This window comes from Ylistrum balloti, unplaced genomic scaffold (genome assembly GCF_031769215.1).
Source record: "Ylistrum balloti isolate Yb309-2 unplaced genomic scaffold, AGI_CSIRO_Ybal_v1 Utg369624, whole genome shotgun sequence".
NCBI classification, from domain to species: domain Eukaryota; kingdom Metazoa; phylum Mollusca; class Bivalvia; order Pectinida; family Pectinidae; genus Ylistrum; species Ylistrum balloti.
The window spans coordinates 508,660-580,748 of record NW_026781893.1 but is presented as its reverse complement, the minus strand read 5'-3'; the positions used below and the strand labels follow the sequence as shown (position 1 = coordinate 580,748).

Below are 72,089 nucleotides of genomic sequence, written 5' to 3'. Positions count from 1 at the left end.
CAACTTTCGGTAAGTATACTAAATCGTGGGAACCCCTGGGTCATTTTTCATAACTTCACTATTCAGTTTGGGAAAAAAAATAAAATTGAAGATTTTGGGTAGGGGGTTACCTTTTAAGCAATGGGGGTATGTTTTATGTAGGAATAAAAAGTATCCGATTACATTTTGGTCGGGGGCTACATATTATGCATGACACCGGCAGTGACCGGCACTACACATAAATTAAAGGCAACAATCCATTGAAATGTCTTCTTTTTTTAATGACAGATTACGTTCAAGAGCTGCTACAAATAACAGTCAACAAGGCAACAAACACCAGAATGACTAAAACACAAGATGTCCTGATGGATGCACCTCCAGCACTATGCAGCACCTTTGAACGGCCTTCAAAACTAGAAGCTGTGTCATCAGTCCAATCCCGTTTCGCTTGAAACTAGTCATTCACAAAACCATACTTTTCATTCAGTCTCCATAATTGAAACCCCTCAATTCTTCACCATCACCAGGCGGGAATGTCTGTCGTATGAGATTTACAGCACATGCTGGAAGTGGGACTCGTACATTTCGCCCCAGAAAACCCCAGCACCATCGGACAAACTGTCGGTAGGCAGTGTAGCGGTTTCGCCTGAAAAAAGATAAACAAGAAATACAGATGCATTGTCATGTTTTCATTTTGGTATTATAAATTATAATAAATTATAATTCACAGGTGTCTTTCAGTCTCAGCACTTGAACTTGTTTGGTATTCTTACTGCAAAAGTCCAATAATAGATGAGGTTTTATAAGGGGAAAAACAAACAAATTGTCAGATAATCACAAATCTCTGTATGATATTTCACATCATATACATGTAACATTCAATGGATAGCTATTACTTACGCTGGACCATCGGGTATGTTGCCATTATGGTACTGTCTAAAGGCTTGATATGCTGTACGCAACACATACACATCTAGGCAAACAGAAGGAAATCCAGGGTGCTGTGTGATGCAGTTCAGGTGTGGAAACTCATTCTTGATGTGTTGGATCTGTGCAATTTCAGTGCAACAAATACTTTCAGGGACTGTTGGCATCTCTCGACAGTTTTCACATTTGCACCTGTAAAATAGTCATTCTGAATTATGTTTAACGCATAAGCATTGTTAGAGATTGTTATTGGAAATTGCATTTGTTATTGAAAGTTGTTTGGTATTGAAAGTTATATTTGTTACAGAGTAGTTCTACTCTAAAACCAAATAAATTCCCAGAAATACTGATTTTTTGGATTGCCCTTATTTTTTTTATTAGATATTCTAGGTGTTATTTCATGTGTTCATCACATCAGTCAAAGGATATTTTGTCAACAGGAATATTTATATGAAATAAAGTTGATTTGTCCTTGTGAAGGATTAAATATAACAAAAAAACACTAAAACATAATCTGTGTTTGTCCCAAGTGGTTTTGCAGCTTCTCCATGCTGCTCTGAAGTCTAATCTGTGTTTACTTCCTAGTTAACTTATTTGCTCCAAGCAGAATTTAGTAGTTTTCAAATGGTGTAGATGGATTTTAATATTTATTTTTGAGCAGATACAACTTCCTCTGTCAAGATGCTCTGGATATTTTCCCTACAAAACTCACCAAACAACATTACCATTGGTACACAATAACATATTTTGTAGAGATTGAGATCAGGCCTATATATATTCTTATTGACAGAATAATTAATATAATAATAACTGATAATTTATAGATGGAAAAATATATACTCAGTATAGATGTTAGGTTAACAACATCGCATATCCTTTATGGGCAAGCCGACCAAGTTCGTAGTGACGAGATTACTCGTCCAGCGATATAGTTTTATGTTGCCTGGTTAAGTTATGTTATAATATACATGAAGGCAAAGTTGACGGTTCCGTTTAACGAAAATTTTAAGGCTCAATAAAAATACTTTGGCCATTAAAAGGCCGTAAGTATCAAGGTATTCTTATATTGGGCCTTAATATAGGTCTACGTACCATTCGGTTGAGCCCAAGCGGTCCTCGATTGCCGATGGCGGATTGCCGCTTTCTTCATCGTCGTCACTTCCTAGCTCTGGCTCAAAACGATAAGGTCGAATACCTTCAGAATGCTCCACTTCAAAATCAGAAGAAGAGTATCCCATATGAAGGTCGCAATCTGATTGTGAGTCTTCTGTCCCATCGCTTCCACTATCGCTGTAGGCATCCATGTTGAATGTGTTCACCTTGTGACGTCACGATTTCATGTGCACTACACTACACACATATCCGCTACACTCTGATTGGCTTTACCAGTCAGGTGCAAACTGGGATGATTGACAGGCCATATCATCGGTCGTAGTGAATCAATTTACATGCGGTTTTCGACATTTTCTTATTTAGGTGCTAATGTCTTTCTTATTTAAATCTTATAAAACGATACACTAACACTTTAAGCCTTAATATATCCACGCATATTCCTTATGATCTGCGACGAATGGCATCTCACTTTGGACACAATGACATGTCTTGTTTCCAATATTTATAAGTAACTGCAATGTAGATAAGCTGTCAAAATAAACATCAGTTAGATAGGGGAAAGCAGTATTAATATTGTTATGACAAAAACATCAGTTATTTAGATATTAAAGTCGTGTCAATTTAATGGTCACGTGGCAGCATGCCTGATGTCTTATATACTTATATCGGATAAAATGAACGTAAGATTAATGACAGTTTATTCTCACTTCGGTACTGATCAAACTCTTCACTACTGATTCACTTATTCTGTCATCCCGGAATTGGAATATTTTTGTTTTGAGACGGTTGGTTTGACATTTTTGGTTGATATTGGGTTTTTTATTATTATTATTATTATTATTATTGCTTGTAGACTGTTGTCTCGTACATCACTCGTAGCATGTGATATTATTTTTGTTGAATTCGTTTTGAGTAAAACCTAATTGTATTATTTACTGTCAGACAATATTGCCACACCGCATTCTTTTGTTTGTATATGGTTTTACTTTTCGAATCCTCCTTTGTCAACAAACGGTTTACTTATTTGATTTAGTATGTGTTATGACGGTAAATGCTTTTCTTACCTGAAGATCTTACTAGTTGTAGTAAAGAGTTGTGAGATGGAAATTGTGGTGAAAGTTCGTCGTAAATCTCATTTGCTGACAGTAAATATTTGTACAACCTGCATGACATTACGATAGTAAATGGTGAGACGGTAAGGGATATGATGGTGACGTCCGATTCTAGATGTTTTATATAAACTGTGGCGTTGTGACGGTTAATGGTGAGATGGTAAGGGGTATGTAGTGACGTCCGATTCCAGATGTTTTATATAAACTGTGTGGCGTTGTGACGGTTAATGGTGAGATAAGTTGTGAGCCTTCTATTGAAGAAGTTAAACAGGAATGTCCTTTTTCAGCTCTACTATTCCCTGACTATTTAAGGCTGTGTACCCGAAGACCAGTGTCATTTGGTTAGTTTATGTTGGAAATATAGCACTCTAAATTAAAAAAGGCAAGTGACTTTTTAAAAATGAAAAAAAAAAAAAAAAACGCTGAAAGAGCAGTGATTCAATATTTGCATAAAAAAAGGTCTAGCATTTCATAATACTGATATGGTAGCAACGCTAGGGAAAGATGCCCCTTCATATGCTACAGTGAAAAGGTGGGTGGCGGAATTTAAGCGTGACAGGCAGAACTTTAGGGATGACACCCGTCCTTGAAGGACTGTCTCACTTGCAACCCCCGAAATGGTCAATAAAGTCCATGATATTGTTATGGCTGACCGGCGAGTTGCAGAGAGATATATAACCAGCACAATTAGGGTTTCACTGGAAAGAGTACATTTCCATACATTACATATCTCCTCAGTTTTCTGGAATGCTGGTGGTATTCTGGTGGTAGATAATCTGCAAACGGGACAAAAATCAGGTGTGCTGTTCCAACAGGACATTACGTGGTGTGGATCCATTAGATCTTCATTATGTCCAAAACTAAAAAAGATCATTTCCGGTATCTACATTTGGTCAGATGATGACGTCAAATATGCAGTGGTTGATTTTCTGAACGGTGGAAAAAACGACTTCCTTAAAAGTAGCATTGCGGCCCTTATGCATCGCTGGCAAAAGAGTATAGATACTGAAGGGGATTATGTAGTATGTCCGTCGAAAGTCAAACCCTTAACATTTATAATCGAATCCCCCTACACCTCCACCACCACCACCACAAAAAAAAGTAAAGAAATTAAGTAAAACTATTGAAACATTATTCCATTGTTCCATGAAAACCAAATTATGATTTTTACTCTTTCTCTCCCTCGACCTATACACGAAGGAGAATTAAAATAGAGGTCTGGAACACTGCGGAAAGAGGCTCTTTACGGAGAGTTATGCGTACGAAAATATGTAGAATGAAATGGTCCAAGATTACCTGGAAGCATAAAAAAGCACAATTGCACCATCATTTGTGCTTAGAAATAAGAACTCGAAGGAGCTATTTCTTTTGGAAACTTTCAGAAAGAAATCAATTTTTGATTAAGATAAAACCCGCACACACTTTGAGTAAAAGTCCAAGTAATATTTCAATAGGTTTTAGTAATTTCCTTAAACATTCACAAATTGAGACGCTGAGTGGATTTGGCCCAAAGATTGGTTTCTAATCAATAGGCATGGTTGGGTTAAAGGGATTCAATTTTCTCAGTGTGTACAAAGGGACAGACCCGATATGGAAAATTGAGGTAGATATTTAAATGTAGTTCTGTTGGGATGCATCGTTAACTTTTCTGAGTTTTGTTTTTCCAATTCAAATAGATTTTTTTTTTATGAAACTCTGCAAAAAGATTTAATTTTTGCTCGTGAAGTTTGTAAAAATGAAAACTCATTTCCGATGTATTTATCATATTAATTTGTAGATCTCTTCGTAATGTCTTAAATGTTTGTCGAACGAAGGGAGAATACTCGTACTAGTTAATGTCCAACGAAACGTTTGGTCGATCTTGATCACTTTCTCATCCTCGCAGTTTGTGAGGCGCTTTCACAAACAGCATGGCCAACATTAAGAACAGAATCAAGCAATGCTATTCCGATCCATTTATACGGTAAAGTACTAGTGAATTGAAGTACGTGTGGTAATGGTACAATGCGAATATTTCAGTGACATGTACTGTCAAATGTACAAATAATTTCGCAGACAAAAAAATCTTGAAGGTGTCCTTCATCAGGACAACGACCACAGCGTCATCGGCACATTTATACAGGGATTCGCCCACCAGTCTCCTCGGTCAGTACAGTCAGTGTGAGTGTATTGAACGACGAGGCTGGTACCTGTGTTTTAACCAAAATGGCATTGATCAGTGATCTGAGTATACAGAAAAGTCCATCTTGCACAAGCCCCCTCCCTCTAAAACCCCAAGAAACATGGTCACAAACCCCTGTTCTTACCACACAGGTTTAGTAAGCTTTAACCGTACCTGAGCTGTTGAGAGCACGGGGAAGAGGGAGTGGGTTAGAATTTTGATATCGACTCCTTGAAAAGGTACAGCATCATCCCCCATATCGGTAATAGTCCTGCATTTGAATGACGATCAATTTGTTACTTAAATTCAGGATAATTTAAGTTAGAAATACAAAATTTCATGAAAATATTGCGTTAAAACGGGCTTCATATATTTGACATGGCCAAATTATCATAAATGCACATTTTCACAAAGAAAGTGTTACAGTCATAAACTTTATCACCTCCTTTAATTATAGTGTTGCTGAAAATAGAATACAGATACATTAAATTCATGTTCAACCATGACATTTTTGCTATATGCAGAGACGTATTATACGTCCCTGCTATATGTCCCCATTGACTGTACACTGCGGTCAGTGGAGTACAAAGTCTCCGTCAATTGAGCTTGAAGTTAAACAATGGAAATGATTATACTTCTGCAAATATATTTGTCACACTTTGATCTTTTTAAAATGGTGACATTTTTTTTACATCACCTGTTTAAAAAAACTTTCGTGTTTCTATTTCAAACAATCTTGCACTTGAGTTACTGATTATATTTGTAATTACTACCTATATGCAGGGTTGTGTCCAACCTGTTAAAAACACTGTTTGTAATGAGTTCCAGTGCATTTTCTCATACAGATGTGACCCAATGCTGCATTTTGATAATAGTCCTTCATTTGAGTTACAGTTATTCCTATTCAAATGAGGAATACTTTTAACATACATTTCTTTTTTAACATTTGCAACGAAAAATTTCTAAAAATAACCTATAACATTTCCACTAAATGCTCCCTATGGTTAAACACAGTAATCAATAGTGAACAAAGTCTGTGATATAAATGAATAGCACAAAGTTAGATAACAGATATAAATATTTCTTCAGTGAATACAATGTCAAACTGGCTGTAAGGCCATGTTAAAAAGATGATACCCATTTTTGTTGATAATGCTTTTAAGAGGTTTGTATTATTATTACAAGTTATTCCTTATTTGGGTAAATTAGTAACCAATTCATTTCTCAGAGAAGTCACTATCACTCAAATAGAGAACTTGCCCATATGCAGGATTGTGCACAGCCTGTTGAATCCAAGAGCAAGTATATTACCTTTGTACGTCTGTTCCAGGAATCCAACCCTGGACAGCTAGGTGAAAGGTGAATGTGTTACCAATGTGCCACCCAACCACCCTGAATTGCAGGACATTAATATATCTTAGTTTCTTCATTTTCTGTCATTGCATGTTTAAACAATAAAATGATGCTTTTTCAGAAAACTGGTGTTCAGTTGGGGCCTGTTTCTTGGAGCCATCTACATTGCACGTGACATGGCAGCAGCAGAGGAACTTGCTGCAGCAGAAATGGCAGCATCTGCAGCGCAAGGGGTAGCAAACCAGGCTGATAAATTGGCTGGAGAGATTTCCCGACTTGCTGCAAACTAAAACATGCAGGAAGATCTATCTCAAACGGATTCAGGAAAATCTGGTGAGGCCATGTAACATCACGTTTTTTGGAGAAAATGTTTAATAGAAATATATATGGGGCTGCATTGTCTCTGAATCAAAGTAAATCTCATCATTCAAATCACTTTTTCTATCAGATTTTTTATATGTATATCTTTTGTAGGTATATTTTGTTTAAATTTAAAAAAAACCTTGATTGCAATTAATGTACATATTGTTTATTGTGAAAAGAAGTGGTATGTTAGCATTTGCTGTCATATGATAAGAATCATTTAAAGACTTGGGTTCATATTGTGATTTTTATCAACAAATGTTTGGCTGTCAAAATAATCCTTCATTCGTGGTCTATCTGTAAATAGTTCTTTAAAAATGTTGTTTGAGAAATACAGGATAGATCATTCCAAGATTTCATACGTAGATTTCTTTTATTCCCTATTTATGACCTTATGATTTTGGGATTATTCAGGAAAACAAAAAAGTTGACAGACAGCCAACTTTGAATTTGATAATAAATGTCTGTTATTGCAATTTCTTTCGAAATCTGTGATGGATCTTTCTCCAATTTTATATGTTGGTTCCCCTTGGTCCCAAATTGTGCCTGTTTGATTTTGGGACTATTTGATAGAAAATTGGCTGACAAGTGGCTATTTGGATTTTGACAATGAAAGTTTGTTTACAGTTGGATGGACTAAAGAAATTATTCTCAAATTTCATTTGTAGTTTCCCCATGGTCCCTTGTTAGGCCTGTTTGATTTCAGACTGATAGACAAAATGGCTGACAAGTGAAAATGAATATTTTAGATTGATCTTTCTAAAATTTCATATCTAGTTTACCCTTGATCTCTTGTTACGCCCTTAAGATTTTGGGACTGATCAGAAAAAAAACATAAAGGCACAGGTGACCATATTGGATTTGGCAGTGAAAGATTACTATCACTATTTCTCAAGAGAAATGTTCACAATTGATATAATTTAGAGCGAAAACAGGGTAAAGACAAGAAAGGAAAAGATCAAACTTTTAAAGAATTATATATAAGTTATATGGTGATTCTGCTTTGGATAATCATATCTTGAGCCTCGAGATATTAATTGCTTATTCAACATATCGCAATTAAGTTCCAGCCAAGGAAGAATGTTGAAGAAAATATACTTAACAAAGCTTGCTGTATAGTTTTATAAATAATTGTGATACATTCTTTTGAAAAGTTGTCTGATGTTCCTTAGTGCTTTATCTTGCTTAACATCAGAAAATAGATTAAAAAGTATAGTGTGAATTAAACAATCTTCAAACAATAAGATTTTGTATTGTTGAATTTCAGATTGGTCCTAGTGACTGCGACAAACCTTCATTAGAAGCGAGTGAAGTTGACAGTATATGTGTGAAAAACATGGGATGAAACATGAATTCTAGATGATGACAAATGACCGTGTGCTTGCTAGGTTAGATGTGTATCACATTGTGTGTGTGTTTTTACTTGTTATACAACATTTTATTGTGTAATAAAACTATGAATGGTTAGAAACCATCTTTATAAATAATGTGTTGTGATAATTTCTTTACAGTTACATGTATGTGGTAACTCACTTGCTACCTGGGAGCTCACAATTAAATACTGCATTATTAACCATTTTGTTTCCAAAATTGAACAGGCACCACATAGGACCATGGGTACATCTTACCTCTTAAGTTTCAGAAATACTATTTCGGTAATTCTTAAGAAATAGTAATAACTATCTATATCAGAATTCATGATGGCTGGCTGTTGGCCATTTAGTTTTTCTGATCAGAATCAAAACTGGATGGGCGCATAGGAAATTTGCAGGGTAGTATTCCTGTAACTTTATTATTCGTGAAAGAGACCAACGCTTTTGAGAACCAGATATTGAAGGTATCGTAATTATGTCACATTTTCATACATAAATAGTTTTGCAAACTTTTTGCAAATATGCAGGTCTTTTGATGATTTCAAGAAACTTAAGACAATTAAACTTTTAGTTTCTCTGCTGACCAACTAGTAGACATCAGAGCTGACTTAGTCCATAGGATCTCTGAACTTATTTGGATCTGGATAGCTTATGCCATACTACCACATCTGTCAGCTGTCACCTTTTCCTGCAAATCAATACTAGTCATAAATGACTAGGAAGTTTTGACCAAATATGGCTAGAGGCATCCTTGGAGGGGAAGGGGACCAGATTTTGAATAAATGGTGGATATCACCTTTCAGGGGCCTGAGGTACAGGGCCACAATGGGGAAATTTTGCAAGTTCTCCTCTTGTAGGAATGAAAGGCTATTTCCCAAATTTGATTTAAGTATCCTTTCGTGAGGGAAATAAATTTTGTATAGTAAATAATGGTCTCTGCCCTTTGGAGTTGTAGAGTCCAATAGGGAAAATAGTGCATATTCTTTTTAAAAAATCTGTCTTCTTAAGGGATGCCTGTATTCAGTCCCAATTTACTCTGAAGCATTTTTAGGTGGGAAGAATCAATTTTGTATAAACAGTAGGTCTCGGCCTGATAGAGGTCGGGCCCAATATGGGAAATAAGAGGAAATACGTAAAATCCTACCCTCCTGGAGGAATGATTGGATTTTGACCAAATTTAGTCAGAAACATACCAGGGTAAAGGGGATGTAATTGGGATTCCTTAGCGCAAATTTTGTTAAATACTTTCACGTCTGTAGAAATGCCTGCATTCTGTCCCAATTTGCATGCTTGGTAATGGGATCAATTCTGTATAAACATTAAGTCTCAGTCCACTTTTGCAAGAGGCAGGCCCCACTAGAAGAAATAGAGTTGATTCTTTAATATCCTTTTAATTGGAGTAATTCAATTTTGCCCAAATTTGGTCTGAAGCATCCTGGTGTGAAGAGAGCTTTGTTTTGTTTAAACTGCATCTTGCCCCCCCCCCCCCTGAGGGCAGAGGGGCAGGGCCGTCCAAGGTAAATAGTGGCAAGTCTTTGAAATAGCTGTCCTTTAGTTTTAATTAAGCAATTTCTGCAAAATAAACCAGATGAGCAATAGAGGCCCAATACGCTACCTGTCAAGATCTTGATCACATAGACAATGAAACAGTTGAAAGTGTTACTTTTTATTTTCATTAAAAGACAAAATAAAATGACAATGAAGTAACAAAAATGTAATGAAAGTGACAATCGATGGAAGTTAACACAACAACATTTAGATCTACATTATTTTATGGTAACCCATTCTTTCAACTGACAAGGTGAAAATTACTAATCATCTCCTTCCTAATGAATTTAATATTTTCACCTTTTTGAGTCCTTCTAATTATGAAATAGTGGTCTCCAATTATAGCTTTCATTTTTACAAAAATGTTTGTACATATTTCAAGTACATGTAGTAATATTATGGATAATATCAAAATTCTTGTCAACTAGATATTTTTAGACATAAAATATTAACATCTTTTCAAGATAATGAGCTGGTAACCTGTACTGGTTTGTGGTAATGTTTAACACATGATTCTGATGAACATTATTATACCACCTGGATCAACATGTGCTATGTTATACCCAGATCTAGTACATTATGACAATGGAATAACACATACCATCATATAATATGTGGATCCACAAGATTATTACACAGTGGAATAATACTATCATATATCTAGATCCAGCACACACAATTCTTGTCATTATTATTATATCACTGATAAAATAACATGTGCTTTCAGTCCAGTTCTTTACAGAAGTCATTGTCTGTATGGTGCACTTGTCTACTTGCTTGGCACCTGAGAGTACACTCCGTTAACAATACATGATTAGAAAAGTATCAATATTTAGTCCTTCATTTCCCCTTCTTCATCCTCTTCCTCAACACCTCTAATGTAGAGCACATTATTACACCTACAACAGCAAATGAAATACTTAATGTGATGTACATGTATGGAGACTTTTCTTTAGGTCAATTTATTTCAGGTTTGTCCGAGGTCCAATCCCTTCATTTTGGAAACATTGAAAAAAAAGATAAAACTACAATGTTCAGACCTAGAAACCAATTGTTCCTTGTATGATGCCTTTTGAATTTCCTGGCCACTGTAGAAACATATAAGGTATATTTCTGGAATGATAAATTGTGACTGGACAATTCTGACACAACAATTTGACTAAGCAAAAAATAATTCCTGTTTCTGGTAATCCTACTTACCCTTACATTTTGTGACTTTTTAAATTTTAAGGAGGTTTCCAAAGAAGCACTGTAGAAGTCAAGATCTTTCTCCTATATGAATCATATAAAATGATTTAAGACAGAAGTTGTTGTCTACCTATCTACTGCTGATTTTTCAAACATGTTGAAGGAAACCTTTATTTTTTCGATTGGTCTTTGACTTTAAACTTGAATGATGAAGCCAAGATTTCATTACCTTATTAACACTTCACCAAGATTTCCTGTAAGTGCACCATCAATAAATTCTTCTGTATTTGCCAGCTGAAAAAAGAATCTATCAGTTAACACAAGCTCACCACCGTTTACTCAATATTCTTTCCACTTCTTATTCAATGTCACACATGAAACCTTACAAAGTTCACTTTTAATCTGAATCACAATTAAAGTTAATCATCTACATTACAAAAGCTGTTAACTTCAGAAATGTTTTCAATGTATCCAAACTCTTTCATAAGTCACATATCAATCAGAAAGCCACGCATATTACTAACTAATATTTTGACAATTTGTAAGGTTTCCCAAGATTAAAGACAATTGTACATGTGTATAGTTTGTCTCCTATAACTCATTTTATTCTGAATGTAATATTAATGCACATTCTGTTTTTCATACCTGTAAATTCATGTAGCCATCAACTGATACCAGATAGCCCTTGTATTCCATACCCCACTTTAGCTTGACCATTACTGGTTTTCCTGTAAGCCCATTCAAGAATGGCTTTGGGTTCATTGGCAGTGTTGACTGAAAGAACAATCATATCAAATGTACATAATATACAAGTACTTTATATTATCAATTTATGTATGTACCATTACCAATTTACACCATAAACATCATCAAATAAATCATATAAACTACAATGGAACCCACTTAATGTCACTTTCTGGTTAATATCACATTTTCTTGAAACACCTGATTTTTCCCTATATATTCTATGTAATCCAACATCTGATAATGTCACTTATTTTCATGTGGGCAACACTTAATATAACTTCATTTTGCCAACTATCACCAAAAAAGGTTAATCACAGGTGAAAAAAGAAGCTATAATCCATGCCTGATGGGCCATACGTCACACCTGGTCACATTATGTAAATATCATCACTGCCCCACTGACAAATTTTCACACCTTGTGAAAACTATATATCTTGAAAACCTTAATAAACTTGTGACATCACAAGACACATAGTTAATATGGTCACAATACATTAAATGTCTGAAGTTCCAGTTTCATATATGGAAAATGGCAAAGACATGACAATTTTACTATCCATTGACAGTTTGACACATGTGTGTACCTATATTTAGTTTGAAGATGCTGCTTGCGAGTGTGATAGACAATACACAAGTGTATCACCGACGATCAATTAAAATTTAAACCTTCACAACTTTACCAATTACAATATCAACACAAGATTTTGATTACATGTGTGTTACATGTTAAGAACATATCTTCCGATTTCACTAACTTATTGGATATGACCATTGACATTTACAATAACAAACAATCAAAATAACTGTAGGAAAACAATTGGCAGATTTCTTCTGGATTTATTCAATACGTCGTGATATTGATATTACCCCCACCCCTCCCACAGGTCTGCTTGTTAAGCCGGTTCTCTGTGTTTACAATGCAGGGTCCTTACGGACATGTAATACAGTACATTGCTAAATGATGAACCATTTTAGCATCAGATATTGCAACGTTAGTTGATATATCTCATTACACAATTGCGTGTGTTTTGAATTTGGATATTTACCGTCATGATTGCTGTTGTGGAGAGCCTTCTTTATTTCGTGCCGCAAAAAGCGTGGTCTAAACGTATGACATGCGCTTTATTTACTTCCGGTGGATTGATGTATTTTTAGGGTTAGGAGTTTTAATATTTGTGTGCAAAATATGAAATATCAATCAAAATTTTGTGTTATAGTAAGTAAAGTTAAAGTTATGGCATTGTACTAGCGGAACATCTGATACACTGTAAAGTTACGCCGTTAATTTATGATGTATAAAATAACAAAAGAAAAATATGAATGAGTCTTCCGTTTGTTATTTCAACTCGGATTTTTAACAACCATTTCGGCGAGCTCTCTATTGATGAAAAAAAGAAACACCAAAAACATTGAAGTCTGTTGTGTGTGATTCAAAGCAGCATTTTGGACGATGGGTGTCGTCTGGTAAGAAACAGGGTGATTTGCTCTGATCGTTTAAATCAAACATATTTACACATAAAGTCGCACGGCTGTGTGAATATCATGGAGCTGGGGGTGACTACATTAAAGTACTTCTACTTTCACTATACACCGGTTTCTGATCACATATATATATATGGGCGCAAAACCATAAACGAGCGCAGCATTTAATCACTGAATCGGGCAGAGGTCCCGGACAGAAATCCTTGCATAAACAAAGCAAATTACATTAGTTTTATCCCTCGTCGATGTATTGATGTAAATCCAAAGGTGTAATTAGGCCTTGATTGATTATATGAGACTCGATTTTCTCACATACATCACACTAATGTTTGCTTGATAATGATAATTACAAGTAGATCATAAATTGCACCTCCGATAACAGGATATTTGCTCACAATGTAAATCAAAATCACACAAGGTATCTTGTAATGTATATAGTTCGAATGTAAAATATTATTGAAATTTACAAAAGTCCCCCTCAAATTAATAAGAAAATCACGCACACATTATGGTATCATTGAATTTAGCTGTGTAACTCAATGTTATCAAATTAAAATGAGATATAGGTTGCTCCACAGCAATTTTCGTAACACGTTTGTATTCATATAAGGCAGGTTACTCTTTATCAGAAAAGAATACTTTTCTCACTCTCACAAAAATAGAACAAAATACAATTCTGCATATTGATTTGTTACTTATTACTTTCAAGCTTTGGATCATCAAACATAAAGGCAATAAATATGGGAAGGAATGTGATTCTGTCTGGTCTCTGATTTTGGTGCTTGTGGTGTCAGAGAGCTCGTTTTCTCTTTATGAAATTACCATGTAATTACCATTAATATCTGTTGTGGAATAATATTTTTATATTGATATTCTTAAGAGCATAAGGAAGTGTCTGTGAACCACAGGAATATAACAAAGTACTAACAGCTGTAAAACAGTACAATGTATACTCTGATGTTATAAAGAAAATTTTGGGAACAGCCTTGGTTTTGTGAGGTTACACTGGAAATCCTGTACATCTTCATATTACAGAGATTTTTTGTTATGTGATATATATTATAATATATAATCACAACAAATGGCAAATTCACATCACACAATAACAGAGCAAAGGCACTTACATCTATGTTATAAACTTCATTTGTGGACAAAAAATTAAATACATGTTATTTGTTTACAGTTAATTAACCATTAAGCATACTTTTCTGCAAAAAGTTTTGTTGTAATAAATGGCAAGATAGAACAGTGGTATAATTGTTTGGGTTTATCACCAAGTGATAATGTACAGCCAGGGTGATTTTGAGGTGGGGTCTGTGAGTATGTAGTAGCTGGTGACACCCTCACTGAGCAACATGTGGGAGGGTGCTTGCCTTAGGATGCAACACAGTAAAGTTAATTTCTCAGCTCTGGGAAATAAACTACCATGGATAGGAAATATTAATTGTATCATGCTTCTTTGATCTTTATCCAAGGTTGTGCAACTGACTGAACTTTTGCATCTCATGATAAAGTGGTAAGGTGTATCAATTAGTGTAAAATGTAGACAGCATATTTTGGGGTAATTTTATTTCCAAATTATAAAGATATCTCAGTTTGTTAGCAAATTCTATCATATCTAGTTATTTTCATGCTTCCAGAAATATTTCTTTGGAGCATATATTATCCACTATTTTTGTCTATCCATCTCTCTATCTATCCTTTAGTGTCTGAAACATAAAATAAACAGTCAAGAAAGGATTATGATAGGAGTTATTGTCCATAATTAAAAATTGGTGCCTAGAGCATAACTTGCTCTCGTTTAAACTAGCATAATGACAGTTGGTATATACATTGATCATACTAAGAGGATGTACAGTGTACCAATTTCAGGGGCGGAAACCCTTTGATTTCAAAGTTATTACCCATAATTGAAATTCTGTGTCCAATTATTTGTATTTGGGAAGCAATCATCAGCTTCACTGATATTCTTGTTTTATAAGCATTTGACTTAAATTCATGACTTTCAATAACGCATACTTGTAAGACCTACACCAGTGAGTTGTAAGTTCAGAAGAATTTTTTTTGAGGAAGTTTGATAAAATATGAAAACTATGAACTTATAATTACCTTGGACAAGTTTATGTAGATTGTAGGGTCAGTGTTACTGTTACTAATTATAGAAAAACCGTGTTAATGCACAAATGGCTTAATTAATTTCTTGATGGATTTTGATAAAATATCATACACTGAGTAAAGAGCGTTACATTTTGAATGATTTAAAGTCTCAAAGTTGTAGGGTCAAGGTCATTGTATCTATTTTAAGAAAATCCTTGTCGGCACTCAGCAGCTTCATTCCTCAAGAAAACAGCTTCATTTTTCAAAATAGATTGATCAGACTTCACATTTTATGGAGGAGCATGGCATCTTGGAAAATTGATGTTAGATGGGTTGCAATGTCAAGGTCAACATAAATCCTTGTCAGCACTCCAGCAATTTCAATGGATTTTGACCAAGCTTCGCATTTATATAAAGGACCACAATATCATGTAGAAGTTAGTTTCAGGATTAGATCTCAAGGGTCAAGGTCATCGATACTGGGTCTAGAAATCCTATGTCAGCTCTCTAATGGCCAATTCAGGGAGGAATTTTTATCAAAGTTCACCTTATTTAGTCATCTTTACTGTGCAATTGTCAACAGTTTCTAGTCTATCCATATGAGTTTTCTTTATTTAACTGAAATTTTACTTGTATACTACTGTTAAACATGTATATGTGTATTGCAGTGTTTATGCATACAACATACCTGAAGGTAAGAGTGGACAGCAGGTAGTGGACGGTCTACAAAAACAGATGGAGGTAATTGGTGCGACCAAGACAGGCAATTTCTGTGTGGATTGTGAAACTTACCAGTCTCATGCTCAAAACGGTAATATACCCAATTAATTGATGTGATAAAAATTGTCTTTCTACAGCAAAACAAATTCCTTTGTGACATTCACTTTTTCAGGATGCTGTATATGTCACAAGGTAGCATCTCATGGTTTTTACAAATTTAATTTGATTTTAACATACCAGTAATGATTGTAGTGAGTAGTTTTGTGTCATATGGTGTCCAACAGTATTATAAACCTATAATAATAAGATAGAATGATTTTAGCTTTCCTCCTAGATCTACTTTCATTTAATTGTATACATTTAAAAGAAATGGGATTAGGTTAATATTGGTTGATATTTTTGAAAAAAAAAAAAAGAATTTTTTTTTTCTGGCAGCTCAGCAAAGGTCCATTCACATCTTACACAACAGTGAGCAGCCAGCAACTTGCTTTTCTGTCCTGGACACGGGGACTGTGTTAGTGTCGGATATGCTCTTTGACTTAATTATGAACACAATGACTCAGGCTAAGTCAGGACGTGAAGCATTCTTCCAACAGAGGAAAGGTTTCAAAATAGAATCTCGCGGCCAGCGTTATGAGTTGGCCGACTTTGTCATTAAGATTGGTTCTGTGTCCCTTGTGGCAAACTTCAAAGGAGTGCTGATAGAGGTAAGCTTCATGGCTTTATTTAAAAACCTTTCTGCTAAAATAATTAAATGATCTGTGGTAAATGTATAGACTTTATTAGTATAATTTATACTTTTTTAACATACGTGTATGTGTTAAACCAATATATACATATGTATTTATATTGTCTCATAAACAAATAATTCCAACACCATCAACACAGGCATAGTGATTTTGCAAAAATATCTCTCGTCAATAGAATTATGCAAGTTGGGGATAAAATCATAAACAGTGATCATCTGTTCCAGAACATATTTTTTTTGTTTTTCCAAGACAAGAAGTCCATTACTACTTTAATTTATAAAAAAATTAAATTATTACAGTGCAGTTATGATTTAATGTAATTTTGATAAGTTTTGACATTTTCCGACAAAAATATTTGCTTTATTTCAGGTTGAATATTGTCCTTGTCAAGTTCCAAGTGATTGTTGGAACATGATGAAAGAACTTTTACAGAGCATTGTGGGTAATGCAGCCGATATGCCACCATCATATATCAAAAATAAAATGGACTCTCTGTATACCCCAGCAGATACTATCAACCAGTACTTGGAACATTTCAATGCTTTTAGAAAGACCGCCACCCCAGGACAGCAGAACAGATGATGGTTTCACCAGATTAAAGTAATATCAAATGATCAGGAACAGAGTATGTTTTTGAATGAATACATCTGAAACCCAAAATAATGATATTGATTGAATTAAAAAGTTAAATATATCAGTTTATTATTAAGCATGTCGTTAGAATAGAAGTACAATTACTGTTTCAAAGGGAAGTAAGTTGACACAGTTTATATGATATTTATTACTTCGCTTGCTGTAAAGGAACACCTTACTATTCATGTTTGAAAATAATGAAATTATGTATCGATGAATAGTTATCCCTACATATCATGAACAGCTACTATTAAACAGTGTCTTGTCCCTGTTAATACAAAGCTATCATGTGCTCTCATCTATATCAGCAATGCCATGGTTAGTGTTTGTTAGGTCACATAAATCATGATTTTTATACTTGAGGTCTGTTTATCCAGGCAGCTATCAAAATTTCTTTTAAATATTGTTATCAGTTATATTGCAAATTTTCTCATACCATATGTAATCATGATCTTTCCAACTTCAACGATTTCCCTTTCATTTTTTTTTATAAAATTCTTTGGATATAACTTTCCTGATAATATTTCCACTAAAAAAAGATGTGATATGTTTACTATAACTACATAGTGTATGAATATGATTACAAAATGTCTATTGTTTTGATGCCCATTGCCACAGACAATTGGCAGAAATTTCCATATATGGTATTGATATAGTATCAGACATTGTAACCCCTCAGAAGGGCAAGCTGGAGAATATATATATATATATATACATGTATTTTCTTATTCTACAGGCTGTAGATCTTTTCGACACATACTATACCTTACGAAAGCTGTTCTATTTTTCCAATTCGTGTTTGATGAACAAGACTAGCAAGTATTTACCAAGTTATGAAATTTAGAAATATATGAAGAAATGGCTAGATAGATATATGGAGTTCCCTGTCCGCGGCCAAATGCTGTCATCATACACAATCTGTACCGTTTTTCTTTTTTTTTTTTTTTTCTGTAAAAAAATTAATGAATGCTTTTCATTTGGGAAAGACTCGACGAAATCAGGATTTGCAAATATCCTATTAATAAAAAAAAATACTTCTTTTTTTTGATGATTATGTTTTATACGGACAATGCAGAAAATTGAAGAGGACACCATGACAAGAATTGCACCTTGTCATCTATATTTTGACAATTTCTTCTGATCACTCGGGCACCAGTTAAGTTTCAAAATTTAGGCCCTTACTACATTCGGTTAGTCCAAGATGATGAAACAGCTGACACAGTTAATTCATTATTTCAATCTACATGTCTAATTCCAATTTTTAGCTCACTTGACCAAATAACCAGCAAACCAAATGTCATGATATTTGGCTAGTAGGTTGTTGAGATGAAGTCTAATAAAGTTTGAAAAATAAGCCAACACAATAACCTTGGCCCATATTCATGGTCACAAGGGTCAAATTCGTTAAAACCTTTAAATGACTTTTTCTGACTTACCAAAAGACAAGGAAGCATGGTATTTGACTGAAAGTTTTCTCAGATGAACTTCGACAGGTTAGACAAATTTTGCAGAAAAAATGGGATCTACCTGTAATCCAGGTCATAACTCACTGTACAGAGTTGAGTATTAGAAGTTGTTTGTTGTGGATATTGGTTAAAATTGATAGGATGTGCCTGCATTGAATGCCAATTGTGTTACAAACTGGATGCATTATTTGTAATTAGGAAATGAGCGATTTCATCGATTGCAACAAATGTCTTATTGGTTTTATGGAAAAGAACCAAGATGTCGTCGACATCACACGGAGGCAAACTCTTTCTGAAGGACTGTTTTGTCATATTGCCTATGACGTCACGCGTTGCCGAGAGCTTTATCAAGGATAGTTTTGTCTTCTACATGGTGCGGTAATGTGACCTTCAACTTTGGATTGTCATCCATAATCCGACAAATGGTTTCCTGTGCTCGATTATTTCCGGACCAACACCGTCTTGCTACCTACGAAGAGTAAAACAGTTTCAAAAGTGCAATTTCTAGTGCTTTGGGAATTGAAATACATCGTTATATTCTATGCTGGATGGGAGAAACAAGTTTTACCCGAAACCTGTTTCCATCTTATGTAGAGGTTCATTACAAATGTCAGTTCTTCGATCATATGAGGTCACTTACATTTAGACAGCCCATTCTTTGACTTTTTGAGGATTCACCCTAAATACACATCTTTGACCTTGTAAGGATACTTCTGAGACGCATTCATCCAACTACAAGAATCCATTCTTTTTGTTTTTCCTTGTGGGAATACTTACTCCGTTCGACACGTCCCAGGCCAGCATACGCTCCGCCCGTTGGCGAACCTCCTGAGGTGTAAATAAGCATGTAAAGTGAAAATGAAATGAAATTCATGATCATTCAGGAGATTTTGTCTCATATTTACCTACTGTAATACAATTACCATAATGAGTAAGGTCCCCATACGTATTATCTTTTATTCATATTTTACTCTCATTGCATTGATTATGAGCTGGAATAACTTGCTAATATTTCAAAGATGAAATAAGATTTAATCCGTCTGTTACAGAAGTAATCGTTTTGTTAATGTGCTTCCCTACCTCTGATCCGTCTAACACAAGACCAAACCCTCCATTGATCACCTCGCCCCTGCAGGAAAGTAACATCTTTAGTTATCGATATATGTAATGTTTAGATCATAGAGGACACACGAGTAGTTATCATTACGACAGTTTTCGACGTGCCGATAGTGCCCATAGCGCTGATTATATTACATAGAAATACAGTTTTCTCTAAACACAGCTACATAGACATAATGTACCGGACAAATGGTTAATAATGATTTGAAAATTGAAAATACGTACAAAATAAGGAATGAAAGTGTTCCCAAAGTACGGGAATTGAAAACCATGAAGCATGAAAAGGTAAAAATTGGAAATTTTGAATTCAGGAAGATTATAAAATAATGTTTATTATGGATATGTATTCAAAACCGGATGAGTTGTTTGTGTGAACACTGGGAAGTAATAAATAAGATGTCTCGTACATGTATTTCTAAGGTTATGAAAGGATTCAATGACAAGACTTTTTCGGTTATCATTTTTATTTAGCGCATGGAGGTGAGATTTCTAGGTAATTTACAAATATACATATATTCAAATGAAGCATATCATACAGCTAACATCGTCTTATTGAAGACCATCCCATTGGTGAATGTTTATTGTGACGTCACAGTTTTAACCATTAGCCTGTTATTAAGTGACATGACGTAATTTAATTCGCATGTAGTAGTGAAAATTTTGCCATAAATAAAATCACCACATGAATGCATTGAAAGATGACGCTTCTCATAATTTCTTTCAGCATACGTAAACTCCATACTTAAAGCAATTCATGTGAAAACTGTAAATGGGATTTTATTTCTTTCCGTGATATTACATTGAATTAACTTACCAGCCGACACCACCTCCATTGTGAAGAGCTACCCACGTAGCTCCCCTGAATGCGTCACCGATTGCATTCTGAACTGCCATGTCTGTAAAAAACATAAACGACAATTAAATCTATAAATCGTTGGTACACGTTGTACACATATTTCACGATATATCTTTACACATTCATCAAATACAAAATATGAAGATCAATTCATAATGTACATCATGCAATCAAATGGCAGTGTGGGACATTGATGAAAAATCCCAAACATCCATGAACAGAAATCTGTACTTTTTGGTTTGTCATGTGATGTAGGCTTTTCCAGCCTGCAGGGTAAGCAATGGATTTTGCCTTGGTTTGGCGCCAGTCCGTCAGTGATCCGTCCGTGATCCGTCCGATGTTACACGTTCTCTTTAAATGACTTCTCATTAACTGAAAGGACATGAGCCAAAAATCCTCGACCAGTATCATGCTGAGGTAAAGGGTTTTAGGTTTCTTCAAAGGAATTACCTTTACTCCTTTCCGTGGTTTCCGCAGTGAAATAAATCAACAGCTTGAAATGACTTTACCATGAACAAAAATGGAAAAAAGGATCATGCCATTTGGCCAGTAGCAAGCTGGGGTGAAAGTTCAAACGTACAAAAGATCAACCCTTTTTCATCTCACATGGGTCTAGTGTAAATTTCACAATAAACAAGTGGGCGAGATATTTATTAGGCCATTAGCATGCTAGAATAAAGGATATTCATGTATTTTGCAAAATATGACGTATGTCATCAATTGGAATTTATAACATTTAATTGAACCTGCTCTTTGCAAAGTTTCAAATATAAATATAACACACAATCGCCACAGCATGTGAACCACAACCGAATAGAATGGGAAACGGTTGCGGTCTGTTTGTTTAGAATAAATTACCTGCTGTAAATGCTGACCCGTCATAAATGTTGGATGTTTCCCTGAATGGACTGTCTGTACCACTGACATCATGATGATCGCGACTCAACACCACTGGACCCTGTCAACATACACTATATTGTTATCTGAACTTATTAATTCACGTTAATATTTCTATTCACAGAATGATCAATACTTCATGCTTTATGTGGAAATCTTAAACGTTTGTATCATGGACACAGGAATATTGTTTTGTCTGTGACTTGTTTTTGTTTCCCCACCCCCAAACGCCCTCTCCCTTTTTTGAATGCATTCATTAAAGCTATGTACCGACAAGTATTATTTTTCATGTAATATAAGGCAGAATATTACAAATGGGAAAAAAAATGAAACATTAAATATATACCTTTAGTTTCCTCTCAGCCACTGCGTCATTGAAGGCTGTCGCAATCGCTATCCTACCTTTTTGGTCGGAATATAGAATTCTCGCCTGTGATCCTACAACCTAAAATAATATGACGATGCATAACACTTTTCAGTATATTTGGACTACTTTTAACAATGGGATTGCATTATTGTATGGAATGGGTTTTTTACCAGATGAAATCATCACCATGCTTACATCTATAGTGAATTGCTTATAAATACAAATTCATATAGTCGCTGTTTTGCAAATTGCAAAAAGACAGCTAAGGTATTGCCATCCGTCAGTAATTAGTAAGACATTTGTTACGTAACAAGATAGCTGGATTTATTTATGTAGTTTGATGGTTTTGTATCATGCAATGTCGTACCAATTTGTTGTTTTTCGCCTCTTTAATCCATCTGATATTATCATTGTATTGCTGCTTGATTCCTTCTGGAACTGAAAAAAAAAATTGTCAAATGACAAACCGTGTCTTGAAATAATATTGGATATTTTCACACTCATTGTCTTGTTAAAAAGCACTCTACATGTTAACTGTTCAATTTCAAAAGTGTATCATAGTTACTCTGACTACCTCCTTTGTTGATGATGTCCTCCAGTATCGACGTCGTTATTTCGTCAGTTTTTTCAAGGTCAGACGGATCGCCAGATGTACACACCCATCTGTAAATGTAAATGATGTCAACGTTGTTCTTATTGGGGAACGTGACATTACTTGATATGGCTAACCAAGAGAGACACAATGAGTTTCGTTTATAGAGCAGAATGTGCTTGCTTTTCATGAACATTTGGTCTTGTATTGTCACAGAAATATCCATATCAATCGTTCTCTTGTTCATAGTTTTCCATTATTTCATAGATTTTAAAGTTTGAATTAAGATTCTTTTAAGACGTTTTTTATTGATCATTAGTATTAAAAGCAATGACATAACTTGACGTACTGCTAGAAAAATTGTAAAGAAACATTTGAAGAAAGAAAGTAAGATATAAAAGATACTTGCTTAAACATATAAGGTATTAAACCTTGGATAGTCATGGTCAGTCCATGAAATGAAATATAGTTCATTGTTTCAAACGTTTATCAGAAATTCGAATAGCGTTGCTGTAACTACCTGAATGGACCAAACCCTAGAGAGAATATGTCGCCCATGATGTCCTGTACGTAGGAAGGGTATCTGAACAATGTTCCATTCAGTCCCTGTTGACGACCCACATCAGCTCCTTAAATGTTAACATGTTACATAACATATTAGCTTCGATACGGGAACAAATCGACGTGCCATCCTGACCAAAGACAATGTCTCGACTTCATTAATTCAATTTCCCACTAATTGTTTTTCGTGGTTTCCTTAAATGACTAGTACCAAAAACAAGCGCACCCATGTAAATTTAGTCTGAGATTGGAATACACTTTGTTCATAATTTGAAAAGTCAATGATAATTCCAAATTCGAACTGATCATGTTATGGTTATTATGGCGTGATGAGGTGAAGGTGAAAGGATCTATTAAAGAAAAGTGTACCTGCTCTGTCGGCTTCCAGTAAAAAAGCATTCCCATAATCCCAGAAATACATCCCTCTGTCAGCAAGCTTGTTTATGGCAGCAATGTGTCTTCGAAGGCTGAAAAGGTACCGATGAACTCAGACACAGATATATATGAGATAAGTTACACCCAACTCAATATCAAACAAGTTTTGTTGAAAAATACCATACACTACCAAACGGCAGCATTACCAATCCATCAACCCAATAACAATCAACAGGCATGACATTCGATCAACCAAACAATGTCATATAGGACAATACATTAGTCTCAACCGTCTGTAATGACTTAACTAAGTCATACAGGACCAAACTGTAGTCTTAACATTTCATTTCATTTCATAAAATTTTATTAACATGATGTTAAGTCAAAAGGATTGAATAACAGGCAATGTCTATATAAATTCTCTCCATACATGGCCGAGTAATGAATTAAATAATGAATCATAGATTGACAAGAAATGGAAAATAAATAAACACAGAAAAGAGAAACAAATTAATATCATTAAAGGGGGGTAACTCTTACAAAATATCTTGCACACGCCTTACACACATACACAGATAAACAAGTACGTGTACACATTAGAAATACATTAATTTAGCATATATATACAATTTCTATAATCAGAAATTGGCAGACTCAGACCAAAAGTCCATGTGCAGTATATTGCACAGGTCCCTGCTGACAACAAGTGGTAAAGAGTGAAGAATAGCAAATTCTTTATAAAGTATTTAAAGAGTACAATTTATTTATACATGTAATAGTTGGACTTGCTCAACTGGAATCCACAAAGAGTAATATCAATTCATTAATTTAATTTAATTGAACATCTTGGCTTTTTAAGTCATAGAAAGATTAAAACAATGGGTTTTTCCAAACAAATAAGTACATTTGTATTTGTCTATTTGTAGGCCCACCACAATCAGGACAGCCACGAAGAAGAATGTTTACACCAATATAGTTATGATTGCTATATCTATTAAGTGAAGTGAAAAGAATATTTCTTTGGTAGTTATAACGGGGACGTTCCAGAAAGTAATGAGATACTGTTTCATGTCCAGCAGAGCAGTTACAAGCTGGACTATTAATAAGATGGTCATGGTGTAAATCAAAATTTAAATTACTACACGAGTTTCTAGATTGACAGTTTACATTTCATCAGCCCAATCAAATCAACAGACACAAGATTCCATCAACTCTTTCATACAAGGTCATACATACGTCTAAACATACGATCAACCCAGTAATGTGATACAGGACCACACAATAGTATATACAGCCTACATGTACCCAACGTCATTAAAGATCAAAATGTAGACTTAACAGTCCATCGACATAAGGTATACAAGACCAAACAGGCAACGTAGTAACTATATTTATAAATATTTTAAAACACTACCTTTCTTGGACCAGATTTTTAAATCGTATAGGATCTTCGTGCATGGTAGTCAGTGCTTCCTCATAGGAAATCTAGGACGAAATATATCGCACACTGATAGATTCAGAGTAATATACATGACAGCACAGGCATTATTGGCAAATGCTTCCACTCCACGATTACGAATAACATGGATTCATTTCAGTTATACTTTTGATTAAAGACCATGGTTTAGTCGTCCTGTTTAGAGACCGAAAAATTGAAGAATAGGTACAGATGAATGACGTATTTACGCTTATTTAAGAGTTTCTTTACTTGCATCATAAAGGTCTAATTATATTAAATGACAATACTTGCCTCTACTTTCAATACATTATAATTCAAATTGATAACGTTATTTTTATGTTTCTCATGCTAAATGACATACATCATTGTAATTGATACTGTAACTAGCCATGGTAAAAGGAATGATCGATAAAACAGAGAACATCATTACAGCTGTTTATATACTCAGACGTAAGCGGACATTCCAACCAATGAATAATGTAAAATATCTATACAAAAACACGCTGTGTGGTTAGATTTGGATCTATAAAGCGATTACACCAGATCGTACCTGTACAGGGTAGTATCCGCCGAGGTATGGATTGTGGCATGATGTCTGGTCTGACCCAAGATCCACTAACATATCTCCAGTATTCTCATATTCGTACACTAATCTCTCCCTGGTAATTTCATATAAAAAAATCGATCTCATCAGAACCAGGTACAACTACAAATATCCAACAATTTCTTGAACTCTCATCATTGGATAGTTTATATGCATGTATATTTCAAAGTTATTTATTTTGTTTTTTGAATAATACAAAGCTAGATTTAAAATGGGAACGCACGAGAGCTACATAACTGACATTATTTAAAAACGGAAGTCATTTTACATGGACGTTATTAATGTAATGGGATTCATCTCCTCACGCTTATAAAGGTGTGCCTCTTTTACCATTTTATAATGGAGCTAAGTATACATTTATTTTACATTTGAATACAAAGCAACAATACATTTCTAAAAAGTAATTCCATTACCATATGTCAACGACATTTCCATGGTAGCCCAAACTCAAAGTTCTCTTTTGTTTCCGCGCCTGACGAAGGATCGCCATGCATTCGTCTAGGTTGTCGGTGACTTGCATCAACCAGCCTTGTTTGTATCGTTTATCCAATGCCTCTCTGCTGACCTGAAACGGGACAATTTATTCTACTTCAACGTTTAAAATAATTAAGGACAACAACTATTGAAAACGTACAAGGAAATTATCTTCGTATTGCAGCAGTTATCTTTGACTTCATCAACAAAAAATACCATGTAAATCTTCAATGTCGGTCTTGCCCAAGAATCATATGTTCCCAAAACTGGAGGTGGAACCATTTTATTTTTGACACATTTACTGCATTGACGGTGAATGACTACCTTACAGTGTTTCGATTACCTCTGCCACAAGTCCAATACAGCCACAGATAGCCGCTGCCTTGGGCTGGGCCCCGCTCATTCCTCCGAGTCCGGATGTGACAAATACCTAGCATGTAAACAGTTAGTACACTTGCACATAGCATGAGAATGAAAAGAAAAATTATGCGAAGCTAAAAAGGAGTATAAATCACATAACGACCACAGTCATATCTATATGATCTACATCATGAAGTAAAAGCCGTAAATTAACATCATCACAAGACCCATCGGCCGTAACGCTCACCTGAATTATTGAAAAAAAATATTTCAGTCACTTCGAGTGATTTCTATTGATTACTATCAATCTGCCATTCCATACCCATACCTCTAACCAGGTTTAAATTATTTTCGATTGCTGTTTAATGCAAATTTTGAAAAAAAAAAACCCACCTTAGATTCTTTCGTCTATGTAGAGTATTTGATTCTTTCAATTCTAGGTATTAAAAAGAAGTTTCAGTTAATTTGATCTTTTCTGGCATCACCCATCAGCTCTTGGGGCCAGTCAGTGTATATATGTGCATATCATTAAATTGCCATGCGCACTGATAGGTCTAAATTTGTATTATTTCTATGGAATGATAATTTAACAAATCATGTGCGAAAGGGTTATTTCCCTATACACGTATAAATTAAGTTAATCCCCTCCCCAGGGGTCAGGAAACTCATAAATTTTGTAAAGCACTTTTAGACCGTTCCATAAGAGCATTTGATTTTATGTCTGGGAATCGAGAAAAAAAATAAGACCTTAGTCAATTCTTAATTTTGTGGCTCCATACACCAACCTCTGGTGTCAATCTCGCCCAATATGCCTATGCCAGCAAACTGCCATATTATTATTTAAATTGAGAAGATACCATTTATTGATTTTATCACAATTGACCCTTGTGACATTGAAAGTAGGTAAATATTATCCATTTGAACAAACTTGGTAGCCATTCATCGCAGCATGCTACATGCCAAATATCAGCATCCTTGGCTTAGTGGTTATTAAAAAGACTTAAACGACGATGGACAAAGGGCGATTGGAAAAGGTCACTTGAGAATTCTGATCAACTTTCTTCAACATCAGTAACTTTTCTTTTATAGGATATGGGATTAACCTAATTTTAAAAGCTAGTAAGAAGTACAAATGTACTAGAATTTGCAGTTTAAGGAGATTGGAAGTTAAACGAGTTGGATTTATGACAAAATTTGTTTTGCTTGCAATTACTATAATACCTTTGAAAGTATTTCGGTTATAGATGTTAATATTAAAACCTGTATGTTTACCTTGCCTGCCATGTCCGTTATACCTAGGTGTTTTCTTGCAGCGTTAAGAATAGTAAGCTACAATAAAAAAGCACACGTGTAACGCTTCAAAATGATAGTTATTCGTTAATTAAGTGTGGAAAATAAACGTGTGAAATTAGATTTATTAAGATATATCTGAAAAGGATAATTGTACCCACGTAATTTTGATTCTTGACATCTATAGTGTATCTGTTGCTTGGTTTGTTTTGTTTTATTTATTTGATAATTAGTATACTTTGCAGTGTCAGCTTACCGTGGTACCATGAACTATCCCCTGTGGTCCTATGTAACAGTAACTACCAGCAGTCATCTGTCCATACCTATACCACCGCACACGACAAATATGTGTAAGATTTTGTAACTATGACAAATGTGAATAAATGAATGATTTGCAATGAGACTCCTTAAAATAATGATAATACAAAGTAAGGTATTACCGAAATAAAACCTGCAATAAACTCCAGTATACATATCTCGTATACTAGAATTTTTGTTTGTTAAATACGACACGACTGTTAATGTCCTCGCCATTATATGGTCGATTCGTCAACTTTTTGACTCCCATTTCCTTATAGTGTCGTGTCCATGGATAGAGATATAGATTGAACAGAGTGTTAGTAAGTATAAAAATGAGAAAATGCTAGTTCTTTTTTGGTTAAGGTCGGGTTTTCACTTCCAGACCTGTTCTTTTGTTCAAGAGATTTCAGTTTAAACTCCTTTTCATCAAGTTCTTTATGGCACGATTGAGCTAGTTAAGCTATACATGAATTTAAGTCTTGTCGGCAGGGTAATTCGGGTTAATATTGTGCATTTATGTTTTCCTTTCTCTTTTTACTGCAATAGTTAATATAAAGAAGTTTTTATCACCATGTGCTGTAGTTCTTTAATTGTCAATTAAACAAACAAAGAAATTTTAACTTACATCGTGACCCCTAGTGCAAACATCTTCTCGTAATCCTGTCTTGATGAGTAATTTGGTATAACCTATTGAAGTATTGGTTCATTTATTACATTTTAAATAATGTAACAACGTATTTAAATGGATATTAAAACAGAAACTGAACACATATGAACTTAGACGCTAAACTTTGTTGCTGTTGATTTGTTCAAACTTTTAAGCAAGCACCAGGAAAAAGGCGTCTACCATGGATTAATGTTTATTCTAAAGACATATCAATTCCTTCTCTTTCTGATCAGATAAGATAATCTTGATCTTGTACGCTGACGACATTGACAGTGTATTTACAAGTAATGACATCTTGGTTGTATTTTACAATGAATTACCCATTTCTATATTCAACATACCATGCCATTGGTAATGACCAATCGGGGTGCTGATGTACTACTAGGGAACAGGCCAAGGGGATGTCCAGAATTCATTACCAACGTCTGATCGTCTGTCATCTCCGACAAGTATTTCATCACCAACCAAAACTAAGAAGGAGACAGAAGCTTGCTCGTAATATATATATATATACCATTGTACCATTATCAAATGTTAGCTGGTTATCCTGGGAATTGGGGTTGCTAACTGAACAAAGGCAAATTCAGCGAGAAGCCCTAAACTTCTAAACTGAAATTGCTCTTAACCAACTGACATTCACATCCTTTGAATGCCAACGCCAACAAGTTCATTGTTTAACTGGCAGGTAGCGAAAAGGTTCATGTAATAAATGTTTTTTCTGTAGCAATGACACCTTTGATATTCTTATCTTTTATAATACATGTTTTAGTACCATTTTATCTCGTATGATCGCCAGAAACAAAACTCATAACGAACTCTTATTTCAAAATAGTACCCACCGTGTCATTATGTTATTTACATGTATGTATTTATATATATATATATATGATCAATGAAGTAATAGCGACAGTACGGACAAGCGAATTGTCAAATTTTCGAGGAAACTTGTCCCTTTATCTAGACACAAAATTTATATAAACTACATCACATACATAGAGCATAAAACAAATAAAAGTTACAAATCTAAATCGCGGGCGGTGGTGTAAATTTCATGTAGAGGGATGATGACCTCATACCTGTGCCCAATTGGACAACACCTGTCCATTTCCACCATATGTCACTAACTCCTGTGGGAATTGAGCCACACGTGGGTCAAGGTTGTTTAAAATCATATGCATAATAGCTGCCGCATGTCTATTTCTAGCTGGGATCTCCCCGATAGGAAAAGCCCTGTATAAAAAAGTATATCAAAATGTTTCACAAATGTACCAATGAAATATCCGTTGACAATAATTTATAAGAATAATATAAGACTTTCAGAAATTCCAAAACAGAGCCACCGATCAGAATGATCCGTTGCATACATCTTGTTTGGGAAGACAAATACGCCTTTGCCACATGTGTTACACATTAAAATGCTAAATACATTGAAGAACATCACATATTGGTCATAAATAATATCAAAAACATTAAACTGCCAAGCTAGTCTGTAACATTTCTGGAGCTTTGATCGGATCTTCCTTAATACATCTAGAAGACCCTGTATACATAGGTTAATTGTAATTGCGAAATCTGATGTTGTTACGTTGTATAACAAAGGTACCTCATTTGAATCTGAGGTAGGAATCGGTACATGTATATATGTCCATAATTCTGTAGTTCATCAGCAAACTCTGGTGCCAGCGTCTCGTGTAGATTGGGCGGGAAATATCGCAGCGAGTTTTCCAGCGCTAACTGTAATTATATGTATTTAACGATTGATTAGTAGTTTTATAATTTTATGCCAAAGATCCATGTGATTTCTGTTAGCGTTTACAACACAAACAGGTAAGAAAGCACAGCGGGAAAAAAACGCTCATCTTTCACCAAGTCATCCTCGGTTGACTCATCCGATCGGATGTGCAAAGATAAAACACCTTCCTAGCTCCTAGCGAACTTAAATGCAGGTCGTTGTTACTTCCTTATTAGATGATGAGGTAGTTTAAAGATTTGACAGTAGATGTAAAAGATGATATATTTGTTCTATGCAATTGGAACCGATTGAAGACGGAGATGTTGTCGGTATAGTTGGTGATCAGCATGGGAGATGATATTGCTAGAAACAGATGGTAGGATGGTTTCCATGGGAGATGTGGATGTTGGGGAGGAGGATATAACATCGGCTGTGATCGAGTTGTCTGAGCTGTACATAGTCAGATGTTTAGGAACTGTAGATATTTAAGTGACAAGAAACAGTGGTCGATGATGTTGCTAGATTAGGAACGGAAAGACAGTTAAAACAGTAAAATAAAGGTGGTTTTACTGGTGGGGTATCTATATTGTAATTAAGCATTCCGATATAGTCTTCTGCAAATAAGAAATTAAGGTGAATATGACTCTAAATGGACGAACAAATGTATATCTGCGTTAATCAACATACCCTCTGTTCCTCAGGGGAGAGATCGGGTGTCCTCACGGGAGCGTGTGGCACAGATTCGTCTCTTTCTCTCCTAGGTGGAAGGGGGTCCAGTGGAAGACCCTCACAAATTTCTTTCAACGAGGACATATTCCTTGTCTTTTCCGCTGTTTATTATACCGGTTTAGTGTTCATCCTGTTAAGACGTAATGCTTTATCTGTAATATTGGTCATGAACCTTACTTGCTCTAGATAACCTCATTTAATTCTATAGGTGTAATGTTTACTGTTGGTTTTGTCACGAGCATAGTTATCTTAAAATACTCTTAGTATTAAATTTGCAGTGCGTGGGTATCTATGTATAGACAAAATTAATGACAAGAAATACATTCAGTAGGATATAACGATGATACCAGTTTATTTCCATATCGGATGTAACTGTTGATGATAACATGTGGAATTACCATTGCATGTTTTCTGTCGCTGAATGAAGCAATTCCCTACGCGAAGTTGTAATTTTCATTACATCCATTTCCAGTCTCTGACATGATCGTGGTGCATAAGACGGCGATGACACCACGGAGATAGATCTAAGTCCGTGGTAACACATTGGTAGTGGGTATGTCGGCGTGTGTCAGTGAAGCCATGAATCATGCAGTTCAAAATGTTGATCAACTTGTGTTCATTTTTAAGCAGTGCCGATTTCATGTTAATTTAAATTTGTTTTGACATGTACACAAAGTTTATGTTACCTGATATACCATCCAGCTTCGTATGTTGATATCGTCGTGTTTTTCTCACATCAATGCGTTTGCTGAAAGCAAACGTCATCAACACTACGACAATCATTGTGTTAAAAGGCCTATATCACTAAAGTCACGGTTAATACATCACCATAGATGCATAAACACATTATGTTGAAAATCTGATATTTTCTCACATCGAGACGTTTGCTACAGGCGATAAGACTACAATATCCCTTATGGCCATATCTCTCCGTGGTTGCATGGACATCTTCTTCGTCACCCGTGCAGACTTCCATTTTTTTTAAAATTCTTAGTAGTGAACATCCAGTGCTGTCGGAATTTGGGATCTGATATTTTCTTTAAACAATTTTTTTCTCAACGTCTCCCTTTAATTCAGTTGAGCTTTAACGCTTTAGGTTATGTCCCTTATCCGAGACATACCAGAGTCATGAAACGGTAGTTACTACTTCCTACTATAAGCCTAATAAATGTGTTTCCGTTGCTGTGCTGTTTTGGTCTCCTGTCAGGAATTCCTAATATTTACATTTTGACCCTCGTTTCAATTAATTTATGCTTTGTATGCATGCCTGTGTTCTTATATATTTATGAATATAGTTAAGGAGTTATGTTCTATATCAGAAGAGAAAAACAGGTGTTAGGTCGTAACCAGGACACTATGCATTGGTGTTTGTGTAATAGCCTATAGCTCAGTCCAGCTGTTAAACAAAACCTTTGTCACTACCATTTTAGAAGTAGGAAATCTGGGTTACAGCCTTATTATGAAACTGTTACTCAAGAAGTAAAATTAATAAGTGGATTTTAAAGAACTCCTAAGAGCTTCTGACTAATCTTCACCACATTCTTCTAAACGCATTTGTTCAAGAAAATTTGATTTTTCAGCTCTTTACACTACCATACCCAACTCTTATTTGGAAGAACGCATTCGTTCCCTTGCGCTGAGAGTCTTCTATTCCACGAAAGGTGAACGGCGGTATCAATGTATGGTTGTAAACTATACTAAGCGCATTTCGTCCAAATCAAAGAAGAAATACACGAAGAACGAAATAAAAAGAGTGATCGAGTTTCTGGATGACAACATCTACATCGGGTTTGGTGGTAAGAGTTCCCAATAGGCTATTGACATACTTGTAGGAACTAACTGTGCCCCTGTGTTGTTTGACATGTTTTTGTTTTTATATGAGGCTGAATTTATATAAATTAAAGACATCTTGTCGTTTATTAACAAGAGATTTATTGACCACGTCCATTGTATATACCCACCAGAATTGGAATCAGGGACACAACGGACTTTTCTACATCAGCCATTCTGCCTATCTCGATCTTTTCCTACAACAAAGCCAACATGGACAGCTTTCCATCAAGCTTTATGATATCGCGAATTTTCCAGTTCTTGATAGCATTATCTCTGCATCTACAACCTATGGTATTTCCATGTCACAGCTGATTCGATATTCATGGGCCTGTTTCCATTATAACGATTTTAATGCAGGAAGTCGTCAACTGACGGTCAAGCTCGTAAGACATAGGTTCAAAAGATACAGGTTGATGAAAATTTTGGGGAAGTTTAATCGTCGCCATAGTGATTTTATTGAGATATATTTTATTTCTTTGCGTGATATGAAGCTGGACGTATTTGATACTCGTTAGTTTTCAGAACGCGACATTACGTACTTGGATTGACCAAAGTTAACACGACGGATGTTGTCGTTGAAACGGAAGACCCTTACTCTTCTGGAGCACCTGGTCTTATTCTCATTTTCCTTTTCCAATTGTCTCCTTGTAAACCTTTCTTTTGTTCTTATTTTGCCCTAGTCTTATTGAATTTGAGTTTTGATTATGATTATGTTGACATAAACATATTTTCAATTGTCTAGACATTGAAATGACCTACCAACATTGAACTTATAGTTCATCATGACAACTACTATACATACAGAAAAAACACGTTGAAAAATTATTTTTGATATTTCTTCTACGCTGCATTGTGATATTTGAAAATAAATACTCATTAAAGCTTGTAATTTAGACATTTCTTCTATACATCAAAACTTACACAATGTGAATAAAATAATTTTTCATGCAATGCTTCCTGGGATAAGATGTTTTTACACACAATATTAACGTTTTTCAAAAAATTCAAATTTTGGTTGCCATGGCAACATTAAAACCCGAAAAGAAATAATTTTGTTTTAAAATTCTAACAAATAAGTTTTTTCAGTTTCCAATTATATATTCTGGTGGTTGAGTAAAGTGTTAATTCTCTTATACAAAACTTTTCTTATGTATTGAAATTTAGGCAGACCAAACTGAAATTTTGTGGGCCCATCAAACTCCGATTTCATATTTCCTTAGCGAATGTAACCATTTTTACTTTGATAAAAAGCATTATCTGTAGTATGACTTAAGTTAGCATTCAACAAATTTTAGTTTCATTCGGTGTTGGTGCTGCATAATAGAAAATATCTGGTTTAGATTGCATACGCTAGCGAACACGAATGACCAATGTCATTGTTACGTCTCATAGAAAATCGATTTCATCGACGTATAGCATGTATAAGGATTTGAGTATGAATATGCCGACGATCGTAGTAATTATCTGCAGTCTCTGATACAATATTGAAGGTGCTTTCATATTATTACTTCTCACTTCAATTTAAAGGTCTATACCACCAATACCTAAATTTTTCTTTTTTTTTTTTTTTTTTTACATAGCAGCTTGAACTTTCTTTGTCTGATAGAACACGAATTTCAAAAAATCAGAAATTTTTTTCAGACCTGAATGTCAAAGATCGAGATCAGTTAAAACTATACTGAGAAAGTGACTCAAAATATGTTGGAACTCCACACTGTGTTTCCTTTCCAACAGGGCTTACTAGAGATGAAATGCACCTGAATTTCAGTATGTCCATTATTGACATTCTCTTTTTTAAAGTTAATGATTTGGGTCTCATGAAATTTCCACCAAATTACCCGTATAAATGAACTAACGAGCTTAACCAGATTTGAATTTCAACATGTACACAAAGTTTTTAAGTGAAGCCAGTGTCCCTGTCTCATTTGCAGTCTACAAAGATATCTCTGGATATTAGTGGTAATGCATTAAACGTGTATATGGTAACATAAATGACTCAAATTATACGCTCGACACACATGTGTATATCATATTATTATCATAACAACTAAAGAACTTTTTAATTTTGCTTAAAATTGTGGTCTCGTGAAGAAGCGCCTTTTAAAAAATATTACAGTCTATAACCCCTATTATACGACGCAAATTTGCTTATATATGCAAATTTACACACGAGTAAATTTACGCACATAAGTAAAAGTCAATTTGCTATGCGTTAATAAGAGATTTATGTACCGCCAGTAAATCCCCAAATGGAGATGGACCGATTCAGACTGGTGAATTTTCACAGAAAAAGGATATTCCCTTGCTGTTTGGGAATAGGACTAGCTATTGGATGTTCCCGAATCAAGGAAACTAGAAGGAAAGTCCGATTCACTGAATGGTACGACAGAACCGTAATTAATGACTTTAAGGACAAATATTGGTATGATTTTTTTCGAATGAAAAAGGAAACATTCTTAAAATTTTGTGAAAAATTGGAAAATGCTTTGACCCCGGCACGCATATTTCCATCATAGCTCCTAAGCATTCCTATGGAGACTACTTGAAAGGGTTTTACTCCTTGATTTTGCAGGGTGTTTGGGACCACAGCTATATCTTTAGAGACATAAATACAGGTTGGCCAGGAAGGGTCCATGATGCAAATTCGGAAATTTATCTCAAAGGAGATAATGGCTCCTTGTTTCCAGAGTGGCGAAAGCCATTTGGGGAAAGTACTATGCCAGTAGTTATTCTTGTCGACCCAGCGTATCCTTTGAAGACTTGGCTTTTGAAGCCATATACCAACAGATCTACCCTTACAGAAATTCAGTCTACTTTCAACTATCGTTTAAGTAGAGCACGAATGACCATTGAAAATTCGTTTGGTCGTTTGAAAGGCGTTATGTTTACAGACTTATATTTTTCCCGCCAAAGCACACACAACCATAACAACGCTTAAAATAGAGACTGATGCAATACACATGACAAAATACTTACATAAGTAAATTTGCTGCGTGTTCATACGACAAAATTTACACAAGGGAGCAAATCATTTGCGACAACATGTATGCAAAAGTTAATTTGCACCTAGTCCTGACCAGGTGCAAATTTACTTAACTGTGCAGTGTTGAGTAGTGTGTGATTAAAAGCCCGGACAAACCTATTTCTTTTATATAGGTCAAAGGTCACAATTGAGGTGGCGGTTACATGACACAAAGTCCTGTATGATTCTCCAGTCACAAATACTTTAAAAGAAACATTTTGTTTGATGTAGGTCAAATGTCAAAATGTAGTAAAAATGGCCTCCTTTCCATACGTGACACGTCGCCTCACCGAAGTGAACTCTATTCCAAGTATAAAGTTCTCGTGATTAGTAGTGTGGAAGATAGGGCTCGGATAATCGTCAAAATGTAGATCAGAATGACCTACTTTTAACAAGCAACTCGCCGTCTCATCAAAGTGAACCAATATCCCAAATATGAAGTTCCGGACATTTTTTTATATAGGCTATGTAGGTCAGAGTAATCTACTTTTGAGACAGAAAGCACCAGAGGAAACCTCGCCAATCTGTATGAGGTACCCCACAATTAAACGCCTCATATACAAAAAGCAGTCTTTTCCCGTCACGTGCGGGGAACCAAATGTAAAGCATTTTCATTGTGTTAAGGTATTCCCACCCTAATGGACCACTTCCGGTTATAATCCCGGCGAATGCCGATGTTTTATAGATCAAAGAGTTGACGTTCATGTCCTTAATTTCAGCGCGGAAAAGGCCAAAAATATGCCTTCCTTACATCCTTTAATATCACAAGGCATTTTTAAATATGCTACTGCTGAAAATATTGCAAACTCTGGCTTAAACTTCCAACATCTGAAAAAAAATATTCCAAAGGTATGGTGAAGATGGTCTGAGAGCAATATTTGTGCAAAAGAACTGTGATGGACAGCCGCGGATCTCTTCTGCAAAGCGTGTTCTGGATTCTGTAATTCCAAAGCTTATTGAACTGTTTGAAAAGTAGGAAAAAATGAACTTTTTATATAGCTATAATGGTAACACTTTTTTGTGTAAAAAGGACTTGATTTCTTATTCGTTTTTGTTACATAATAAATTATGTGGTCATAATCCGGGTCAAGGTCAGAGGTCAAGGTAAAAAAATATCAGAAATAGATAATTTTTATTACTATTCTACTTGTAGCCTTCAAAGAGTTTAGTATTTATAGTCTGTTTGGCTATGATGCCTATTGTGGTAAAAGTTGCTAAAAGTTATTTGAAAGTTTTCAGAAGGTGTGCCAGCAAGTATTTAAACAGATTTTTCATTTGAAAACTCTCTTGTCACACTCAGTTTACCTTACAAAGTGTCTTTGTCACTTTTCTAAGAGTGACAACGAGGGTACCGGGATAACACTTTTTCGCATATCGTACATTGTATATGAATGTGATATGAATATCAGCTATTTTATTATTCATTGCTGTTATTATGGTATGTAAAACATGTTTTTGTTTGAAATTAAGTTTTTTTATTGGGCATACACTAATATTTTCACCGTATCCAACCAGCATGCTATGTGACACCATTGAAGTACTTAAATTTTTGTTAGATGAAAAAAACTTGTGGATAAGTATTGTCAGTAATGGAGTATACATTGTGATCTTTATGAATAAGGTGAAATTTTTTACTTTTGGTTTTGTCCCTATTAAAAGGCTTTAAGGGCTGAATACCTTAATCTTTCAAAACGTGATGTACAAGGGTATCTTCTTGCTCATCTCGAATACACAAGGGTTCTCTTCCGATAGTGTATAAAGAGTGGTAGATTATTGCGCCCTCTGGAACTTATAGGAGGGTGTCACTATAGGCTGCACCTGTAGTTACCTTTGACAATTTTGATAATAAATAAATAATTTTGAATGAAGTTTTTGTGCGCAATATGTTTGCAGGCCTGCAAAGCTCTCTCGTGAAAAAGACTTAAAAAGATATTTTTCTTTTTAAGTTCTGTTGTTTGTATTTCATTTTTCTGGTGCATCTACTGTATTACGCCATTAAAACAACGAAGATTCTTGGCTCGGCGAAATGTTCATTCTTTGTCGTTAATTCATTAAATTGTAAAACCCTACCAAAATGCATTGTATTTGTGTTGTATTATGATACCGTATCGTTTAATTTTACGTTTTTAGCTAATGACGACAATGTACGTTCTTAATTCTAAAGAATATAAGCACATCATAGGGCCGTGATCGATCCGGAAAATATTACCGTTGTACGGTTTCAAATTGATATACACTGTTTTGTTCCGGTGTGACACGCCAACAGGTGACAGGTGTGAAGTTTTTAGTGTGGATGTGGACATCATCTTAGCGGATTTATTATATATTCTAATGCTCTGACTATTGACTATTTGTTGAGTACAGCTGTGACACCCGATCTATTTATTCTGCTATGTAATTAACGCCTTCAACCGCAACATGGCTCAAAGCAAAGAGGAAACGGAAGTAATGATACAATACAACAACGGTGAAAGTCAAACCCGAAACACCACCAACGCAATGGCGACCCCAAAACCATCAGGTAAGACTAATGGTATTACCGTGTCATGTTATCCTTTCAAACTTCATTAACTGTGCGTTTATTTCGCAATTGATTTAATATATGACGGAGACACTGACAGTTGTTCAACAAGACTCGATTCCAAACGTCCACGATCAATGGCCGGCTAGTCGTTATACATGTAAGAATAATCAGTGATACTTGTTGATAGCGTTGTCAAGTTGGCAGCCACGTAGTACAAAACCGTTTCTCTGTGAAAGTTTTTCACTGTAGCTGCACTCTCTGGTTGTTTACAAAGTGGCAAATGCCTTGATGTGCGTCTTCCTGTTGTACAACTTGATATCATATCGTGTGTTGATGTATATTTTTAGATTGTTTACGTATACACAGTTTAAGTTCATAATGTATTTGGAAATATGATAAGTTCATCATTTTATCGCGGACGCGGAACATATATTTTAGTCAATAAAGTGGCCCATGAAGTGTACTGTGTTGGTCTTCAACCCTTGAAAGCTATACCAGTAGTATGTAATGACACATTTTCATTCTGGTAAAGTAGGACACCGGCTGATACATTTGGTATAAGTTTCAAAAATAGCATATATTACATACCTACTATGCACTGTTGTTATTTGAAACAATGTTTTACACAACAAATTTAAGAAACCACAATCAACAAATTTACATAAATCAATGAAAACTATAATTGACATGGTATGTAGCCAACAAATTGTCATACAATTCTTTATGACAACTTTCAAATTTGTTTAAACAGTGACTGAAAAAGATTCAGTATTTTCTTTTTCATCTTACACATAAAACTCTTCATCTTTACTATAAAAAGGTGAAAGATGAGGTTTCCAGCAAATCTAATTTCCCATAGATGTTGGTCTAAAGATTTTTTCACCCTTTGAGACCACTCACTGATACATTGCTTTGTGACATCATTTAGCCCAAATAAAACAGTTATGCTCATGCCTAATTAACTAACTATGTAACTAAATTACTAAACTATGAACATGAATTGTCACAAAACAGATAAAAAAATAATAAGTTATTTAAACGAAATAGGAAAACTGAAATCATAAATTTAATATCAAAATACTTAATCAGTAAGTATACCTCCAATATTTCTCATTTTGTGAGAAAAATGTAAATTTTTTGCAAACAAATAACATTTTGAATGCCTTCCATATTCAGTCCATTTAAAATTATTTAGCATATAGATAACTTTATCTCTTACACTAACCCTGCCCAAAGAGCAAACTTCACCATTTGTGCAAAGTGTTAATTTTAGGCTTTGATGTGTATCACTGGAAAGATAGTGGATTCCACACTATGTATGAGGAGTTTCAATCAAAACTCAACCATATTGCCCAAGCATGCAATACACCAACTTATTTTTTTGAAATGTACGCTGATGAAAGAGAAATGTTGATTTCCCAGCTCAAAGGACATCATCATTGATCTTTTGGAGATATTACATATGCTATCAAAGCAGTAGTCTTCTTTTACTCTGCATTTCTCTTCTCTGGATGATGCAGATTGTAAAGCCTGTACTAGTACAAAGAACATAGTTTCTAAAAACTCTTTCTTATTGTTCATTCTCTATTGGCACTGGTATTTACACTCCAACCCACAAGGGTACACTATTTTGACAATAAATATGCTTCCTTATTTAAAACCTGGGCAGACTCAACATGATGACCTACAATAATCTAACCTTGATATATCTATAACTAAATGCAGATTCATTGATGTCATTGAGGCACTCATTAGAATAGTAATAGCCACGTTCAATGGAATCTGAGGACCTATATATGTTAGAACACAAGAGTGAGACACAAAGAATAGAGCACTGCCTGCCAAAATGAAAGTGTGCCTTAGTTCACAACAACTTAGCTCAACATATGAAAAATGAACCAGATCTTACCAGAAGGGCCAAGTCACTATTTGTCAAACTAGATGCTACTGCAAATAATTGTGACTTTTTTAAAGTAAGGCATGGAATACCTTTGGACAATATCTGTGGCACATACTAACTATCATTGGCAGCTGGCTATATAAGTGAGCATCTCATGAGACATGGTACGATGTCAGATCCACTTGAGGCGTAAGAGCAGTGTAAAGTTCAGTGTTTGGATCCAGCATGAAAGCTCCGATGACATTTATCCCATCAAAGATTATTATTGCCACTGTCCTACATGACAGAGAACCATGGGGATATATGCCCACGTTGCCAGTATCCAGTACTGTTTAGGATACCACATGCATTCGGAAACCAGTAAATCTTTGCATCCAATGTCAAAAAGTTTTTAAAGACAAACCTCAAATAATGTAGATTTTGCTACCAGCTGTCATCTTCAAGGCATTTAGTATGAACTTGGACCATTAGAAATACATTTCTATACGATGTAGACCAATACTGACATGGCCAATCAGATTCTAGGGTGAAGAAGCCAGATAAGGCAGTTTAATGTGTAAACCAACTTAGATCAATCATTTAGCATTCTTGTTAGAATATTGATTCAGCAGTTGTAAGAACATTTAATTTTTGTTGTTATCAGGGAACATGATGACCATTTTGAAAGTTTAGATTTCACTTTAGAGTGTTATTAGTGTAGGTGACAGTCCCATTGTACAAATTAAACCAAGTGTAAGTATTTCATTTCAGTTCACTTTACAATACTTCAATCCAAAACAGATTTTCTCCTTTGCCTGTTTTGCCTTTAAAAATACATGCACATAGCAGTATTTTGAATTAATTTTGATTACTTTGCACAAAACTCCTAATTATTTTTTTTTTTTTTGGCAATTTATTTTGTACTGTTTGAAGATGTCTTTTAGCACCTGATTTTGAATGGACTCCAATAGAACTTGTATTTTGACCTCCAGAAACTTTTGCTTAATGTAAGATAGGAACATGTTCTTTTGCAAAATCCATCACATTTGTATGTCTTATTCCCATTGTATTCAAAACTTTAACTTCTCGTTTGTATATATGATATTTAACCTGTTATAGTCAGCATGTTCATGTTTAGTTTCCTTACATCAACTTCTCCAAAAAAGCACATTAATAGACAGCTAAGAATTTTGAGTCAAGTGAATATTTCCAAAGGTTTTAGAAACCTCTCTGTCCATTTAATGCCTTGTATCTTCTTCCATATCCTTTTATAATCATCACGTAACAAAACACTTCAATGCCTACTTAAAGCCTAGTTGACATGATGCAGCATTTCAATTAATATCCTTAAACAGGTTTTAACTTGATTGTCTCACCTGATAAATTACAGTTTATTAAAATGTTAAATTAATTTTTAGCCCACCATCTATTCAAATAGATGGTGGGTTATTCAAATCGCCCTGCGTCCGTGGTCCGTCGTCCGTCCGTCCGTAAACAATTCTTGTTACCGCTATTTCTGGAAAAGTACTGGATGGATCTTTCTCAAATTTCATATGCAGGTTCCCCTTGGTCCCTAGTTGTGCATTGTACCTTTTTTGAACTGATTCGCATTCAAGATGGACGCCAGGTGGCCATCTTGGATTTTGGAAGTAAAAGTTTGTTACCGCTATTTCTGGAAAAGTACTGGATGGATCTTTCTCAAATTTCATATGCAGGTTCCCCTGGGTCCCTAGTTGTGCATTGTACCTTTTTTGAACTGATTCGAATTCAAGATGGCCGACAGGTGGCCATCTTGGATTTTGGAAGTAAAAGTTTGTTACCACTATTTCTGAGAAAGTACTAAATGGATCTTTCTCAAATTTCATATGCAGTTTCCCCTTGGTCCCTAGTTGTGCATTGTACCTTTTTTGGACTGATTCGAATTCAAGATGACCGACAGGCAACCATGTTGGATTTTGGAAGTAAAAGTTTGTTACTGCTATTTCTTGGAAAGTACTGGATGGATCTTTCTCAAATTTCATATGCAGTTTCCCCTTAGTCCCTAGTTGTGCATTGTACCTTTTTTGGACTGATTCGAATTCAAGATGGCCGACAGGTGGCCATCTTGGATTTTGGATGTAAAAGTTTGTTACCGCTATTTCTTGGAAAGTACTGGATGGATCTTTCTCAAATTTCATATGCAGGTTCCCCTTGGTCCCTAGTTGTGCATTGTACCTTTTTTGGACTGATTCGAATTCAAGATGGCCGACAGGCAGCCATCTTGGATTTTGGAAGTAAAAGTTTGTTACTGCTATTTTTTGGAAAGTACTGGATGGATCTTTCTCAAATTTCATATGTAGTTTCCCCTTGGTCCCTAGTTGTGCGTTGTACCTTTTTTGGACTGATTCGAATTCAAGATGGCAGACAGGTGGTCATCTTGGATTTTGAATGTAAAAGTTTGTTACTGCTATTTCTTGGAAAGTACTGGATGGATCTTTCTCAAATTTCATATGCAGGTTCCCTTTGGTTCCAAGTTGTGCATTTTACCTTTTTGGACTGATCTGAAATCAAGATGGCTGACAGGCAGCCATCTTGGATTTTGAGAGTAAAATCTTTTTACTGCTATATCTGAGGAAGTCTAGGATGGATCCTTCTGATGTTTCATAGATATTGGTTTCCCTTGGTCCCTAGTTGTGCATTGTACCTTTTTTGGACTGATTTGAAATCAAGGTGGCCCACAGGCAGCCATCTTGGATGTCAACAGTAATACAGCACAAGCATATTGTCCATTATCCACCTGTAACTGACTGCTATCTAATAATACTTTGGGATCTTTTTCAAATGATATTTGCTAATAGGTGCTTAATAAAAATATCTTGTGCCATCATTGAGTACATTCAATGAAGACCAGTTCATGAACATTTACAACACCTGTAACAAACAAAAAAAAATCTTCAAGAACTGAAAACAGATCCTCAAATGGTGGGCGCCAAGATCCCTCTGGGATCTCTTGTTGTTTTATATGAGATGTCATGAAAGGAGTTTTTATCTTTTTGAACCTTGGCGATTTAAACTTTGAGATGAGTTTCATAATAGCCATGTAAATTTCTGTCAGAGTATAAATCCATTGTATGTTACAGGTATTTGTGACATACAATATGTGTGAGAATTTCCATTAAGTATGTCATTTTTCAGGTTTTTAGGTCATCTGACCGAAGGGTCTGATGACCTATTGCGATCACCTTTTGTCTGGCGTCATCCAGTGTCCGTCGTAAATATTTTCAGCTTCTTCTCAATTCTACATGCCTCATTGAGCTGAAACTTACCTGAAATGATTGTGACACGATCCTGACCAAAGTTTGGTAATTTCGGGTTGGTCCGAAATCCAACATGGCTGCAATCTTCAAACCACATTTTCCACTTCTCTTAAGTTCAAAATTTGAAATTTTGTATTTTATGTCGGATGACCGTTAAGGCCCATAGGTCTTTTTTTTTTTAACTTTGAAATATGATTATGCCCATAATTCACAAGAATGACATCTTATGATTTTTTTCCAACCAAGAAAATGAATATCAAGTATTATATATCTTGATTTCAAAATATACAAGAGGAATGCAACTCTCTTATTTTCACAATTTATAGATTTAGATGAACCACATAAAAACCACAAGTGGTATTCATCCAATGTAAATGAATGTAAACACAACCTTAGACATTAAGAATATTGCTGCTCCCAAGGTATCATATTCTCCTTGTTATCACAGTTAGCAATATTTTGAAAATTGTTTTGTTATTACAGATTCCAATGCTGTTTTAAAGTCTGTGAGCTTGGTGTTACTGACCCTCCAAAATGCTGCCCTTATACTGGTTATGCGCTATGTACGTATTAGAAATGGAGACATGTTCATGGCCACCACAGCTGTCATCATCTCCGAAGCTCTCAAGTGCCTTACATGCTTGGTCATCATATTTTGTGAAGAAAAATTCATCGTAAGGAATTGGATAAAACATCTGTATGACAATATATTCAGTCAACCCATGGACTGTGTGAATGTGTCAGTGCCCTCACTGATCTATGTTCTACAGAATAACCTCTTATATGTGGCCGTTTCAAACCTAGATGCTGCAACATTCCAGGTATACTAAATTATATCTCTGTGAATACACTTTGATGATAGCAATTTCTTAAAGAGAATCTCAGTGTCTTGTAATGTGAAAACTTCCGCAAAGTTTTGAGCAATAATTTTTGATGGGTTTGTAAGAAAATTCCGCTTAGGTCACAGTCCAGATGTGGGGTTGATATTTTGTTTTGCAAGGTTTTTAATGAGATGTCAAAACCTTTATTTATTATGTATTATGACACATGTAAATTTGATCAAGGATTTTTTTCCTATATGTCCAAAGTACCATTTTCAAAATTTTGATGAGCCCAGTTATAAAGAGAGTGTGTTCACAAAATTTGAGTGGGTCCCACAAGAAAAGCATGAATCCAGGATTCAAATATTTGAGTCACAAATATCACTGTTAAAACTTGTCATATTATTGACCAAAGCCTCTCAGATTAAAAAAAAATAAATGGTATGTGATATAGATGAGTTTTTTCATGTGTTAATGTAAAGCCTTATCGTCATCAAATCTTGTTGAATTTTACAAGTGTTTAACTCATGATAAAAGACAACAATCATTTATTTGAAACTTGACATCAGACACGAATGATATAAGCTCTTATAATCATATCGCCAAATCTTAAGTGGTTAAAATTTCATTTCCTGAATCTAAATGGAAATTGGAAATATCTTGACATGCAAAAAATCTGACTTTATATGTACAGTGAGTGATAGCAGTTTTTGCTCATGTACATAAATACAATATAGGCCATGGGTGTTTTTTATTGACTGATTTATTGGTATTTAAGTTGAATGATATAAAACAAGTTCACATGAATAACATAGAGAAGTGTAGATGATATAATATTAAAGATACAATATATTCCAGATCATTTCAAGTTATTCGTCTAAATTTATATCACAGACAAACTATTTGTATCATTACATACATATAATATAAGGTGTTAAAAGCACTGCTGTTAGTGTACTCGTGAGTATATTTGTTCTTGACTCCTTCAAAAGGAGCAAATCTTTTACTATTATGTGTTTAACAACTGTTTTGAGCCTCCATGTTTCAAACAAAATATAATTTTCAGAATGTTTAGTATGCTCATGGTAGTAGAATATTACTCAAGCTTTGCACCTTAAATAATGTAATAGCCGTAAATAAAAAATGATGTAATGGTTTAATTTAAAGTCAAAATCAGATAACCTGTGTTTGCATTTAGTGCTTTGTAAAGCATGAACATTCCTATCAGTATGACCTATATAGATGCATAGACACAATATGATAGCTGGATCAAAATTAATGATTATGTATGGAGGTGTTTATGCAGGCAATTTGAACCATCTCAAGATTATAGTGTAAGCCCTCAGCTTTAAAAAGCATATTGATATGTACATGTTCCTCACTGAATATGTTTTACATACACGTCTACTGGACGCTGGGATCCTTATATGTTTGAGTAGTACAAATGTTATATAATTACAAAGCAGAGAATGCAGTAGACAGAATGAATATATAAAAATGGAAAAACCAGAAAATATGGGTACTATGATATATCTATATTTTTTATAGATAGGTATCAAGCACAAGTAAAAATTTGTCTAACGGTACCTGCATCAGTAATGTGTTTTGATGACCAAATATAAGTAAATAAACACACAGCATCATATACAGTTATGAATGTACAAAGATACGAAGATCTCAGATTTAAATAACCTGTTGTAGTTGTACATTGTACTTTGTGTGTTCACAATACAATATTAGGAAAATAATGTTGAATGATGGTGAATGTTCAGAAAATAACAAGTTGTCTTCAGTGATATTCTGGTGATAACCATCAATCATCACAAACCATGAAAATAAACTGCACTGAATAAGAGTTGAAATAAAAGAAATAATGTATGTTTATAGTTATGAGGTGTTCACAAGGAAGTTTTTACCATTTTATCTTAGACTTAAACCTTGAAAGAAAGTATCCATGATAATTTCATGTTAAACAGTATGTATGTACATTATGTGTACCATACAAACATGTTGTTTATATGTTGTATATTATAATTACAGTATAAAAAATGTTTATTATGATATTTATCTATGAACAGGTTACCTATCAGCTGAAAATCTTAACAACAGCGCTGTTCTCAGTGGTGATGCTGAAGAAACATCTTAGCAAGTTACAATGGGTGTCGCTAGTAGTGCTGTTTATTGGTGTAGCAATAGTACAGACACAACCTGATAACACAGCCAAGTCTACGGGAACCACAGGATCTACAGCAGTGGAACAGAATCCAACCCTCGGTCTCATCGCCGTCATCATCTCCTGTTTAATGTCAGGCTTTGCAGGTGTTTATTTTGAGAAGATCCTCAAGGGCACAAAACAATCAGTATGGGTACGGAATGTTCAGCTTGGGTCACTTGGCGTTGTCATTGGACTGATAGCAATGTACTTAAAAGATGGAGAGAAGGTGGCTGAAAAGGGTTTCTTTTTTGGGTATGACTATGTTGTTTTCATCGTCATCTTCATTCAAGCTTTTGGAGGTCTACTTGTAGCTGTTGTTGTTAAATATGCTGATAATATTCTGAAAGGATTTGCCACATCGGCTGCTATCATCATGTCCTGCCTTTTGTCAATGTATTTCTTTGATTTCCATGTCTCTACCCCGTTTGCTTTGGGAGCATCTTTGGTAATGATATCCATTTACATGTACAGTAAATTTGTACCTGCTCCTTCCACTAAAGTTACCAGTGCGTAGGCTAATTAGGGTGTCTATTTTTGTTGATTTTTGGAGCGTCTTTGTTATTGTGTATCTGTGTACAGTAATTGTACTTTACATGACACTTATTGTTGGAGGAGTGACAATTTATCAAAATAACACTAGTTACAAAAGTTACTAATGTGTATTTTTGTGAGATTTTTGTGTTCATTTACCAAGATAATTATGCTTGAATTTAAATCCTCATTACAGGCATCCCTTGCATTGACAAATAATTATCGTACTGGCAGTCATGAGTTTGAAATGAAATTGCATTAACAGTTTATGGAATTTTTACTGTCAAGGGAATGGTTTTCTTTTTACTAGGTATAGTTCTTATTATGATAACTTGTTACCATAAATGTTAAAGGACACCTAAAATTTGTTTTACGTTGATCAGCCTCCTGATTGAGATGAAACAACTTTTCAAAAAATTTTAAAAGTCACAGGTAATATCTGTGAAAGACAGTTAATTCTATGAGTCAAAAGGAAATGTAGATAATTTAGACACAAGGTATTTTTTATTTAGATATAAATGTGTAGTTGTAGTAGACTTAACAGAGGGAGATAGATTTTACTTATTCAAAAATATGGATATATATTGTTTTATATATTATATAAAGGTTTATTGTGTACTTTCGTTTGTTTTCTATGTAGGTAGATACATGTTCATGTAACAAAAAAAATAGAAGATGTATAGAAAAGATCTGTTTGCTCAAACAAAATTTAAACTATTATTTTTATCATTTAATTGATTAAACTGATTTAATTATCTGTAGATGTAAAATGAATTTTCGGTGCCATGGTGATGGTTAATATTGACCAATCAAAAATATAAAAAAAAAAAAACCCCATCATTTTATGTACACTACAACGAAATAAAGGGAGGAGTGTGAGTATTATAGAAATGGGAGGTTCATTTATCATGTGACTGTGGTTTACTGAACTATTCCCAACCAATGCATCCGTGTATGATCTTGGTCATGTGATCATGCCGTACCTAAATCAGTAGCGAGTTTGTAGATCTGTTATGTGATGTCATTTTACAACGTTGAGTAATACTGCGACAATATCAACCTATTAAAACTTGGTCATATGATTAAAAAAATGGTACTTAAAGTCAGGTCTGTGCTTTACAGCTTAATGTATTTGGTGATTCTCTATTTTTCTTACTCATTTCATGATTTTCTTTTTCTTCTTTTCTATATTTTTTCTTCTTACATTTGTAGTGTTGGAGTTTAAAAGGATTCTATGAAAGGCACACACATGAAATTTGCATCTTTCAAAACATATGTAGAATCAGAGAGAGTAGAGGCAAATGAGGAATTACTAGTATTATACAGCATTTTAGTCCTTCAAGGACTCATCACTGATGCTGCATCATGTGACTCAAGTACTAGTCTGAATAGGGTATCTTTTTTTCTGTGTGTCTGTGTGTGGGTATATCTCTATAAACTTACACCTTATTAGTACAGAATCCATTCTCCACTAGGGCTTGTTTTGAATACATTCCATCAGCTAGGATCTAATAGATAAACCATTATATCAGATTTTGTTTTGGAATTATTTTCATTTTATTTTTAGTCATAATTATTAAATCCTGATGATAGGTTCGTAATCATTTAAGCTATATAGAAACTCTATGTTGTTTGTGCACCTTAAACTTGTCACTTTAAGTCATAAAAAGAAGATGAATAGATTACATCGATTTTGACAAAAGTCACCTTCAACACTATTACAAACTTAAAAGTTAAGGTCAGTTTCAGAGAATGTATAATTTGTAAAGCAATCAAACTTGTTATAAAGGCCAAAGGTGCGGGTACATTGAATGTTTTTTTATATTTAGTTTTTTAATTTAACTGCCTTATTTGTAAATTGGGTCTTTTGTTGATTTGAATAATTTTATCAGTATTTTTTCCATAATCTTATATCTTTAGAGAAATTTATATTTTAGTGAGGATTTGTGAATAGTGTATTACAACTGTGATCAGTATTAGTACAGTTTAGTAAAGTTTGGATATATTTACAGTGTCTCCATGGCTGTCTGTAGATATTTCAACCATACCTAAAACCATCACAAGCTTTCCTAAAAAAAAGCAATACAACACTGGAAATCAACTTAAAGTCATCATAGGATCATTTGTACAGTCAACATCTGGTTGTTAGTAAGTTTAGACGTTAAGGGTATATCCATACTGACATTTTAAAAAGTCAGATATGAAACTGGCGCTTGATTATTATGTAGACTGTAGCTTAAAGGCCTTTGATCAGATATAATACGGTACCTTCACTGGCTCAAGAGAAAAATGGTTAAATTTTCATACAAATAATGTTAGTTTGATTTTCATGTTAGTTTGATTTTCATTACTGTAAGAATGGGTTTCATTACTTTTAGTGTATTTTAGTGTAATATTCATTAATGTTAGTGTGCTTTTCTTGACTGCAAGGAATGTTTTCATTACAGTAGGTGTTTTTCCCCTTAATGTTACAGGGAGTTACTGATAATGCGTTAATTACTGTTTATGTAATTTTCATGAATGTTAGTGTGATTATCAGGACTGTGATTTTCGTGGCTGTAAGAGTGATTTTCTTTCATGTAAGAAGGTTTGTCATGATTGTTGAAATAACTGAGAAAGTGATTTGATGAGTGTTAGAGTGGTTTCTACGTCTGATAGAATGCCTTGTTCGTCAGTTTGGATGATCTTCATAATTGTTGGTGTATTTTTGTGAATGTTATTAATTTTCATGATCACCAGTATGATTTCAAGACTTTCAAAATACTTTTCATGATGGTAAGTGTAATATTCATGAAAGTTAATTTTTGTGGCCTAAGTCTGATTGTAATGACTGGTAATTTGACTTTCACGACTACTAGAGTGATTTTTACTGCTGTGAGAGTGATTTTTACAACTAACGATTTACGATTCCATCCACGGACAAGGATGAGAAAATAAGATACTGTTGTCAAGGAAGTTAATATAAAACAATGCCACAACCTCTCATTTGTATAGTTATACATAAAAATACACTGATTGAGAAAAAAAGTCATTTTTGAAATGAAAAACAAACTTGAGATGATCATAAACAAAACATTACATCAAGGGAAATCCAATATGTGTTATTTATCATTGTTTGTGTTGTTGCCTTCTGACCGTCCTGAAGACGCAAAATTTCAGACAGAAAATTCTTATTTACCTCTTTGGCCTTGTCCTAATAACAACCTTTCTGAAAGTCATATCAAATGCAGATTCATTAATATCCTAAATGTTCATACTTGTATTGTTATGTACTTGTTTATCTTAAAGAATTTATTTAGTGCTTATTATTCATAATTATTTAAATGAATACATTTTTTTTCATAAATGTGTAAATGAATTATTTTTGTATACTTCAGAAGTTATTTGGTTATGTTTCTTTGCTCCATATGTCAAATACAAATGTATTAGAATGTGTTGCCAGATTGTTATCTTTCTGTGATAAGAGTACAGGTCATATAAGTCAGAGCTATGATAAATTGTTTCTTAGGAATTGTATAGAAAACACTGGTCTATGTTATTTCTGTGTATATAGTGGAAAACCAGTGTGGAAGTTGTAGGAACTGAAACTACTGTAATTACACTACATTTTTGTTAAGGTTATATAAATTTTGGTGTATATCCTTTTTTCAGAATACTGCTGATGTTTGATTTCCATATTTATCTTGTAGGTGAATTTTGTAAAGGTGACTAGATATTTATAATGGCTTTTTTGTCATTACAATTAAAACAAAACATTCAAATTTTTTTAGGATAAACTACCATCATTTATGCAAATTCTGTGTTTATTTTGTTTGAAGAATGACTTGTGCAGCACCATGTGCTTTAGTGAACTAATCATTGCCAGTATTGTGAAAACAGTCAGGAAGTTAAGTCCCAAGCAGTTGAAGATACTTACGGTGAACATTTCTCATCTGTTTCATTTTAGCAATGGAATTTGACAAAGCGAAGACACAATCCTTGTTTTATATTATTTTGTATTTTCGTTTACCTTTATGTTTTGCCCAGTGTGCCTGTGATTTGTAAATCTGATTTCTTTAATGATTTTGTGTAAGATTTGATCTTCTTTTATCGTTTATATACAATACTTGGTAATTGCATCCTAATAATACTTTATCCCTGCCAAAGTTAACAGGAGACAATCATATCGTGTACAACTTTCCATTCTGGATGTAATTTTCGGGCTATAAGAATTGATTTGTTTTTTTCGTTCCAAAAACTTGGTCAGTTATATAAACATTGCATTTTTAAGGGCAGTTACCAAAATCATGTACATGTATCTATATATGGTTGAAGAGGTATATGTTAAAACAATGACCAGTAGATCATATTACATTTGTATTGTATTAGTGAACAGAATTCCATATTCATATGTAAATAAAGGGGAATATACAGAGAGGTTACATATGTGTATGTACTAATTTTTTTAACTCACCTGGCCTTTAAGGTCAAGTGAGCTTATGACATACCGTAGTGTCCATCTGTTTTGTAGGGAAGGTATGTCCAGGAATTTTTTTCAGGTTGTGGAATTTTCAGAAAAGTCGGTAAATTTGGGGTGTATTTGGACATGACAAAGTCCCACAAACCTTATGAAAGGATTTGAAAAGCTTCAGACATCTAGGCAAACAGTGATTAGATAGTCATGGGCAACACAGGAAAATTGTCGTGCAGATCATTAAACCTTTAAGAAACCATATTTGATTGCGACCAATTTGAATGATGTTTTATATTCAGCTACTGCATTGCTGTTTTCACATTCAGAAATTGGCACTAGTGGTTGTTATTTTGCTTTCATCAAATGACAAATGCCACAAAGAACAATATCCCTGATCTGATACAATAATTCTGGTAGGTCCTCGACCCTGATTACATAAATGTCCTAATTATAGATGAAACTATTGACAGAACTGTAGACACACCACAGAGCTTGCTCAAATCAGCACTCAACAAAAAATCCACAAAGCATACCACAAATAGTTATTACATACCAAAATGGGCTTTCTTGGTTAAATCATTCTTTCTCTCACTCACCTCATCAACCCATCCAAATTTTACATGCAGAGTCAAATAAGAAACTCAAAAACAAATTAGAATTGCATTCCTTACCACATAGAAAAACAAATAAGAATAAAAGACATTGTAGAGGACTCCCCAGTCTTCACACTCCATTCAAAATACAACCCGAAAAACTAAACGTCAAAACAACAAAAAAAGAAAACAATCACTGCACTATGCGGACATCTCGTAACATTGGCAAATGGAAACGCAAATATAATGCAATATATATGTAAAACTAGAAAATGTCTGTAAGACCCCCATGTGAAATAATAGTGAAAGCTCCGAAAGAGATGATTTTGTTAATTTGTATGCAACTATGTACAACTTAAGTTTCATACTTAAATTGACAAGTTGATTTAACGTACATGAATTTGGAATTTTGTTCTCTGGAAAAAATGAGGGAGTATATTAGTTCCTTATGCATTAAAACCCACAAGCACCAAATTATGTAGATGTATTAAGATGATGTTCCTCTTTTTTGATTTATCTTCCCCTGGTGGCCATCATTTTTTAGAATGCCGAGAAATTCAACACTGCATGAGGTCTTTCCATACTTGATATTTGTATGAAGTTTCATGAAAATTGCCTTCCGAATGAAGTTGTTAGGTGGTATATACTGATTTGGGACGGGACAGAACGGGACGGGACGGGACGGACATGGGCAACGCTATTTAATCTGCCTTTACAACAGAACAGGGTTCCCCTTTATAAGACAAACACCTATAACCATACATATTGCCTGAAATAAAAAATAGAATAAAAACATAGATATAAATCTTTTAAATGCTTAGCCAGGTGAGCAGTACAGACCCTATGGTCCTCTTGTTTAGTGCTACAGTTAGATATGACAAAATTCAACTATTTTTTTTGAAAAGTTGATTTTCAGTGTAATTGCGTTAGTGTGGGATGTTTGTCAGTTACATGGATAAATCTATGTCATATCCATTGATCACAATTCACGCTGTTACATAAATTTTGGGAGTTTTTTTAAAGACAGTAATGTTTCCTCAATTTTGTTCCTTTTCCCCAGACAATAGAAAAACAAAAATGATTTGTTTATATGATGTCAGTGTGATATTAATGGTTTTTTTGTTCACGTGTGTATTTAATAGTATATGGTTATAAGGAACTTTTATCAATTGTGTCTACTGTCTGTCAGTCACCTTAATCCCTAACAAGGGTCTGTCAAATGTGTAAGACAAAGAAAGTAGTCAAGGTTTCAACACATGGAAACATCACATTTTAGACACAAAAATATGTAATAGCTACAAGACATTTTGTCACAAACTTCATATGATTTTAACCTGTGTTATAAAAAGGTCTTTTTTTTGTGTGTATTGTTTTTTTAAAGTGAAAATATTTTTCTTTGTAATTAAGTCTAATAAGCTCAGATAAGTGAATATAGAAATATTATTGTACAGCACTGCATGCAATATTAATACGTTTGAATTTGTGGTGTGTATGCCAGTCCTCATTAACAGAGTTCAATGTGATTATTTTTTAGAGATGTTAGCGGGTATTTTTGTCAGATTGTACACTATATTCAAACAAAGATGGTTCAGTTTCGTGAAAAAGCAAAAATGATAATTATAATTAATAATAATTCAATTGTATATAATTGCAACTAACTTGTTATAGTTCAAATGGAACTGCTATGAAATGCAATCAGAGGGGAACATTATTTATAAGTATATAATTATTCTGAAATTTATGCTTTGTCATCACTATTAATGGAGTGATATGATGGTGTATACGGTGTTCAGGTGCTAAAGGGAACAAATCAACAGGAAATGATTAGTTTAATATGCTAATGGCATATTTTCAAAGGAAATCAAAAGTTGTGTCTTAGACTTCTATGGAAAGTTTCTGACTGGTAGATGGAAAGGAGTGTTTTGAAGCACATGATTTTATATAAAAGGACAAGATCAGTGAGAAAAAATAGGCAAATAAAAGGAAGTATTATATATCAAACATTGTAAGTGGCAAGGCAGATGTTATAAGATTGTGTTACTATATATATATCACAGGTGGAGTTATGGTCTGTACAGTTATCAATCAAGGTTTGAATGTTAAATTTTAAATGTTGCTGCATCGCAAAACTTCCATCAGATCTGTTACTTTTTATTTAAATGAAGGAAATTAACTGACTAGCGAAATGTACATCCTACATTTTTTCATACATTGATTGAAATTGCTCCATGTTTGTTTCAAATGGCAAATGAATAGAATACTATTTTACAAAATGATCCATATCCAGCTTCAACTGCAAGTTGATGCAGCTAAGCAGCAGTACTTTTTCTCAAGGACCAGAGAACGCTCTATTATAAGCGGGATGTGCCAATGCAATCGACCAGTAAAATAACACCAATTCATCATTCACCTTCAGCTCATATGTTTCATCTTTGTTTTTTTGTTGCTGTTAGTCCTAAATAATGATCACTCCAATACCATTTGGATTATACAGTGAGCTCTTATAAATGATTAGTATTATTAGTAGTACTTCTTAACAATATTGGTTTTTTTTGTATGGTTACTTGAACATTTTTTTTTTTGTAAATAAATAGGTGTTGAACCTGTGGGATCGTCGGGTATTAGAATCAATAAATTGAAACCTAATATATTGATTTGTAGTTGTGTTTTCATTTGATTTGTACAATGCATTATATTGTCATTTAAAGAATCTAAATTGCGGCATTATTGATAAGAAATCAATGCTATTGAAGTGGTTGGTATGTTTGAAAACAGAACACATTTGTACAAATTAGATAGGTGCAAGGTACATGTGTATACTTAGTATAGTGAACATTAATTATTTGGTTCAATTTGTATATGTTTAAATTTATCTTCAAAAAGACATTTGTCAACCTCATCATTTGTCATTTACTTCCCATTACTTCAAATTGCCACAAGTGCACTCAAACCTTCCCTGCATTGTTGACCAACCATCCCTACAATGCCATCCTATCCCCATCCCTCCCCTTCAATATTGTTCTACCTTTTTCCTGCATTGTACTGCCAATGTATTGCTGCCCCACTACATACTCCCCTTCCCTCCCCAGAGTTGCTCCATTACACACTCGTACATTGCTACTCTAACTTCCTCTACATTGCTGTTCTGCTACATGCCTGCCTTGATTTTCCTTCCCTACTACCCAACGTCTCCTACTTTGCTGCCCTACCTTTCCCTACAATCAGTCCATTGTTACTGCTCACAAAGCCACCCCACCCCTCCTTCCATCACATTGCTGCCTTGCCGCGGACAGTATGAAACAGCAATTTACTACAGAATGACTTATTGTGCAAGATACAATGTACCTCTGCAATCGTTCAGAACTTCCCTCTTTTTATTTTCCCTAAATCTGGTAGTTTGTTTTCATTCTCGTCCTTGAGCACATCTATCTACAAGCTTGTAATGAATGCATCTCTAAAAGATAAAAATCAAGTTATATGGAAGTGTTGACACCATTTCACCCATAAATGTCAATAAACACTAAATTTCGGTGTACCTTAGATATGTTAGGTGTTCAATAATGTATATATTATATATATACCTCAAATATGAGAAACACTTTGTTTTTTGTGCATCATACATATAAATATAAAATCAAAATTTTAACATGGCAACTAAAATTCCAAAAATCACAATCACTAACGTTTAAAAGTCTTGCCACCATCTTCAGGCGATTGCATTGATGTTAACGTTAGTGATTGTGATTTAGAATTTTAGTTGCCATGCCAATATTTTGTTTTTATATTTATGTATAAATATGTGTAAAACACGGACACCTTTTAAAATGATACAAGTAAGAGTGATTACTTCCTTTTTGTCTGTCTTTCTCATACACTGTTTTATGTTATTCCTATAACAAGTTTTTATACCTCTGGTATAATCAGTATCCTGGTATTTTCCCGTGTTTGTGTAATTGGTGTTTTAACTGTTTTTGCCGCCGCTCTTCAGCAAGTACTAATATTAATACCCGGCTCCTCTTACCTCAGGAATATAACAGAATCACATCAGACCTATAGTACTGAAGTTACACAATGTAACAGAATCTTAGTGTTGTCAAAGCTGTAACATTACAGCTACACAATATTACAGAATCAAAATGTTGACACAGCTGCAACATTGCAGCTCTCCATGCCCTTATCTGCCTCACCAACCAGAAGTTCATAGCTACCTTGTTGCCCTGCTACCCTCTCTTGTCCCATTGAACAGGAGAGTAGAGCAATTCACAACACAATGATTGGTTTTTGGGTATGTGTTATTCAACATTTAACAACATCTGAGAACGGTACTGCACCAGACACCTACAAATTTATCTCTCACGTCTGAAATCTGGTGCTTGAGTTGGAAAACACACAGAACAAAATAATACAAATTTTTAAATATTGGTCGGACACAGGAGGTATGTGTTTAGAGCCTCATTTCAGCACAAGTGCTGTCTCTTGGATAACCCATAAATTCATTCACATCAGTATTTTGTCAGAGTGATTACTTTGTGTTGCTGTCACCTTTGCACACATGCACATGTTGTTATAGGATGACGTAGTTATTGGAAGTTGTTATAATTGCATATACAGTTCCAACAAAGATCTCCAATCCTAATAATAAAACTACGGACCTGAACAAGATTGGTTCTAAATATACATTATTATATTAAATGAGATATCTGGGTGGACGTTTGCTGTGTTTTAAGTTATTTGCCAATAATCTGTTGAGAAGCATTTTGGTCGAGTGATATTTTCAGTCCCTTCCCCATCACAATGCCTACCCCAATAACCCCTTCACTCTTCCCATAACCTATTTGATGTCCAGTCATTTCTGTACCCGTTGCTCTGAAACCCACATTGCCTGGAGTTATGCTTGCAAGATATGGGCTCAGTCATACCTGTATGTTTACTGATAAAAGTATCTGTGGAAGAGCAGTGATTTGAAGTTTCTTGTGATGTTAGAAGGTACATATTACTTCACCAGATTGAACTGTTTAAATAAACATTCTGACAATTTTACAGGACTTTGATATCTTTTGTGCTACTTCATTGATACATGTATAAAATTAAAAAATATGCCTTATTGGAGAGTAGTTGGCAGAGTTCTGTAACTTTCTATTTTACCTTAACTGCTGTCTAAATTCAAAGGTCATGGACACATAGCAGTAATAAAATGGCTAATTATCTTGTTTGATACGCTGTTTAATTTGTAGACATGGATTGATTATGATCTTCAGACAGTTTTTTTTCACAACTGTTTACGTTTAATTATCATATTACTTAGATATGTGTTTTTGCATGAAAATGTGTTTGTGTCCTTCTATTAAAGTGAAGAAGTGAAAGGTACATGTGTTTTCTTTTTCCCTTTCAATATTGTTTGGATTATTGTTATGTGTCGACGCCCATGTTGTATAAATGCATACCTCTCCGTACCTCCATGTACATAATTAAACAATAATTTCTATTACATTTTTACCAAGCAGATTAAGGACATAGCACTGATATCACTGTATTGTTTATTATAAAGTTAACCTAATGAGAGGTGCTGCTAAAGCGAAATGATATCGCAATATATTATACAACAGAGCTATCATTATACTGAAGGTATGTGCAAATTCTTTTTTTGTTTTAAACTTAACACATGTAGGATATTGTTTACATCAACCACATCCTATTATCTTTAGATAACCACCATCTAACAGGATACCTCCATATCTGAATTATACATGAATTTGATGACTTTTCTGTTTCACAGATATTCTTATGTATTATCATATTGCTTGTTGGTAACAATTACAAATCAGTTTAGACCTGTTTGAAAAGACATAAGTAGAGCATGAACAGAGACAACATCTCCTACATATTAAAGTTACATATATAGAATTACATACAAAAAATAGCTAACAGTGAATCCATCCAGCAATTTTGTCCTAGCATTTGTAAATGAAAATCTTTAGCATTCAATGTAAGTAATGTCACATTCTCACACGAGAACAATATTTAATTACAACAAATGGATGTATCGTGTCGACCATGAACATTTCAGGGTCCCCATCCTGTTGCTGTTAAAGTTGTTACATTTGGAGTTCTGCATGATCCATGTTTAAATTATAATCAATATTTATACAGCTAACATAATCAATATCGTACATCTGTTCCACTGTTTTTCCCTACAGGTCAAAACATGACACCGAATTGTCTTCCATTCGTCACTGGAAACAACTGCTATTTCACAAGAAAAACTTTGTTTTTATTCAATCCATTTATTTTTTGTTTGACAAACTTTGCATCATATAATACAACTTCACAAACAAATTCAATTGAGTATGTTAATGATTCATTACTTCTGTTTTCATTTCTTATCTTTTATTAATGTCTCTTTTCATAACTTTTTGACAACAATATTTTGGCGCAAAATTGACACTGCACATTTATTTGCACACAAAATACTACAAAAAATGTATACACATGGTATGATTGAAAGATATCTTTAACAAGTGATCAAAAGGCAATCTTAGTACTCACCATTTTTTTATCTTTATAATTATTTCTTCTTTAAAAGTTTAAACTTTTCTCTTCTTTCCTCTGTTTTTGCTCCTAATCATATGAAATCAGGTTTTCCTTCTAATTATCTTTAACTGTCAAATGGCCACCTGCTTTCCTGATAAGTCCAAAAATCAAAAGAGCACAATTAAGGAACAAGGGCAGTCTATATTTGAAATGTGACAAAGATCCTTCTTTATTTCTGAAGAAATAATGATAACCAACTTTCAATGTCAAAATCAAGGAAGGCTACCTTCTTGCCATTTTGCTTTTCTGGTCCGCCTATAAAGGGCACAACTAAGGACCAAGGGAAACCTTCATATGAAATTTGAGAAAGAGTAATAACAAGAATTGTTAAAGGACGGATGACAGATTCATGTTAATATGAACAGACCACCACCATCTGATAATCGTGGGCTACAAACATCATGTGACTTACTTTTTGTTCTGACGATTGTCAACAATGGCCTTTTTTTAAAAAAAAACTCTTTTGAAATTTTGATGTGAACTTCACTGTTTTCAAATCATTATAATTACCCCTTGTTTAAACTCTTCTGAATTATGAATATCGATTGCATCATGACACTGATTACCTAAAGTCCCATCCTTTAATGTTTAATGTTTCATCCACAAACCATCTAGCTATATTTTAACGTATATATATATATATAACATAATAAATACATTATATCTATGTGACTGCAATCTGTATGTACACATTGATTGCACACTGGTATTTTAATCAAGTAAAATGTCTACAATCAACCAGATTTAAGTTAAATTTTAAACTATGAAATTGTACAACAAAACCTCCATATACAGTACTACATGCAAGTTATCAGCATATATATATAACAAATTTAAATACAAGTTACTTTGGTCAATTTATATATACATATATATATTATTGTAACAGGAATTAAACAAATACATATCACAAGTTTTCACATTTAATTATAATTTTCTCACAGAATTTCAGCTCCATATTGATTATCTTTAATGATTAAATGAAAGATTGGTCATTTTTTTCCCCTCTCATGGGTTGTATTTGCAGTAATAGTAATGGAGTATGCGGTATGGTATCATGTTATCCTTTCAATGAAATATGCAAATGCTATCAACCTACCAAGAATACTATAGGGTAGAACAGGAATAGGAAATGGAATACAAATAGGGAAATACAACTTTTCTGATCAGAAATGCTACCGACAAATTTAACCACAATTTTACGTAATTACAAAGTTTGTAAGAAATAAATTGAAAACTAAGGTAGAGGATTAACAAATATGATAAAAAGCTGAACAAAGGATAATAATTCTCAAAATCTTGTCCGGTAAACATGCATCAGAGTAAAATAGTGTGATATTTTATATGATAAATCAGACCAAGTTATAACGAGATTGGTTGAACTCTGCAAGATGAAATCTCTCAGTAAGATTAAAATGATGGAAAAAAAACATAGGGCAATTATATATGCTTGCCAAAATAGTTGAATATATACCTTCAGGAAAGTAATATAGATAAAGGAATTGACTGAAAACTAATCTCCGAGCAAAAATAATGACTAACAAAACAAAGGGTGATAACTCTTCCAACAACTGTTGAATCAAAATACTGTATTTCTTGCCATTATGATTAAGCAGATTGATTGCTAATTATGGGAGGATATCCCCAGACCAATAAAAGTTTATGAAAGTTTCACAGTTAGATGACCTGACAACATGTACCATACCATAATAAATCCCAGGAAAACTTTTGTGTGGCATATACAGGAAAAATGACTGCTGACAGTCAGCCATAATGAACATAAAATGATACTCATAATATAGCAGGTAAAACCGTGAGTTTTTGTGAACGATGAAAAGCCAACTATTTCATGATCATAGGCTATAGCTTAAACAAAATAACTGTGATAGAAAAATAATGATTTTCCGTTATTTGCATTGTGCTTCAAATTAGTATTCTTCTAAACCTTGAAATTGAAAACATATGGTTTATAACATATAGTCATGGCTAAGCTATACAATCATAAAACCTTGTAGAGAAAAAAATGTCATTTAATTGAATAATTCTATATTTTATCAATCACCAAGTGTCATAAATTAATTGCTTTATTGTTACTTTACGTCCTGTTAACAGTAAGGGTCATTTAAGGATATGCCAGGTTTTGGTATTGGAAGGAAATTGAGAATTCCTAGAGAGAAACCTGAAGCCAGTACCTGGTAACTGCCTCACATAGGCCTTAAACCTGTGACCCAGAAGTGGAGGGTTCGTGATAAAGATGATCAGCTGTGAGTCAGAGCTGAAACAAAATTTTCTTCATACTTTTGTGATACATGCATAGAATTAATGTGAACTTTATTCATTTCAGTAATCTGATTAACAAAAGTTCATGCAGATTGTAACCACTTGTAATAAGCAACAATGAAAGCACATTCTCATTGACCACTGATATACATACAACATGAATGCCAAATTCTCCATGGACTCCATATAACTCCATGTATGCTGTAGAAACTGATTTGCTTCAAAATTCATCAATATCTTCATCATTACATGTGAACAGGAGGCCAGGAATTTGTCCAATCTTAACATCCGTTCCATTTCTGCTGTATTTTGATTTACTGAAGCTGAACTGTACTGATCCTACAGACACAGAAGACATTCCATTCTTTCCTTGGTAAGTGTCCAGTCCCTCAGAACTGATGAGTTTCACAACTAGAATATGTTTTTTGGACTTTGGTATCTCAATGGGAACCTCCAGAAGGACTGGATAAGTGTGTTGACTTTCACTGGTCTTCAGTGATGTGCGACGTGTCACAATTTCCTTTTCAACACTGTCGTAAACAGAACATGTGACATCATATACACCTTCACCTATATATGAACCGTATACTAAAACACCATTTAACTGTATAGTTCTATTACATGTGAAAGCAACAGCATCAGGCTCCCCGCCACAGTACCATGATCCGTCCTCATACACTGTCCGATATCTCATACAAGTCTGTATTGGTCGTGTATCCGTCTCACTATGGAATGAATCACTGCCAGAAGAAGTGTTATTTGCAAATCTGTTCCTTGTGACAAAAGTTTCAACCTTTGATCCTGTTTTATAAAAGTATTTGAACAATTCAACCTTTTCAGTGTCATTTAAAATTTCCATATCAGCTACAATGTCAGTGAAATATTTTTCCCCCAGGAGTGGAAACCTGATTTGATACAGGAGAGGTCCAAGAGCTTTTCGAATGTTGGCTGGAGACACTTCCCAGTCTTTTCTCTCACATTCTTTGTCCGCCCACTTTTGTACACACATGAGGACTGTCTTTTCATCTACCTGTATTTCATCAGATTTGAGAATACACATCAGAGAAGTAGGGCTGAGCTCCAGAAAATCATCTGACTGAATAACATCCTTTGCATGTCCACAGATATAGTCCATGCATTTCCTTTCTAGGTCCTTTTCATCATACATGTGAGCTTGTTCCAGGATTGCACATATATTTTCTGAGGACTGGTCTAGTTCCAGATATTGTATGCATTTTCTTACTAGAGCTTGGATGGAATACTTCTTTGCTGCATACAGCAGGGGTAAAACCATGTGAGGTTGTATGTCTAGTTCCTCACAGTAAAGGAACCTGCAAAAACAAGCCAAATTCACGTTTGCGTTGATCAGTTCTGAATTTTTTTTCGAAGACCTAACTTGTGTTGACCAGTTCTTATTTTTTTTCGAAAGACCTAGCTATGAAATTTGAAGTCTGATATCACATGCACAATACATACAATAGTTACGGTCTTAATCAGTAAATCTTGCCCTAACAAAATTTGTTTTAATTACAAAACTCTGATTAAAATAAAAAACAATTCTGAATAACTATAGCATTTGAAGATTTCCAAGGTTTATAAAATATCTTCATGATTCAATACAAAACCTATGAAATGAATGACATAAGCCATGTACATGTATAAGTTGTATGTGTCTTTATACAAGATCATGTCCTTGATTCTTTCATTTTACCATGCCTCAAGCAAAGTAAAGTGTATGAGTTTGATGAATGTGGTACGAAATGGGAACAAATGCAAGATTATGTTTATCATTTAACTCCAATATTTCCTTGAAAACTAAGAAAATATTATTAAAACCTTGTACAACATCCAAGCTGATAATATTATTCATATATCACTTTCTGTCTTTCATTGGTGATGTCATAATGGATATCACATTATGAAGTGATGACATCACAACTGTAACAAAGATCAGCTAGGTGTCACTGCAAGAATGTGATAACAAAAGTTATGTAGTGAATGTTATTACGCTGATAACAAGGTAGATGTATGTTAAATGATGTAAAATTAATTCAATCACTCTTCAACTTACAACAACAGTGCTCTGAAAACCTCAGGTTCAATATCAGGTAAGGTAATGTCAGAGCTTGTCTCGGCAAGTGGCCCGCAGAACATAGAGTAGAACACACAACTTCTACTGATCAGAATGTACTTGTGTACGGGAATACGTACACGATCCTCTCCAACTAGGAAATTGACATCACAAGCAATCTGATTAGTCAACATGTAACGGTTACAAGCCAGTGCACTCTTGTTGGACTGCCAATCTTCAACAGTAACCCCCGCCATTACTCAGGGTCTATAACAGAGAGGGTGATATAAGAGCAATCAACATATTAATTCATAGTAAGAAAACAATGTAAACTTCAGCTGGCTTATATGTTTGGCACCCATGGTCTGTTTATGTTTTCATATATACACAGCTTGAGCCTTTTAGCCTGGATTTTTATTATGTTTTGCATGTCAACAACTTCAAAGCTTTCTCTCACTTAAAACCGAGTCTATGCACGCACATCAAAGAGTCAAAAGTCTTTCCCAGAATGTCAAAGGAAAAGGAATTAAGATAATTGCTCTGAGCTTGTTTTTTCATGTAAAACTATGGATGTGTAATACACCTATTGTCAAATATATTAAATAAAATAAACTAATATATTACTTACTCTACCAGTACAGGGATCAATACCCAGTACAGGGACCTATACCCAGTACAGGGACCAATACCCTGTACAGGGACCACCAGTACAGGGAACTTTACCCAGTACAGTGTCCTATACCCAGTACAGGGACCTATACCCAGGACAGGGACCAATACCAAGCACACGGACCAATACCCAGTACAGGGACCTATACCCAGTACAAGGACCACAAGTACAGGGACCTATACCCAGTGGTTTTATTCAAATTCATTTAAAAATCATTCATTTACATACACATGAATGCCTCTTTATCACATTTAAAATTGAAAAGAACGTTATGTTACTATATCCAATTATCTTGCATTTGAGTTACCATTTGATAATTCAAAGCAATTCCTGTCACTCAAGCTTTATATATAATATATATTGAAATGATAGGCAACAAAACAAAAGGGGACAGTCACGTGGAGTGGTACCATTCTCGTTGCCATTAACACGTATTCCAGTCTTGGAGATACAGGCCAATGCAGAAATGGTCCGAGCTAAAATATCCCCTATTTTGATTTTGATTTGTTCATATTAAAGGCATAATGAAGCAAATTAGTCAAACATCAATGATGACCTCAAAACTACTAAAGAAAATAAAAGGGCTTCCCGGATTTATTAAGGAAATTAACAAGTAAAAAGAATATATAGTAAAACCAAAATCAGGGCAAAAATACTGAAAATGATACCTTAGAATATTAAAATTAGAGATAGAAAATATCTGAAATTCATATTGGTCTTATACACAAAAATTGTCCTGAACATCCCAGATGATGACCAATCAAAAACCTGTATTCCCAAAATCCCTGTATAATATCATGAAAAACAAAAGGCCCTAACATATCATCCTTATATGGACAATTACAAAAAAACCACCAGAAAAGGCAAACATGCTGAATTGTCAATTCCAAAAGGCACTCACACCACACACTGACTCACACATCCTAGACATCCTAGGCACCAAGCCATCCCCACTTTAAAATCAACAATATCTAAATCTCAACAGACAGCACGGAAAAACTACTTAAAAATTACAAACCCTCATAAGACCACTGGCTTCGACAAGATTTACAGGAGAATTCTCAAGGAATCGAAAACAGTTGCGGCCTCTATTCTCAGAGTACTTTTTTTAAAAAATCACTCACTTCTGGAACAGTCCCCTATGATTGGAACCATACCAATATAAGCTTTGGTTAAACGAAAGGTAATAAACACAATACTATTAGCTACCACCCCATCACTTTAACCTACATCATGTTGTCAGCGTTTAGAACATTATATGCAGTAACATCATGCACCACTTACAAACAATCAACACTCTCTACAACCCCCAACATGGCCTCCATTCTGAAATATCCTTTGAAACACAATTAATCTCCTTCATCCAGGATCAAGCCTCTTCTTTTGAACACAACCAAGAAACATATATCATCATTGAATTTACTAAACACTTCTAATATGGTTTCTCCCCAGTACCTCTTTTCTGAATTGAAATTCTATTGTTGATCAAAATAATTGTCTACTGGATCTCTTCTTCTCTCTCCAACAGAACTCAATTGTTTGTATTAAATTGAGAAATTTCATCTACAGTCCTCGTAACATCTGGTGTTCCCTAAGGAATGGTCCTCAGACCTATTCTTTTCCCCATTTGAATAGTCATTATTCCCAAATATGTATCTAGAAATCTCTGTCTCTTTACTGATGAAGAACTTGTTTACCAAATGATAAAATCACAGGACAATGTTAACAAAATGTAGTCTGATCTTGCATCTGAAGATAAATGGGAAAGGGACTGGTTGACAAATTTAAACCAAGACCAATGTACTGTTCTATAAGTTCTAAACCAGCAGCAGAGCAAATTTTCATCCAGCTATCAGTTTCATGTTTTTATACCATAGAAGTTACAGATTCAGCAAAACTCCTTGACATCACTAATAAAAACAACCTGAAATGGGACTGTAACTGCTAAAGCCAATCAATCCTAAGGCTTTCTAAGCCAAAATATTCTAGGTTAGTTCCCCCAAAATAAAAAAAAAAAATTGAGACTACAAAATCGGTTGTTAATCCTTCCCAATCTTGAATATTTGTCATCTGTATGGAACTCCTCAAATACCAACAATGAATAAATTTTAGAAAGACCAATGTCATGCTGCAAAGTTCATTTGAACACGTCATAACACCAGCTATATATCTTCTGGCTGGGGATATACTGCACATGTATGTTCTATAAAGCCCTAAATATCCTGATCCTACAGATCTCTTCAATACAGCAGATACGAGTACAATGCATTCCCATCGCAAACCTCTTACTTTCAAACATACAGACATCCAACAACGCCTGTAAACTTTCCTTCTATCCTTTAAACAATTCAATCTCTCGGTGGCTCAGTTGGTGACTGTATTTGCACAACTGACACAATGGAAGCTTTCGCAGCTACCATTCGGGAAATACTTCACCTACACTCTATGCCTTTAATCCTAGTAATATGCTTTTTCAGAACAAACAAAAATCCTATGTACATATTCATGCACATGACATATCTGATGACGGATTGTCATTATTTTGAAGAAGAAGAAGAAGTTGCAAGGCGTGATCGTGGAGACCTTCCTCATTCAACCAAATATACTGATTTTGTATTCCATATGAGTATATTGGCAGATTTTACTATTTGCAGTTTTGCTAGTTAATGAACCCGGTAAGATATACTTTATGCACGTTATTTTAATAAGTTTGATGGGATGCCACATTCAAGCGTGTATTGTTGTGTCAGAAAAGCAGTTGTCTAAAAACGGATTGATTATCTTATTAGACGACCGAATATCATAGTTAAAGGCATAACGAAAATTACAACCCAAACTATCTGTACCTACACTGGAAGCGTATTTTTTCTTCGATGTGGCCGCCTCGCACCTGCTGTGCAGGGGAAGTAACTCTCAATGGAAAAATTGAGGAATATCGGAACACCTCGGTTTTTGTTAGTGTCACCAGCGAAAAAACCTTTTAGTTATAAAAGAAAGACCTTGACCTGGCCGTTGCGATAAGAACACAGGCGGACTGGTGCGGTACGTCGTAGGTATTATATAAAAGATTTTTTTTGCCGTTAATCACATGTAACCATTTAAAATTATAAAAATATCCTTATCAACGTGGCACTTACCACTGTGTGTGTCATCGCAGGTTGATCAAGTAATTCATTTATCAGTTGATCATGGAGCACATGCATGTCTAATGCATGATTAGTTATAACAGTAACGTAGGCCTGCCGGTGTCACAGTTTCGTTTAGAGTAGGCTATTTATAATCCTGCAAGCATAAAGTATCTGATTCCATGACATCCTCATCACATAGGGACCACACATGTGATGTTATGAGCTGATGCAAATAGATTTTGTCTTTTGTGTTGTATAGACCTCTCTTGCACTCCTTCAGTGGAGGGTTTATCAAGGGATCTTATTGAGGCGGGAGGTAGGCTTGTAGTTATTGAATGTCGGTCAGATTATATTTGTTGTCACTATGAATGAAAGTTTGTTGACAGATCTGACAGACATTCAGTGGTTATGTTTACATTTCAGATATTAGTTAAAATATCATTTTTTCTAATTCAAAAAATTTTTTTTTTGCATTATGTTTACGTACAGGAGAAGGTTTTTGAAATTCATAACCAGCTTAATGATTAATATTACGTTATAACACATGTTATTTAAGGCTATGTGCAAAGCATTGACGTAATTTCTGTCAGAATGGTGCCAAATGGGTGTTATGTATAATTCATCATCCTTTGGTTCAGAATGCATTTATACTCATTTAAATACAATCTGGACAAATTTGATGCAAATGGATGACCTATTTTTCACTTTTTAGGTCAAAATGTTTTAACAGTTCTTTCTCGATAACTAAGAGATCAAGGATCATGATGATGTTTGAGTATAGCCCTTATATGAAAGGTTAAAAAAGGCTTCAGTGAAAGGTCTTAAGAACTTTTTTTAAGGAAACAATAGGGCCCTGGTCAGGTTACTTGTTTAGTTACTTGCTAAGAGAATGGGATTTCAAGTCTGCAGAAATTGACTCAGTAAACAGACAAAGTCTTATTTGTAAGCTACAGATCAATAATAGGTGATCAATTAAGCCCTACTGGGACTGTTGATTATGATTAAGTACACAATACACAGTATTTCTGATCTCATTTAAAGATTGAAACAGAATTGTAACAATAATCGCCTTAGTATATCTTTTCTGTAATTAATAGATGAAAATTTGAGAGCTCAACAATATATTTGTCATCCCTTTCCTGTTCAAATATGTCAAAGCTAGCAATCAATCAGTTGTGATCAGTATAAATGAAGAAACTAAAACATGCTGAAAGTCTTTTTCCTCTCTTTATCTTTCAGAAAAAGTGAGGAAAATAATCCAAAACAGATATTCATCAGTTTTGTAGCAGTCATCTATAGAAACATGCAGGGTGACAGTCAAGTGAATGGGATTAATGGTCACCATGCACCAGTCCTCACTATGGACAACGTTAATCCTCGTGTCAGGGAGATGCAGTATGCAGTGAGAGGTCCAATTGTAGTTAGGGCAACAGAGATTGAAAAGGAGCTAAAAGAAGGTGTTAAGAAACCATTTGCTAGAGTCATGAAGGCAAATATTGGTGACTGCCATGCTACAGGTCAAATCCCAAACACTTTTTTACGCCAGGTCATTGCTCTCTGTTCTTATCCTCCATTGTTTGAGTCTCCAGACTTTCCAGAAGATGCCAAAAGCCGTGCTCGTAGAATACTTGATGGATGTCGAGGGAGCAGTGTGGGTTCTTACAGTGCTAGTGCTGGTATAGATCCAATCCGCGAGGATATTGCAAACTACATCAGTAAACGAGATGGTATTCCAAGCAAAGCAGAAGATGTTATCCTCTGCACTGGAGCTAGCGATGGTATCAAAACCATTCTGTCAATGTTGATGACTGGCAAAGATGGCAAAGATCGTGCTGGAATCATGATACCTGTACCCCAGTATCCTCTATATTCTGCCACGCTCACCGAGTACAATGCTTACCCCATACGTTACTACCTTAATGAAGAGAAAAATTGGTCTCTTGATCTTGATGAACTTAAAAGGGCTCTAAATTCATGCAGAGGAGAGTGTGTACCCCGCGCCATCTGTGTCATTAACCCTGGCAATCCTACAGGTCAAGTATTAACCAAACAGAATATTCAAGATATCATACGATTTGCTTCTGATGAAAATCTGATGATACTTGCAGATGAGGTCTATCAACACAACATCTATGCTAAAGGATCAGCTTTCTTTTCTTTTAAGAAAGTGTTGACAGAGATGGGTCCACCATACAGCCAGGTAGAGCTGGCCTCCTTCATGTCAGCTTCAAAAGGGTATTTGGGTGAGTGTGGTTTCAGGGGAGGTTATTTTGAGGTGATTAACATGCTGCCAGATGTAAAAGCCTGTCTCCTGAAATCCATTTCTGCTAAACTGTGTCCTCCTATTCTAGGACAGGCTGTCATGAGTGTTGTTTCTAATTTCCCAACTTTAAATGAGCCTTCTGGAGCTCTCTATGCCAAAGAAAAGGAAGAAGTTTTAGCAGGCCTAGCTAGAAAAGCCAGAATGGTGACAGATTTGTTCAATTCTATTGATGGGATCAAATGCAACGAGGTCCAGGGAGCTATGTACTCTTTTCCAAGACTTTTCCTACCTGATAAAGCTGTGGAGGAGGCAAAAGCCCGAGGCCAAACACCAGACTCCTTCTACTGTTTCCAGCTCCTGGAAGAAACGGGCATCTGCACTGTACCTGGAAGTGGCTTTGGGGAAAAAGAAGGCACCTACCACCTCCGTATGACCATTTTGCCACCAGAAGGAGAAATAAAAGATGTTCTTGGTCTTTTTAAGGAGTTTCATATGAAATTTCTCAAAAAGTATCAGTAAATTTAAAGGTGAGATATTCATTGCAACTTTTGAAATAATCTGCAAATATATTTATACTTCATGGCATTCATGCAAAATTTGATTTCAAGCTTTATTGATAATAATTCATTGATGTATAATATTCATGACATGTTATATTTTCTGTTACCTTAGAATTTTAACCATCCTATCCTCGATGATATTACGGTCTATAGTGGAAAAACCCTCATTAACACTTTAAAACATTGACTAAATAAAGAAATATGTTTTGAGCTGAATTTGATACAGTACCTCTAAAAGTAACTGAGGTCAGGCTTCCTTTGGTGAAGAGTGATGGGTCCCAATAATCAGTGCCTTAAAATAGAGCTGAGCCCCTAAACTCAAACTTTTAACTAATTTTGGTCTAGGGACAGAGGCATGGGATATATTTGCTTTAGAGGAAGAAAAGAAATTTGTAAAATCCTTCTGCTGTATGGATAAAGTGACTCTTACCGCATTTAGATTGGTGTGGAGCATCGCTGTCTGACAAGAGTCATTGTTAGTGAGTAAACTGAGAGCTGTTAGATTGGTGTCGAGCATTGATGTATGACAAGAGTCATTGTTAGTGAGTAAACTGAGAGCTGCTAGATTGGTGTCGAGCATTGATGTATGACAAGAGTCATTGTTAGTGAATAAACTGAGAGACAGTTCCTTATGACAGTAGAAGAGTCAGGCCCAGAGAAACATCAATAATCAATCTTTTTTACCAATATATCACCTGATAATTACCAAGCTTGCTACACTTGAGCATTAAGGGAAGTAGGAACGTCCATTTCATTCAGCTGTTGTATTACACTCTTTACAGAGTTGTTGCCCCTTGTTGCTGTATTTCCAGCAGTTATGATTTGGCTCATCATTGATTAGTTATGTAACTATTATTTTGTTTTATTTTTTTATTAGAGAGTTCTACCTATGACTGGAACCCTGAAGGAAGATCCTGTTATGTACGGTGATGGTACAGTGTGATATTTAACACAAGTTGCATCAGTCATTTTTGTTGTAAAATGAGTCAATGAATTTATACATTAGAGAAATATTTCATCATCAACAACGACTGCCAGGGACACAGGAAGGTGGTGTAGGTACCAGTTAAAAGGTTGGTTGATAAATCAAGATGTCTGTTTCTGTTGAATTTACATTCAGTGTGTGTTTGATATACGCATAGAACTCAGGTGAATGTTCACAAATTCATTTCTTGTTTCCAAACATATATCAGTCTATGAATTCATGAATATTTATGTTATTTTTGCATGGTTTTAAAGAATTTGTTGTTCCTAAGCAAATAGGCTTCAAAAATGAAAGTGTTCATATGTATAAAGGTTTATTTTAACTTAGAGTAATATACATTATTTAGTAAACATCAGCTTTTACATCAAAGAGATCTCATATTTCTGAAATACATTTCCAAATAGATTTTGAAAATCTTCCTAAACAGGAAGCATTATGATTGCAAAGAAGTCATTCTTCAGTACAGTGCTCTTGATTAAGGCACACAACGTTTACCTCAGAGGATCTCTCTGTAATTATAATATACACAGTGATTTTTGATGATTTTTAACAGCTTTTATTGATAATAGGAAACACAGGATATTTTTTATTATTTCACTATAAGAATTTCCTCTGCTAGGTATATGCAGCGTCAAATTAAATAGTAAGTCACAATGCAGGTTTTGTTTCAAATTTTGCATTGTTACTGCTTTGGCCAAAAACATGTAATCAAAGGATTAGTGAGAAAGGAAATGAATTTCTACTGAATAAGTACACTTTGAGGAATGATCAGCACAAATAAAGACCAAATCAGAAATCTGATAGTAAACAGTGCTTCAAGTGGCTGATCATATGTGAAAAGATATAGTGTCACCTGCCTGACAAGATAAATTTTCCAAGGGTATTCTTGTTTTCCTCCCTAAATACATGTAAGACGTTTCCTATGCCTCAGTTCTGGCCAACAAGATTGATTAATATAAGCTTATGGTTTAATTGGTTCAC

The 72,089-nt window shown here is 34.6% G+C and overlaps 8 protein-coding genes and 1 long non-coding RNA gene across 10 annotated transcripts in view; 5 read left to right on the top strand and 4 right to left on the bottom strand.

The window, feature by feature from the left end:
* Positions 1–1,340, top strand: part of LOC132550582 (uncharacterized) — a 1,806-nt gene extending 466 nt beyond the window's left edge. Inside the window, exons 1-2 of the mRNA XM_060214676.1 lie at positions 1–9; positions 268–1,340. The exon at positions 1–9 is cut by the window's left edge and continues 466 nt beyond it. Coding sequence (XP_060070659.1) covers positions 1–9; positions 268–431 — 173 coding nt within the window. The 3' untranslated portion in view covers positions 432–1,340. The remainder of the gene's footprint in view (positions 10–267) is intronic.
* On the bottom strand, positions 240–2,377 carry LOC132550450 (uncharacterized). The gene is made up of 3 exons (XM_060214521.1): positions 1,999–2,377; positions 880–1,098; positions 240–625 (listed from the first exon to the last, which is right to left on the bottom strand). Exons 1-3 carry the CDS (start codon positions 2,208–2,210, stop codon positions 463–465), a joined length of 594 nt encoding a protein of 197 aa, XP_060070504.1. The 5' UTR covers positions 2,211–2,377; the 3' UTR covers positions 240–462.
* Positions 2,378–5,004: 2,627 nt separating this feature from the next.
* Positions 5,005–8,495, top strand: LOC132550869 (uncharacterized). The gene is made up of 3 exons (XR_009554231.1): positions 5,005–5,094; positions 6,767–6,978; positions 8,276–8,495. It is a non-coding gene; the product is annotated as an uncharacterized LOC132550869 (long non-coding RNA).
* Positions 8,496–10,031: 1,536 nt separating this feature from the next.
* On the bottom strand, positions 10,032–12,984 carry LOC132550430 (small nuclear ribonucleoprotein F). Its single transcript, XM_060214502.1, has 4 exons — positions 12,911–12,984; positions 11,763–11,891; positions 11,347–11,411; positions 10,032–10,828 (listed from the first exon to the last, which is right to left on the bottom strand). The coding sequence occupies exons 1-4, from the start codon at positions 12,914–12,916 to the stop codon at positions 10,762–10,764; spliced, it is 267 nt and encodes an 88-aa protein (XP_060070485.1). The 5' UTR covers positions 12,917–12,984; the 3' UTR covers positions 10,032–10,761.
* A 259-nt stretch (positions 12,985–13,243) lies between these two features.
* LOC132550461 (mediator of RNA polymerase II transcription subunit 20-like) lies at positions 13,244–18,533 on the top strand. Its single transcript, XM_060214531.1, has 4 exons — positions 13,244–13,328; positions 16,112–16,254; positions 16,599–16,870; positions 17,282–18,533. The coding sequence occupies exons 1-4, from the start codon at positions 13,315–13,317 to the stop codon at positions 17,492–17,494; spliced, it is 642 nt and encodes a 213-aa protein (XP_060070514.1). The 5' UTR covers positions 13,244–13,314; the 3' UTR covers positions 17,495–18,533.
* An 803-nt stretch (positions 18,534–19,336) lies between these two features.
* Positions 19,337–31,477, bottom strand: LOC132550934 (urocanate hydratase-like). Its single transcript, XM_060215039.1, has 21 exons — positions 31,352–31,477; positions 30,536–30,666; positions 30,009–30,162; positions 29,274–29,402; positions 28,891–28,952; positions 28,222–28,288; positions 27,948–28,004; positions 26,659–26,745; positions 26,255–26,406; positions 25,788–25,896; positions 25,193–25,263; positions 23,773–23,870; positions 23,363–23,471; positions 22,825–22,913; positions 22,618–22,688; positions 22,230–22,328; positions 21,845–21,944; positions 20,945–21,026; positions 20,092–20,140; positions 19,789–19,839; positions 19,337–19,480 (listed from the first exon to the last, which is right to left on the bottom strand). The coding sequence occupies exons 1-21, from the start codon at positions 31,475–31,477 to the stop codon at positions 19,337–19,339; spliced, it is 2,037 nt and encodes a 678-aa protein (XP_060071022.1).
* Positions 31,478–38,666: 7,189 nt separating this feature from the next.
* LOC132550882 (UDP-galactose translocator-like) lies at positions 38,667–47,525 on the top strand. The gene is made up of 3 exons (XM_060214983.1): positions 38,667–38,769; positions 44,431–44,768; positions 46,847–47,525. The coding sequence occupies exons 1-3, from the start codon at positions 38,667–38,669 to the stop codon at positions 47,495–47,497; spliced, it is 1,092 nt and encodes a 363-aa protein (XP_060070966.1). The 3' UTR covers positions 47,498–47,525.
* Positions 47,526–59,944: 12,419 nt separating this feature from the next.
* On the bottom strand, positions 59,945–67,358 carry LOC132550355 (BTB/POZ domain-containing protein 6-like). Of its 2 annotated transcripts, none has more exons than XM_060214408.1 (3): positions 67,310–67,358; positions 63,503–63,769; positions 59,945–62,762 (listed from the first exon to the last, which is right to left on the bottom strand). In XM_060214408.1, exons 2-3 carry the CDS (start codon positions 63,757–63,759, stop codon positions 61,652–61,654), a joined length of 1,368 nt encoding a protein of 455 aa, XP_060070391.1. In that variant the 5' UTR covers positions 63,760–63,769; positions 67,310–67,358; the 3' UTR covers positions 59,945–61,651. The 2 variants fall into 2 exon arrangements, with proteins under 2 accessions (XP_060070391.1, XP_060070399.1); XM_060214416.1 differs by lacking the exon at positions 67,310–67,358 and adding an exon at positions 67,023–67,083.
* A 1,245-nt stretch (positions 67,359–68,603) lies between these two features.
* On the top strand, positions 68,604–71,346 carry LOC132550912 (alanine aminotransferase 2-like). Its single transcript, XM_060215017.1, has 2 exons — positions 68,604–70,090; positions 71,001–71,346. Exon 1 carries the CDS (start codon positions 68,604–68,606, stop codon positions 70,080–70,082), a length of 1,479 nt encoding a protein of 492 aa, XP_060071000.1. The 3' UTR covers positions 70,083–70,090; positions 71,001–71,346.
* Positions 71,347–72,089: the final 743 nt, after the last annotated feature.

Coding starts and splice junctions, on each gene's coding strand:
- LOC132550450 (XM_060214521.1), bottom strand. CDS start 2,210: ATGGATGCCTACAGCGATAGTGGAAGCGATGGGACAGAAGACTCACAA. Junction 1,099..1,998: donor CGCTTGGGCTCAACCGAATG/GTACGTAGACCT, acceptor ACTATTTTACAG/GTGCAAATGTGAAAACTGTC. Junction 626..879: donor AACATACCCGATGGTCCAGC/GTAAGTAATAGC, acceptor ATCTTTTTTCAG/GCGAAACCGCTACACTGCCT.
- LOC132550430 (XM_060214502.1), bottom strand. Junction 11,412..11,762: donor ATGGCTACATGAATTTACAG/GTATGAAAAACA, acceptor TTCTTTTTTCAG/CTGGCAAATACAGAAGAATT. Junction 10,829..11,346: donor CTTGGTGAAGTGTTAATAAG/GTAATGAAATCT, acceptor TTGCTGTTGTAG/GTGTAATAATGTGCTCTACA.
- LOC132550461 (XM_060214531.1), top strand. Junction 16,255..16,598: donor CCAGTCTCATGCTCAAAACG/GTAATATACCCA, acceptor TTTTTCTGGCAG/CTCAGCAAAGGTCCATTCAC. Junction 16,871..17,281: donor TCAAAGGAGTGCTGATAGAG/GTAAGCTTCATG, acceptor GCTTTATTTCAG/GTTGAATATTGTCCTTGTCA.
- LOC132550934 (XM_060215039.1), bottom strand. CDS start 31,477: ATGTCCTCGTTGAAAGAAATTTGTGAGGGTCTTCCACTGGACCCCCTT. Junction 28,289..28,890: donor TTTGCACTAGGGGTCACGAT/GTAAGTTAAAAT, acceptor GCGGTGGTATAG/GTATGGACAGATGACTGCTG. Junction 23,472..23,772: donor ACTGGAAGCCGACAGAGCAG/GTACACTTTTCT, acceptor TTAACATTTAAG/GAGCTGATGTGGGTCGTCAA.
- LOC132550882 (XM_060214983.1), top strand. CDS start 38,667: ATGGCTCAAAGCAAAGAGGAAACGGAAGTAATGATACAATACAACAAC. Junction 38,770..44,430: donor GGCGACCCCAAAACCATCAG/GTAAGACTAATG, acceptor TTGTTATTACAG/ATTCCAATGCTGTTTTAAAG. Junction 44,769..46,846: donor TAGATGCTGCAACATTCCAG/GTATACTAAATT, acceptor ATCTATGAACAG/GTTACCTATCAGCTGAAAAT.
- LOC132550355 (XM_060214408.1), bottom strand. CDS start 63,759: ATGGCGGGGGTTACTGTTGAAGATTGGCAGTCCAACAAGAGTGCACTG. Junction 62,763..63,502: donor GTTTTCAGAGCACTGTTGTT/GTAAGTTGAAGA, acceptor TTGTTTTTGCAG/GTTCCTTTACTGTGAGGAAC.
- LOC132550912 (XM_060215017.1), top strand. CDS start 68,604: ATGCAGGGTGACAGTCAAGTGAATGGGATTAATGGTCACCATGCACCA.